This window comes from Chenopodium quinoa, unplaced genomic scaffold (genome assembly GCF_001683475.1).
Source record: "Chenopodium quinoa cultivar QQ74 unplaced genomic scaffold, ASM168347v1, whole genome shotgun sequence".
Classification (NCBI taxonomy): domain Eukaryota; kingdom Viridiplantae; phylum Streptophyta; class Magnoliopsida; order Caryophyllales; family Amaranthaceae; genus Chenopodium; species Chenopodium quinoa.
The window spans coordinates 3,698,775-3,770,863 of record NW_018743175.1 but is presented as its reverse complement, the minus strand read 5'-3'; the positions used below and the strand labels follow the sequence as shown (position 1 = coordinate 3,770,863).

The following is a 72,089-nucleotide window of genomic DNA, read 5'->3' as shown; positions in this document are numbered from 1 at the left end:
TAATATTGGTGAAATGTTCGATTAAATACATAAAAAATATAGCAAAGTAAGCATTAAATATTAGAAATTTCTAATAATAACAAAAATAAATTAAATAAATAAATAAATTTTTCTAAACCCATTGGGTTGACCCGAATCGAAAATTTTGGGCTAGGGTTGAACATTTCTTGACTAGTAGCCTGAAGTGATCCGATCCGAAATGACTCATGACCCAACCCGATTGACAGGTCTATATACATTAATAAAATCATATTAGATTGTGAAGTATATTATTTGAATCGATTAGAATATATTATGAACGGATGTTGTACGTTTTGAACTACTTCCTTCGCTCTAAAAAATTATGATATAAAATATAAATTTAGATCATAAATATTGAGAGTTATAATTTAATATTTTTTTAAATAAAATTATAATTTAATTTGTAGATATTGAGGTTGATTGTCACTGTTTGATTGTTAATCCCTAAATATTGTAATTAGTCTTTGGGCCAATGTTTTAAAGCCTAATATAATTTTAGGTTGTATATAAACCTTGTGATACAGAAATAACTCAAGGAAAATTCAGTTCCTAACACTACGTATTGCAATTGAATACCACATGAATTAATTTTAATTTTGTTCAGAGAGATATTTGTCAGGTACATCTGAACGAAGATATTTGTACCATAGCATTATTATTCAATGCAAAACTCAATAAAAACAATTACAAATATTGGATCAGTAGATGATGAAATCTTGCGCAATGTAATTGGATCAATATAATGGGCCTAGAATTTTGAACTCGAAGGGGAGTGTCTCCTGAAATGCGACCCAAAACTAATCAATGTTGGTTCTCTTCTACCTTTAGGGGCTGACACCATGTGATAAGTTGATGTTGTCTACTTTTTTGTTGTGGAATTTTTATATCCAAAATTCCAAATAAAGGTGTTTATTATACTAGAAAAGCATGTGTAATCGATTTATTTGTATTTTTTTAAAATAAATAATTTTTGTATTTATGATATGATATATTAGATTTTATATACTTCAATGAAATAATGTTCGTGATTATTAATTGGAGGTTCAAAGGTTTGAGATGATATTATCTACTGGTTAAATCCTATGTGGCGTGACACTTGGCGAAAAACTAGAATGTCAAGTGTCGCTGTCTTATGGCCTGGTTGCGACACCGACTTTATATATTAGTTATATGATATGATATATTAGATTCTATATACTTCAATGACATAATGTTCACGATTATTAATTGGAGGTTCAAAGGTTTACTGGTTGAATCCTAAACGGCATAATTGGGTGATCAATATTGTGATAATTTTCTACTTCGTATTAATATCCCGCTATACACTGAACATGGTACAATCAAGGTTATTTTGCTCTCTACGTGCTTTTACACAATTAGCATATGAGCATGTAAATGGCGTTGGTTGTATAATGACTATTCTTCAAATTGATACTACACTCAATATTCTAGTCAGTTCCAACTTAACTCTTGTAGACCATGCACTCGTACTGTTGTATATGATCTAGATGAATACCAACATTTAACATAAAAATGTACTAAAAAAAAGAGAGCTGGATTCTACTTGGGCTTAGTAGCCCATAAAACTCTGTCCTTTGTAATAAGATTAATCTGTACTCGTGAAAACCGGCCCAACAAAACAAAGTTATATACAGGATTTAAGGTTTGGGCTGATCACAACAATATTAGGTCCAAGGTTTTAGGGACTATTTTCAGAAAAAGATTGTAAAAAATAAATTCTAAAGACATCAATGCCGTTAATATTTTGGATCTAATTTTTTACTTAAGGATTATTTTTCACTAATGGCTTTGAATTTTCTCAATAAAGTAAAAAATGAAAAATTAAGCATAATATATCATTGTTGTCAAAACATCTATTTTGATGAAGATCCACAGTATATTGGAAATTTGGTATAGTAAATTAGGAGAAAATATAGGATTGATTTTCAAAAACATCAATCTTTTAGACTACAAAACTCTCTCTTAATCTCATTTTACTTCCCTATTATTTAAAAAATTCTCACATTCTTTTTAATCAAATATGACAAATAAAACGAGACGGAAAAATCAACACAAGTAGGACTTACAATATCCACTAATTTAGTTTCTATATGTTTACTACACACATCGACATGTAGACTAGACCAATATTTTGAGTAAACTTGGCATGATCCTCACCTGAAGCGTCTTAATTAATCTCTATCAAATAAATGAGACCATTAGGTTCGAAGGGCCGAGGTAGGAGGACTCGAAAGTCGAAGTAGTCCCCACATAGGCAAGATTGGTTGCACGAAACTTGAATGAAGTAAAATCTGTAAGACGATGACCACAGAAAGAGATGATATCATACATGGTCCAAGTGAAATGGACAGTTCTTGACACAAGTTTGACCCATTCACATTCAATTGTACAACCCCTTACTTGTTTGTTGTTTCAAACTCCTGCACCTAATTTTTGAATTATTATCTCCTACCCCCTGATATCCTCAACATTTAATCTTTGAATATACAAACATATTATCAAATTTTGTAGATAATTTATTGATTGATTGTGTTAGTGGTTCGTTACTTTTAGTATATTTGTTGGATGCTAGTTGTTAGATAACTTTTGATGGACTCTTGTCATTCCTTTTCCCATTGTTGATTTTATGAGTTATTTATTTATTTGTATGGTAATTAATTAGATGTTTAAGAACAACGTCGCTTTTTAATCATGATATCGTCATCATGTATCTCTTAAAGTAATTTGACAATATTCTTAACATCATCTCAAGGCTAATTCATCACTACAACCTAATGACCTTAATGCTACCAAATTCTCTATATTTATCAAGGAAGTAACATTTTTTTAAAAATAAAAAAAATAAAAAAAAAATCTTAAGTTAAGTGAAAATAACCACATATTTAATACGAAGTGCTTAGTGTTAATTTCCTTATGTGGGAAATTAACGTACATAGATGCTACATCATAATACCATATGATTGGATGTTTGCATGATGTGGCTTTGTGTTAACGTGGAAGCAACATGTGCCATATTGACTGTTGAAAGCCTTGATGATCTTCATTTTGGAATGGTAGGTAGATAGACATTAATTTGACAATAGTAAAAGTAAAAGCAATAGTTTGTTTGTTACAATCAAATATTTGACCCCTAACTCTATTTTCAAACTTGTAATTCATCACATGGACATCTATTTTTACTAGGTAATTTAAAGTCAGCGATAGATATATTATGGGGCTTGGCCTTGGATGTAAGCTACCGAAACTTTCAGAAGGTAATTTAAAGTCAGCGATGAATCTATCATGGGGCTTGGGCGAGCCACTCAGAGCCTTTAAAAAAATTGATAAATTTATCTTTATGATATGCAATTAATAGTTAAAAAGCAATTTTAGTGTAGAAGGTGATATAAAAGTAGCTTTGCTTCAGTTTTTTTTTTTTTTTTTTTTCATCCAATTCACCCTTTGGGCTAATCCGGATTCGGGGCTTAATTTTGGTTGGTTAGGTTTCAATCCCCTCCTAATTATTATTACGGGGGATTGAACACGCGATCCTCCCTACCAAGTGTAGCCACAATTACCACTACACCAACAACCAATTGATAAGTAGTTTTGCTTCAGTGATTGATACTAAACTCACCTAGCTGTGATATAGAGTGTGAGAGCTTATACCAAGAGTGTTTGAATAAAACGAAAAAAAAAGGATATTGCTCTATTCTAAACTTCAATGTATTAATCCGTTGACCCAAATAATTTCTTCTCTTAATAGAGTGCCTACGTGATGAGTTTCAACTAAAGTGAAACAAAAGAAATGTAGTACTATCTCCATTTTATATTATTTGCAACTTTGAGGTATTATTTATGAAATATAAAATATTTTAAAATTGCAAATAATATGAAATGGAGGTAGTACATATTTATCTGAAGGAAAAAGATACGATATTATTTACGTTATTTATAATTTTTTACACTTTAGATGCTTATTACTCCTATGATAAGAAAAACATTATATAACTGTTTGATACAATTACACTGAGACGTTTAATAGAAGGTTGCAAATCCAATCGTTCCTCTAGTCGGGGTTGGAGTGTACCATTCAAACTCACCACAATTTCTCAGCCTCGCGCACATAACACAAGTAGTAAAGTGTGAACATACACACAAGTGAAGTGACATAACACATCCTATGTCCAAACCACACCCCATTCCCTACATTTCCTCCCAAGTCCCAACCAACATGTTAGCCCATTACCACACCAACCCAAACACCACCCAAATTTACAAAAATAACAACAAATTAAATAATAAATAAATAAAAAATCCAATCTTCCCGCTCCCCAAAAACGCCGCCCTTTCACCTTCCCCTTCTTAACCCACCAACCTTAACCATAGTTAACCCACTTAACCCCTTTCCTTTATATATAACCCTCTCTCAACCTTCCCCCACAAAACGCTCTTAATTAATTAACCCCCCAAAATAAAAGATCAAAAAATGGCGTTTTACGCTGAAGAAGATGAAGTTTGGAAATGCTCATTACACCCATCAAAACGTCGTCGTACTGGCGTCTGCCCTTCTTGCCTTAAAGAACGCCTTTCCGCTCTTTGCCCTGACTGCGCTAACGTCCGCCCTTGTTCCTGCTACGCCACCACCTCGTCGTCTTCCTCCGCTTCGTCGTCTTTCTCTCTCCATTTTACCGATGGCGGTCGGATTTCTAATCTCATCGACGGCGAACCGGCGTTCCGACGGTCCAGATCTTCCGCCTTTCCGTTTTTCCGATCAGCGAGATATTCCACCGTTGATGAGAAACCTCCGCCGGGAAAAGTCGTCGGAAAATCGTCGTCGTTTTGGTCGGTGATTTGGTGGCAGAAGAAACCGAGGAGAGAGAAAGTGGAAGCGGAGATGAGGAGATCGAAGTCGGTTGCTGTTGCCGGAAATAATGATGTCGGAGTTTCGAAAGGAAAAGGGTGGCATTTTCCGAGTCCGATGAAGGTTTTCCGGCAATCTTATTCGAAGACTCCTAAAGTTGTTCACGAACGTTCTCCTTTACATCGAGGTTGAACTTTGATTGTTAATTTTTAATTTTAAAAAAAATTATACTCAGTAGCGAGTTTGTTAATTTTGGTAATTGTTAATAGCGATAGTTAAAATGATACTCCGTACTTCGTAGAAGACTACTAATGGAAAATCGAAGAGTGTTAATATTGGAAATACTTTACATGGGATGAATGAATAATAGTGAAGTTTACAATTTGTGATCATAATTATTGATTTTGTGTCTGTTTTTACTTTCTATTAATTGAATTAAAGTTTGAAAATCTATGAAGTATAACGGTTGTGTTATTGGTACGTCATTATGTCATTATTGGTAACGAATCTATCTTTAGACTAGAGCAAGTATAAGTGATGGGTTGGTAAAAGTTCCCAATTCATTTGTGAGTGGAACACTAATAGCAATTGGAGCATAATTAATGCCCCACTAATTATGTTTATTTTTGGGAATCAATTTTTTTAGGAGTTGTACTTGTCAATGTCACTCGTTTAATTAGTTTTAAAATAAAAAAATTAGACAGGTTAACTACTAAAACAAGTACTTCGGGCTTGTTATGTTCGGCTTAATTTCAGTTTAGTTCAGTTCAGCTCCAATCAGTTCAGTTCCGTTCCTAATTTCCTTCTTTCATAAACAATTCAATTCAATTCACTTGTTTTCAGTAAATCGGAACATGCCCGTATTACGGAGTACTCATAGTTCATTATAGTGACTTGACCATGAAGTTGAGAACGCATATGTTATAAGAATCCTCGTATTTTAGGCGGAATGTCTTCTAGTTCCATATGCTCCATAGCAACATAGAGTTATTGAATTATGTGTTGCTCAATATATGGGATTTTAATCACTGTAAACTAAGGTGAGTAGTGCTAACCATTTGACCTGGTTCATGTGTAAGTAAATATTTTGAGTCGTTTGTTTTCAGGTGCTATCATGCAAATTTGACAATGGTACGGAGTACTACTATGTAGACATGTAGTATATTTAGTTTTTAACTTATATTATTGAATTTTATTAAATAATACTATAATTAAAATAATACATATTATATATTTGCAATTCCTTACCAAAATCTCTGTTATTATTTTTTCTAGTGGAATAAGAAAACATTTGCACCACATTTGCATTATTCTCTGCACCATGTATGGCTACTATAGCATTTTTTGTCATTACTCCCTAATTAAAATAAAATAACCTTAACATGTCCGATTGTATATAATTAATCCATGTGCAAGGTGACTCAATCCAATTATAGTGAAGACATTTATTGATTTTAATTACTAAATTAACCAAAAGAAGTTGACAATTAAGTATGTGACCATTTTGTGATCTAGCTAATTATAATCAATGGTGTTTGGATCCAAAAATTGGGGCACCTTGCTTTACAATGATTGAATGCATAATTCATACATCAAAGGGTTAATTATGGAGGGTGGCATATCTTTTAAATCAAGGTTCATATCTTTTAAATCAAGATTCAATGAAGAACAGGTTATTGTTGGAAGAAGTGACCCTATTTACCTTCCAATAATACAATATTAAAGTTAAACAGTGTTATAACAAAGAAACTATAGCAATAATTGTGACTTCTAAACAATACATATAGCCTTTCTTTGTACTTTTAAGATGCTTTTAGTTTTAACCGTGCGTGCATGATTGTCTAATTTTCATATATTTTTGGGACACAACAAGGGCTTTTAAGTTCGACCGTTCAGCTAAACTTTTCTTGTTCTTGCATCATTATTTTGTGTTTTTTTTGCACTTCTTGGGGGTCAATTGTACACCTATCTTTTTAACATGTTATGTCAACTACAGGAAACTAATAATATCATGGAAACTTTAGAAAATAGTTAAATTGGATTTCATTAGCGAAAAACCTTTTTTGGGAATCCAGTCGGTAAAGAAGAGGATTTTTATTTTATGAAATTTATATATCTTTTGTCACATGATTTTCAAAAAAATTGCATTATATTGGTGTTCTAGTATAGCCCAAGCCCCAAGGTAAAAATGTGAATGATTAGGACAATGGATCTTATGTTTAACAGGTTGATGATGAACTGTTAGGGATTGAAGAACGAAAATGCGTATAGAAGTTGAGATTATTAAATAATAATGGAAAGTTGAGATTATTCAAAGTAAATTGACCATAGTTGAGATTATTAAAATGAATTTTCCTTATATTTACTCCTTTCACCCAATACAATTATTGTTTTCTTGTATGCACTTTACCATAACTTCTAGCTTAAATTAGCACTTTCACATGATTTAATACAGATATTACGCCTCCTTTTATATTACTTCGCATACAATGATAAATTTTACACTCGTTTGAAGGTTACTTCTATAGTTATCGAAACACTCAAAGTCGTTTTATTGATATGTAATGCATTGAGAAACAAATATCTTAAGAAATAAAATGAAGTTTTATATAATTAAAAAGCAATATTATCCTACATTAACTGCTTTAGCGATAACATAGTATTATATATTCTGGATTAAATTGTAAATTATAATTTCAACTTTGCTCAATTTTCTTTTAATAATCTCAATCCCAATTTTGGGGGATGTTTATTTTCTTCAATCCCAAACCGGTCAACAAAAGTCAATGACCTGCTATCACAAGTTACATGACACATGTCACATTGTGATTTAAAACTTAAATAAAAAATGAAACCCCCACCCAGCCCCTCCACCACCGCCCACCGGAATCCCAAACCCCAGCCGCCCCAATCCCTTACCCCACCAAAAAACCTACCCTAATCCCCTTTACCCCACCGGCGAACACACCCTAACCCTTTCGCCGGCCAGCCGCCACCTCCTCCCTTCCCGTAAACCCCCTCTCTCTCCTCGAAACAATCACTAAAATCCTCCCCAGCCGCTCCAAAAGCCCACGAAACCCCTCCCCCTACCCCCAGGTGATTCGAGGGTAGGGGGAGGGGTTTCGTGGGCTTTTGGAGTGACGGGGGAGGATCTTGTTGGTTGTTTCGAGGAGAGAGAGAGGGTTTACGGGGATGGGGGTTGTGGTTAAAGGGGAAGGACGGAGCAGGAGGAGGGGGTGGCTGGCCAGCAAGAGGATTTGGGTGGATTTTCTGGTGGGGTAAGGGGGGATTGGTGGTGGTTGGGTTTGGATTTCCGGTGGGCGGTGGGGTTAGGTAGTCAGGGAAGGGGTGGGGGCTGGGTTTTCTGATTTTTTTTTTTTTTATAATTTTTTTTTCTGCTTTTTGTTTTTATTATTATTTTTTTTTAATATTTTTGGCTAATTAGGTATCAACACTGTCATTTAAGGAAAAAAAAATAAAATAACCTTTTCAGCCGGTAACTGGTCAAAGGGATTGAATAAAGTAATCAACCCCCAAAGTTGGGATTATTCCTGAATAATTCAAAGTTGAGATTATTAAAAAAAAATAGAGCAAACTTGGGATTATTATTTATTTACAATTTTTCTATTAAACTATAAATACAGAATAGTACTCTATACTCTATAACCTTTATAGAATGCATGAACAGCCTTCATTTTCTCCAATGATGACTTGATGAGGGGGTTACAAAGCTAAAAAATCATGTAAAGAATGAAAATACATGTATTGTCACAAAAACACGAAGGAGAGGACTCGAGGAGAATTAAGGATAATAAACAAAGATTATTAGTGCTAATAGTGATTAATGTTCCTACTACATAGGGAACATTCTTCTTGAAAATAGAAAGTCGTGAAGCAGAAATTGATGATTTGTGATGACAATCTTGGTGCACGAACTTGTGAAAGCTACCTCTCCTTTCGAACTTCTGATCTTTTGCACGTTTATTTGTTTGAAAATTGAAACGCAAAAACCAATTTTTATTTTTAAAAATTATATTTTGACGCCAAACAATTGGAAAAAATACAGTAAAGCAGAACTCATCTGGTTGGCATATTTTAACCCTTTGGCCTCAGAATTTATCCTTTGAGTTTTGACAACAATAATAGAGCACCATTTACTAGTCATTTGTGTTGTACCAAAAAAAAAAAAAAAAAAAAAAGGTTGTTGTCTTGTTCTCGAGTCATCTTCTAAACTTGCCTCATAAGTCAAATACAATAATTGTCACTAAATTTCTTGCACAAATTGAACACTTTTAATTGATTTGCATCATTTAGAGATTATTTTAAGGAATCTAAAATGAAATTGTAATACTTGAAAGTGAAATCATTATAAAGACCTCATCCTTATAAGGAAATCACTTATAACTTTTTTATAAGGTAGTAATAAGAACTGCTTTACTGATCTTAAAACTTCTCGTATATACGTCGCTTCAGTCCAACCTAGCAAGTTAGACACTTTAGTACAATTAATTTGAGACAGGATGCTTGAAAAGGTTGTTATAAGACAGGATCGCATGTTGGCGTATATTTTTCTAATACAAGTATGGAGTACTATAAGGTACTTTAGCCACTTTCCTTCAAGCCTGAGTATTTTTTAGAAAAAAACATTGCTTAGAAAATGCAGTTTCAACAGGGAATAACATAGGGATTATAATCATGTCACAAATTTATGTCATAATTTGTAGTGCAAATGAAACACAAAAATCAAAGAAATAGTTGTCATATTAGAAAATTTGAAACCATAGGTTATTATTTTAATTTTTGGGACAAAAAAACAACAGCATTTATTATAATAAAAACATACGGTATCTTCTTACAGATTCATTTGTATATTATACAAAGTGTATTTTTGAAAAAGGTAGAAAAATAAGAAATGGTGTGGTTGCAAAGGGATGAAAGAGATTAATGTTAATAATAATGTAATGTAGTGTCATGTTCAAGCTTTTTAGAGTGTGTTAACAGCCGCTGAGAGCATGTGCGAGATATATAACAGGATCATATTATAGCAGAAAAGATGTTTGATATTATTTTTGATAAAAGAAATGTGGATCCCCTTTTATTTTGGCAATATTTATTTGTCTAGTTTAAACATTTTTATATGTTTTTGATGAAAGAGAAAACTCATTATTTTGACACGTTGGAGCTAGTTGAGTCCACTATTATTATATCAAATTATCTATATTCATGATTTTTAGCTTTGTTTTTCATGTCAAAATTGAGGTGGAATTCTAGTCATATACTCATATATATGGTCAAACACTCAAACTAATTAAGCTTTACGTATACACAGTGTTCCAACAAATGTTATACGCTCATAATTTGTTGGACATTGATGCTTAACTAATTTATTATATCCATAACTATCTGATAATCATCCTAGCTAGTATAAATGTTATCACTTACCATAAGAGTTTTACGAGTAATACAAAGTATAAATTATAGATCGATTTATCCATTGTATGTTATGGGATACAAGTATGGTGCCTTGAAAAATAGTAAAAATCCCGAGTCATAACTACTTACTACCTCCGTTTTTTTTAGATGACACGTTATGACTTTAACACTATTCACACACTTCCCTTTGACCGTGTTTTGTGCTTTATACGTAATAAAAAATATAGTCATGTGTGATCTTGTTAGATTTGTCACGATATATATTTTCAAAATATCAACTTTTCATAATTTTTACTTATCGGTAATTAAAGATATTAATAGTTGAATTTGTGCATTGGCAAACGTGACTAAAAAAACGTGTCAATTAAAAAGAAATGGAGAAATTATTACTTTATACGAGTAAGTGCTAACATAAGCCATTTGCAGACAAAGATAAAAGTCTATGTTTGTGGCACTCAGGGTTTATGGACGGAAATATTTGATGTAAATTCTAAGCTAACTTCCCTAGTATGTAATCATGGCAATCATATCGTCAAGATCCTAAAATTCGATGAATTTAATGTGATAATCATATTGTAATTCATCCATTGCAGAATTAGCGTTAGATCTCTGATATTCTGATGATGATTGATTGATTATATTTGCGTTGTATATATATAAATGCTATTGGTCCTTATAGTTGCCCAAAAGCCGAATGAAGATTAATGGGGTTTGATGGAATTATTGGTGTATCATCAAATCAAACCATATATTTTCAGTCATTGGACTATTCATGGCTTGCATGGCAAATGATAGTTTTTGTTGCCTTCAGTTGACTAATCACACGTACGTATATAAGATTGGATTTATTCACATGCAAGTGGCCTGGATCAATTTCTTGATTATTGAAAATTGCCCTAATTTCTGTATTTTTTTGCCTACATAAAGAATATATATATATATATACTCTAGCTGTTGTTTAGGATCATTGAACCCCTCTTATATGAGGAGATATTATTTGAGACTATTCTAACTCTTTACGTTTTATAATAATATCCAAAGTAATCATTACATTTTTATTTTAGATTGTCCTTAAAAAGTACGGTATATATTTTTTTATTATTATAAATTTGTCGAACTTAAGAAAATACTTGTATCATCTCATAGTAGATTGAGTAGTAAATTAGATTATTAGCTTAATTACATACCTATATAAAGCTTTAAATTATGATTTTTAAACTGGCCTTTAACCAAATTTGAACTACTAACCAAGTATACAAGTACAATTGTGTTATTTAGGGGACGAGGGAGGGAAGTATTAATCATTATCAAACCTATTGCATTACTTGATTTAATATAGAGCAAAAGAAGTATCATAAACAAAATATCTTAATGTTATCCAAACATATATTGCCATTAATTGAAATGAATTTTGATACATATGATGATCCAGGCCAGCATTTGGTGTAGGTGTATCAATATGCGTCAGTGATGCATGCAGTATATGGAGCTTGATCAATCTGCCGGCTTCTATTTCATTCCTGCTCATTGTCAATTCTTATGACCAATCCTTTCACCACCTTAAGCTTTTAGGCCTACATCAATGTCTTAAACAATCCTTTGCTAAGTCGATCGTACCTTATGATTTTATTCACCTATATATCTATCTTATATTCTTATTGCTCGTCTCCTAACATTTTTCACTATTCATTTGCCATTTGTTATTAAACCAAAATAATTTTACTACCAGACCAATTTGTATGGTTCTCCTATTCAACTTAACATATCATATACGAAGTACTAATTTTCTTTAAAACACTTGAAGATTATACGAATAGAGCTGAGAATTGAAAAATAACAACCTTGCAATTAGAAGTACCACGCACCATAAAAAGATGGTGGGGATAAATGGATGGGCGATCCCAAAGGAGCAACGGTGCACGTGACAATGTCGTTTGTGAGCTTTATGTAGCAATATCAGAAACCACAAGAAAAATAAAAGGATGATACTTTATTAATATACGGGAAATGATAAACATAGCTCTAAGGGGTATGAATAAGGAGCCAAAAGTGGTAATATTTGATAAAATCAAGCATTTATTACATTAATTTGCGCGTGAATTTATTATGAATTTATAAATTATTTCCATTTTAGGAAATATAATAATGTCTTAAACATAACCCTAAGGGCTATGTATAACATTACCCTTAATTTATATAATAACTTGAATTGGTATTTTAGAGCAACCAATACCATATAAAAATAAAAAAACATTACATTATACATCAAATATTAATTAAAAATTAAAAAAATGTCTGTATTCTTTGAATGTTTAATACGTCTCTCGGTCTCTGAAAACTCACAAAGATGGTTTAAATTAATGGGCCGGGGAGACAGTTAGTGTCTCTTTGATGACAACCATTACACGCCGAATTTGCCCACACGAATGTCTAATTGTCTATATATACCTTATCTTTTTCTCCTTGTTTCATTTTGTATCTTTGCATATTTTATCTATGTTTAAAGCTGTTTGTTACTTATAACCAATGCTATAATACGCTTGAAATCCTCTACGGAGTTTTGCGACCACGGCTATTTACAACGTATATTATTAATCAAGCTAAGCTTGAACTAGTGAAACTGTGGAAAGGAGATTACCTTTCAATATGAGGTTATAGGTTTAATCTTCACTAGTGACAATTTCGGAGATGAGGTTCCCTTACCTTCTCCTCACTCTCCCAAACTGTTTAACCCGCTAACCCAGACCAAGTTGATCAGTAAGGAAATCTGGTCCGATAGGACCCTTCATCTTATCTCAAAAAGAAAAAAAAAAAAAAAAATTATCTGTCTCATGATATCTTTACTTTGTTGATATTTTACAATACATATTTTTTTATTTTTTTCAACCAAGTTTTAGTTAATGTATAAATGACAAAATTAAACTTGTTTAGGTTGACTCCAAACTTATACGAACTGTATATGTAATAACAATCTATTTTAAGTATACAAATATTGAGTAGATACATTATACATTTTCAATAATGTGGTTTACGGTAGGCAAGCATGGATTATTTTGACGGGAATACGGGATCAGATCGACCGATGAATACGTGTACAATAATATAGCCAATTAATCTCGTACGTGGTCATTTGTTACCCAAAGGTTGAACATGTTTCCAAAATAAAACATGATCCGTAATTCATAATCCCAATGCTAAAAAGTACAAGCTACAACGTGGATTAGGCTAAGCTTATTGATTATTTTAATTATTGATAAAAAGAGGGACAAGGATAAAGAAAAAGGGTTAACTTTTCTTTGATAATCGAGATTAATGTTGATCTCTTGTTGGTTCATATTATAGCACAGATTTTTGGAAACTAAAACTAAATTACTGATATGCTTCTTCTAATTAATCTTGCCACTCTTTAGGATTAGGCTAGGGGACCTGAACTTTGATCAGATCACATGAAAATAGGAAATTTATACTAGAGTTTAAGGTTCGGAATGAAGAATGTAATACTATGGTCGGTTTATTTAAATACATTTCAAAGGAACAAGAATTCAGGATATAGTTAAATGTATCCCTCCGATCCTTTTGTTTTATGGACATTGTGCAATGATTAGTTTTGTTCATCATGTTCTTGTTTTTCAGTCTTATCTTTCTTAATTTAGCTATTAATGATGAACAAAGAAATATTTGTTCTACATGTAGTCAGATACAAAATTGAGGTCTTGTATGATAGTATAATTGTTGGTTTGTCTAATATGCGCCAAAATTTATTATTACGCAATCAACATGTGATTTCAATTAAATGGTTCACTTAACCTATTTGATCTATCGATAAATTTGAATTGTTTGTACTGTTGAATGTTACTCCATATAATCATTGAGTAGTTGTATAAATTACTCTGTAATTGGGTAAACCATACTTGTATTAAGTATGTACTTGTTGGACGTTACTGCACTATATATTATGTGTTTGGGCAAGGGCTTTATAATTTTATTTGATACCCTATGATGATGATGATCTGATCCAATCAAATAATAAGAAATGAACGTACATCAACAATATAGGGGATAAGTATGAGTGCTTATGGAAATATGTACAACTACATTTTGATAAAATATAAGAATACTAGAAAGGAGAGTTAATCACCACTTTATAATGCTAAGTAGGGATTATCCGTCTTAATTGCCATATGATTTTAAGGTATATGCTTCATTCGATTTTGTGATGTCGAGTTGTCGACTCGATCTCGTTTTATGATGGGTATGTATGACCCGCATGCATGACCATGTGTATGTTACTATTGGATCCCTATAATATGTAAGGGTATGCGGACACAAAAACAAATAGGTGCCTACAATGCAGCGCAGTAAGAACAGTTGGAAATTGAGAATATTAACGATTACCGATACAAATTTGTAGAATCTTGTCACATTCTTAGATTTTCAATGCGATATTTGAAGAATAATTAGCCATTCTCGTATACCAACCAAATAAAATAAGTAAGACAAATTCAGTGGACTACTTAATTTTGATTCATGCATCCCTTTTATTTGACGTTTACTTCATTTCTCAATCTAATAAGCCAATTTACAATGCTAAAATGACAAATTAAAGCATCTTAAAGTTCTTTTACGAGGTAAATCAGACTATTTAATTTTAGTAGTTAAAGATCTTTTCTGTGATTTGGTATTCTTAAACAGATCAGCATGTGCTGCTTTGGTTCATCAATCAAGTCTTGAATCTTATGTTTGCTTCAATTTTACATTTTGTACAGCTAATTTTTGCTGGTTAGAAGATTCTAGTACTATTTTCACTATTAATTGGAAGTGTTCCGTTCCCTAGGATTCAGCAAATGAAATCTGTTTTGCTTTATTTTGTACTCCCTCCATCCCTTTATTTAAATGTCTATTTCTAGCATTTATTACTCACATAATAAAGAGAAGTAGACACCTAATTAAGGGACGGAGGGAGTACATTTTAATACACACTACTCCATCTAATTACGCTCAATAATCTAAGAGTAAGACTGTTTGCACGTTCGCTATCTAACACCTAATATAGTAAGGCCGGTAACCTCTAGCCTTACATCAATTTTTACTTGAGGAAATTATTTCGTCTTTACTTATTCTTAAGGCAATTATGTTAGTATATTTTATCAAACATATTTGTTGTTATTATAGATATCATTTAACTTGATCTTCAACCTATACTAAGTTCAGATGTCTAATAATTGATGAATAACATGTATGATCGATGAATTGAACTTGCTCTTATATTATAGGAACGAGGGCAAAGCTAGAGAGAAAATTCCAAAGGGAAAACCTCAACTCAATGAGTCTAAATATACTTCTCCGTTTATATTATCATCGTACTTCACAAGGTTAAGAAAACTTATTGTCCTCGCACCCCCAGTGAGTCTAGTTCTAGAATGAGGAAATGAAAAGTTCAAACCTTGTTATTTATGTCATACGAATAATCCTAATTACAAACTATCAAATGAAAACTTTAGAGGAAATAGTATTTTTCAAGATATAATTAGTAACACTATTATGATTATTACTTTAACAATCAGAAGTATGATATTTGAGATGATTTGGGGGAGAATCAAAGTAGAGGTTTGGTTTTATGCAACAACCCAAAAATGGAGATGCATCATTTGTGAAGTATGAATTGGACTTTGCCCATGTTCGTGAAAGTTGGGCCGTGTAACTTTATTAACTACGAACGTGTAGTTTATACCATCACTGGTCCACTTCAATATATAGTCCAGCCCAAATTAATGTCTCATGAAGAATTTGTGTTAAAAGGTTTAAGCTACTTTAAGCTATCACCCACTTTAAAGCAATCAAAAACAAAATGGGTACATTGAATAAATTAATATTACTTCGTATATTTTAGCTCACTTGAGTCACTTCACTAGCTTATCTCTCCATTTCTTTTTCAAATTGGGAAAAAAAAAAACATATTATGTATAAAAATTAAAACCGTCGAACAAGCCATCAATGAGTAATAAGAGCCCTAAGGGGTGATAAGTCGATAGTTTTTTATGGTGTTAAGAGAGCCATAAGGACGAGTGATGAGAATTGATCCCCAAATCACTTGGAACCGTAGGGGAACTTTAACCACTTGAGCTATCCTTCACTCTCGATAATAAGTCGATAGTGTTATTTAATGTAGATTATTGTAGGATCAATGTGTAGAGTTTTTAATCCATTATAATGGCCAAACATTGAATTAGTTGGACATTATTTTTTAACATACTCGTATTCGTCCATAGCCATAATGCACATTATAATCACAAGATCATGATATAAGACCCTATTATGTTCACCCTCTTTTTACTTATATCAAATCTCATAAATTCAGCAAAGTGCATATAATATAAATTTAGGAAAAATAAATTAATATTTAACTAACTTTAAATTACAACTAAAATAAATTCAAATAAAATAAAATAACATACGGATAATATAAGTGAAAAGCCGGTGAATTGTACATATCCTAATTTTAAATTCTTACCAGAATCTTTTATGTGATACAGAGTATGATTCCTTATCATTTTTTCACTTTTTATGAACTTCATCCATACAATAGGTCAGGTTAACTTGTGAGAGAATTTAGCACAAGAATCCAATTTTCAAATTAAGGCCCACTCCAATATCAATATATCAAACAGTATCATTTAAATCAAACAAATAATTTCTACTGCTTCCCCCAAATCCAAAAACTCTCTCTCCACCACAACAATCACCAATGTCCACCATTTCCACCAACCAAATCACCAAATTATTCGTCTATGGAACCCTTAAACGAGGCTTCCCAAACCACCACCTCTTAGAAGAGCTCACCGCCACAAACGACGCCGTTTTCCTAGGCTGTTACAAAACCCTCAATTCATACCCTCTAGTATGCGGGCCCTTGGGTATCCCCTTCTTGATCAACATTCCCGGGTCGGGTCACCGGGTCATCGGAGAGCTATACTCGGTATCGGGATTGGGCCTGGCCCGGTTGGACGAGCTTGAAGGGATCAGCCGTGGACACTATGAGCGGCTTCCTATAGAGGTGGTGACGGATGAGGAAGGTGACCCGCGGGTGACGGAAGCAGAGGGGTATTTTGGGCATCGTAGTTTTGGGGAGGAATTGTGGAATAAAAATGGGAAAGTGGTAATGGAGGAATATTTGGATAAATTAGGGGAGAAATATGTTAGGGTTAAGGATCGAGATGTTGGTTTGAATTTGAAGGATTATATTCTTGAATTTCTTCAATCTCATGATCATCATCCATCTAATTGAAATGCATGTGTAATGCAAAAATTAATTGGAATTATTATTATTATCTTAAATTATGCAGTAGAGTTTAATCTTAGTTCCTGTGAAAAAGGTTTAAAAGTGTACTAGTACTCTTTAATTAATTCTCTACATCCGAAAGTACATGTTTTCATTTCTGAAATTATCAATAAATTATTAACCTGGGTATGTGACGACTCAATCTAGATGATCATGAGGGGATTGGTTTAATTATGTAGAAAAAGAAGATGGATTATATTTATACTTATATTTTGGGAGAGAATAAGAGGCAAAATTAAACAACATAATAGGCTAGTGATAGCTATCGATACAATGTTGATACAAATGAATAAACATTAACTTGATAACGAGTTATAACTAAAATCATACGACGGAACAAAGTTATTTATCATCGTCACCTAGCTTCTTATTGTTATGTATTTGTTGTTCATTTTCATTAATTATGTTTCAAGTTAGTAGCTCTTAATTTAACAGTCTAATCAAGTGTTTTATTACCTAGTGAACTAACTTCTCAACCACAATTTTTTTTTTTCCCTTCAGTTTAGGGTAGTTCTTTTTGTATGTTTTATTAATTTTAGAGATGCTACACATAAACTTGGTTTATGTGGAGTAAACATAAATAATAATATCCTAGTAAGAGTCATTAATGAAGAGAAATATACTTTTACAATATTGAATAATAATATATCATTTGGTAATGTTTTTTAAACTACAAATCAAAAAATCATTATAAAAACACCAATAAAATTCTTTTTTAATGCTCTTTCTAAGGACATCCATATCGATATATTTTCAAAAATGTTAAATAGTTGGACAATTTTAACCTTATTATAATTTTGTATTCTACCTTTATTTTGTACTCCCGATACCAGTAAACATCATTTTGTTATAAAAAATGGGTTTTTTTTTTTTTGAAAGAATATCAAAAATGGGTATAACTTTAACATAAAGCGGCGGAATATAAAAATAACATGTCAAATGGTTACAATAAAATATCGGATCGATTGTTTCATTACAATAAAATATAATTAACCGATGTGGTTTTATTCGCCTTTGTGTTAAATTAAATTGATAAGAAGATTTCTAAATAATCTTCGGTTTTTTTTTTTTTTTTTAATATCTTCATTAGCATTACTAGTATGATCTAATTCCTTTATATTAATATTAGATAATTGATTAATATGTAATATTAGATACTTAAATTAATCTTGTAATACACAAATATTGACTCTCAAATTAATGTTGTAATACAAATACTGACTTTCAAATCCATATTTACAAAATAAGGAGTAACTCTTGAAATAGTATTTCTTGCTTTAACCACGCAAAACTAACGATAAAACTTACATTGGACGATTTAAATCACGTAGCCAAGGGGTACAATCAAATAGTGAATTGTTAAAATCAATAACATTTGCAATTCAAAAAATAGTTGTTGTCAATAACTAATAAATAACCATTTTGACAAAAAAAAGAACAAAATAAAAAATAAAATAATAATAATAATTATTATACAAATGAAGTAGTTTACAATGTAACATCTTTAAAATAAAAAATAAAATGTTTGAAACTTTCTTAACTTCTTGCAAGGAGAATTCTAAGTAATATTTGTTAACAAAGTAATGACTATTAAATGGAATACTCATTCTTAAAAAAAAAAAATGGAATACTCAAATTGGAATGCTAAAATCAAGTTATGAAGGGTTAAAATAAGTGAATCGCTAAACATCGCCCGAAAATTACCATATAAAGCCCACAAATATGACTTGGTGTGACCATTATGCCCATTTTCTAAAATTGAAATAATCTCGGTTTAAAAAATGTGGAGCCGTACTGGCTCGCCGGGGGAGACCGGAGGGCAGGCCGGAGATGTGGGGGACGCCGGAGGTACGCTGTCGTCGACGGAAAACGAGGTAAGTCACCGTTAAAATTGACGGTTTACCGTCGGAGTGGCTCCGGCGCCTAGGATGGACGCCCAAACCGTAGCCTGGACGTCCAAGCCAGACGCCAGAACCACCAGAGTGGCGTCCAGCCCAGACGCCTAGACCACCAGACTGGCGTCCTGGCCAGGCGCCACTGTACTGGCTGCGGCGGCCCTGCCAGGCGCCAGTCAAGTGGCTGTGGCAGCCCTGGCAGACGCCACCCTCATATATATTTTTTTTTTCTTTTTCTTTTTTTATTTTGTTTTTGTTTTTTATTTAATTTTTAAAAATAAAAAAAAATCAAAAATGATTTTTTAAAAAAATTCGAAATGGGTTTTTTTTTAAATTAATTTTGAAAATTCGAAATAGGTTTTTTTAAAATTAAGTTTGAAAATTCGAAATGGTATATTTTTAAATTTAGTTTGAAAATTCGAATTGGGTTTTTATAAAAATTAAGTTTGATTATACATAATTATGCTTTTTTTTGTGTTAATTCTGTGTAAATATAGAAATTAAATGTATTATCCGTTAAATGTATTTATTGTAATATATAATTGATGCAGGATTATGGTGGAGACGGAAATGATTACAGTGGGATATTTGGACATGATGGTCCATTCGAAGAAGCTCAATAGGCGATTGATTGGGCAAAACAGGTTGCAATTGCAGCTGGATTTTGCTTGGTAGTAGTAACTCATAAATCTCAACGGGATGGTAGAATGAATCGCATTTTGAGATGTGACCGTTATCGCAAAAGAGAAGAAAGAGATTTTCGTACAGCCACTCGGTTTGATACAAAGCGGAAAGGTTGTGGGTGTGAGTTCAGAGTAAAGGTTCGACAACTACGGAGTCGTGACGGTTGGGAAGTGATTGGTTACTCTAAATGGGGGTATCACAACCATGAGATGATAGTATATGAAGAGGGTCATCGACAGCTGAGCGGCTTAAGTCCTGCTGCGAAACTAGTTGTGAAAGAAATGAGTGATGCTCAAGTCAAGCCTGCTAAAATATTAGCATCTGTGTTAGAGAAATTTCCCGAAGACCATCCAAACCGAAGACACATCTACAACGTCAGACAGCAACTCAGGTTTGAACGGTCAGAGGGAAGGAACCCTATACAGCAGCTGCTACACCAGGCACAATCACGTGGTTACCTGTTCTGGTTTGATTCTGATGAAGATACAGCGGAGGTGACTCATCTTTTCCTTGTGCATCCTGATTGTGCTGATATGATCAAGTCTTGGCCATTTGTGATTTTGATCGACTCAACGTACAAGACAAACAAGTACAAGTTCCCACTGGTTGAGATCATGGGGATGACTCCAACGAACCAGAACTTTCTGATTGGTCATGCAATCATCAAGGATGAGACGACTCCAAGTTATTATTGGGTGTTGGAGAAGCTGAGAAACTACATCGGGCCTAATGTTCATCCAGCAGCCATCGTCAGCGGCTGTGAGGGAGGTCTCTTTGCCCCCATAGCAGAGCTGTTTCCAGAATCGAACCACTTATTGTGCACATGGCACATCAACAACTGCGTGAAAGTGAAAGCCTACAACCTTTTCAACAAGAATTTGGAAATGGCAGAGAGATTGGTGAATGGTAAGTGGCGGAAGATCCTACAGGCTACCACAGAGGAAGCGTATGAGCGAGCATTGGCTAACTTCAGGGATTCGTACCAGTGGTGTCCGACACTGGTGGTAAAACATTCGCACAGCGAGCGTAGAGGGTTGGGATGCGCTATATCATGACCGGATCCACGAATGGAACACCCTAGCTGCGTTTTAGTTTTTCATGTTTACATTCTTCCTATGTAATCTTATTTGTACGTTGCTCTTTTAATGAGAACATTAATCTTTTATATTGTATTGCTTACTGCATTCTATATGTTGCATGGGTAAGTTGCGCGGATCCACGAACGGTTATATCAAAATTTAAAAACAGCAATGATAATATGTTTAAGCTGGAAGCTAAAAGAACAATCTAAAATGTTACAAACTTACAACATAATGTCCAATTTAATAAATTAAAACGATAATATTTAAAGTGCTCTATAAATAAAATGACAAAACCATCAGTAATCCCTCCTCGACGACGACTCCCACTGCGCAAGGGTCTGTTCCAGACTATCAACAACAGCTCTCCCTGTTGCACTCATGCTGTCCTTCTCAAGAGAGAGTTTCTGTACGTCCTGCATTATCTTTCCCATCCACTGCATACAACAAAAAATAAAAGATGAAATACAATAACAACATATAAAACTTAATTAAAAGACAACGATAAATATAATATGAGACATACCGCTTCCATGGCAGTAGGCGGTGGCACATAATCATCATCGTTGTGGTCGAGATATGCGATCAACCTCGGGTGCGAATACCGGTTGAACCATTCCATGTAGTAATGGTCACACATGGGAGGAACCCCAGAGGGCGGCCGCTGCAACTCCGCAGTCCATAAGCGGGTCACCATCGGAAACTGGTCCCACGTCCCGGTCATGATATCCGGCCATTGCACGACGTAGTCCCTCGACGATGCAGGTCGGATCGCCTTCATCGGGCATGCCGGGGGAGGAGGGACAACTTGGACAAATCCAAGCTGGCGAAGACAACGCTGGGGCATGTACGCCTCGACGATCTCACGATACTGAATGAGTCCCGTGTACAGGGTCCTGGGTACCCTAACACTAGGGTTCGGGCCGAAAGGCATCCAGTTCACCTGCACATAGTTTTAAAATTTAATAACATGAATATAATATGTGCAAATAATAAAATGTAGAAACAATTTATAAACGTTACCTCTAAGGGGGACAGCCTGTCCAGCAATAACCGTATCGATCGGAGGCGGTCAACGGACTTCTTCTCCGAACGCGGACTCCACGCACAAGCACGCGGCATCCCCTCATCAATAGGAACCGGGTCACGATGTGGTCGCAATGCAGGAAAGTACTCGTATATCCAGGTCTGCAATAGAGTCAGACACCCAGTGATACCTGCCGCGTCAGCCCAATTCGCAAATCCTAGTTGGCGATACAAATACGCCAACGTAGCCGATCCCCAGGAAAACTGGCCTACACTGTCGGGGTCACACGCCTCTACTATGTCGCGTGGCCTGAGCTTGTTTCCGCCGCTCTTATCCGGAAACAAGGTACATCCGAGGAGTAGAAAAACATAAGCACTCAGCTGTGCGTCGTGCGTCCTACGTGCACTGGGGTACAAACACCGCTGCAACACGGATGCGATCTTCACACCTCCGTGTTCCCAAACACCTAGCGCCTCGGTGTACAGTGCAGCCCTGTCCACCGCCAACAACTCCGCCAGCAAATCTGCCTGATCCGCATCAGCCACAGCACAAAGTCGTTTACCCTCGACACGAATCCCCAGAATGGCCTCGACGTCATGTAACATGATCGTTATCTCACCGAACGGAAGGTGGAAATAGTTTGTATCCGGCTGCCATCGCTCAATGAAAGCCGTGATCAGCGTACTGTCAATCTTATCGTGCATGGTGGCAGGAACGTGATTCACCCCAGTGCCCTCCAGTCGCTCGAACATCTCGCTCTCCGCCGGCTAAGCCTCAGCCCATGTACGCAAAAAGCTACAAGTCTTTTCCCGGGTATGACATTTCAACAACCCCGTAACTGAAGGCCTCTCCTGGTCCTCCCAAATACGGGCAGCTATGTGTCCTAGAAAGCTAGGAATCACACTCCCGTCAACAGGCCCACCGGGCACCTCACTCCTAACAACCCAAGAATCATTACCGGCCCTCGACCGTTTCCTGCTTGCCCCAGATACAGTGGACGCAGATGATGTGCCAGATCTACTAACAAACCTACCACCCCTACCCTTACGCACCTCCACCATATGTGTCTCGTACATGTCATCAACCCTCTGAATGAATGGACCATAATCATCATACGGTCCACTGCCATCGTCCACATCCTCATCCTCATCTGCGCCCTCCTCCTGCTCCTCCTCCTGGTCACCCTCCTCAGCATCATCATCGTCATCGTCATCCTCATCCCGACGGTGGATCCGTTCTCTACGAGCTGAGGCCGAAATACCACGGGATCTGACATGTCTATGCCCCGACCTCTCCACTGAATAGCTTCTACTAAGAAGCTCTACATTCTTCCCCGCACCATGACGACCCAGTGAATTCTACACAAAATTTTAAATTATATAAACATACAAAAATTTATACGAAAAATAGCTACCACTACCCAAATCAAATAAACTAAAAACATACTAACAAATTAACATAATAAAGAAATTAACAAAACACTTAAATAAAAATAATAGAATAAAAAATACACTTAGAAAGGAAATAAAACCAACACAGAAGAATACATATAAACATAAATAATTCATTCCCAATTAAAATAAATTAACTAACCAAAAACAATATCAATAATAAAATTTAAAATAAATTAACTAACCAAAAACAATATCAAAGTCACAAAAAAAATATAAAAACAAATCAAAATAGAGAATAAAAATAAAAATGTACAAAAAAAACAAACAAATAATTGTAAACAAAATATAAACATAGAAAAAATACAACAAAATTGAAAAAAATTATAAAAATAAACAACAAAATATAAAAACAATTCAAAAAGATATTACACAAAAAAAAAACAAAAACAAAAACAATATTTTAAAACAAATATAAAAAAAAGGGGGGGGGGGGGCGCCTTGGCTGGACGCCCAGCCAGCGGTGGTGGCGCCAGCTGCAGACGCCGCCACCAGTGGGCTGGCGCCTGGGCTGGACGCCATAGCCACGGCTGCGGCGCCTTGATTAAACGCCACAACCGTAGCTATGGCGTCCAGCCCAGGCGCCAGCCTACTGGTGGCGGCGTCTGCAGCTGGCGCCACCACCGCTGGCTGGGCGTCCAACCAGGGCGCCCCACCTCCGTCACGGCGGTTTTTCCTTTTTTTTTTTTTTTTTTTTTACAAATTGTACCTTGCCTCCTTGGGACCTCCTTCCCTCCGCCGCCGCCGCCAATTCCTTGCCTTGCCGCCTCGACATTGCCGTTGTTTGAATATTTTTTTTTAGAGAGGTTGAAAGAAGATGAGCGATGAGAGTGTGAGTGATGAGAGTGTGAGTGTTTTTTTTTTTAAGGTCAAGGGCAATATTGTCAAACCAAGTAAATTTTGTGGGCTTTATGTAGTAATTTGTGGGCGATGTTTAACAAATCCCTTAATAAAATAGTAAAGGGTTAAAAATAAAACCAACTAAAATTCAAAAAATAGTTATCGATTACTAATAAATATACCATTTTGTCAAAACAAAAAAAATATATAAATGAAGTACAAATTATCGGTTGTTAATAATACCATTTAGTGAAAAATTAAAAAACATACAAATAAAGTAAAAGTTTTTAACAAAAATAAATAACGAAACTAATGACGAGACTTAAGTTGAAGGGCTAAAATGAAGTAGTGAAGGGTAAAAATTTATTAGTGGAAGGTTAAAAAAATATCATTTGGAATACAAAAAATAATTACAAGTTACTAATAAATATATCATTTTCACAAAAAAAAAAAAAAAAACATAAATATATAAATTAAAGAATGTTTTTAAAATATATTAATAATAAAACTTAAACTTTCAAATCTTTGTTTATTCTTGTAAGGAGATTTCTACCTACTTTTCGTTTTATTATCCTTTTTCTCATAGTGTAAAAAGGAGATTAGTAACTATATTCAATAAACCATTCATCCATTATTGTTTGTAATACTAATATGATCTTATTCCTTAATATAAAATAATCAATTACTCCAAGGCACAAAAATTATTAAACTTGTAGTGTACACACATACTAACTCTAGATCAATTGTTATTTTTAAAAATGAAATGATGCTCCTTTATAATAATATAATTGCTAAATCTTGATTCATAAAACATTATGTAAAAAAATATGAAAAAAATAAAATAAATTCATGAATGAATATGAAGAAATGAAGAATGTTAGAAGAGATAGGAGAGAGAAAAACCAGACCAAAGAAAAATTCAGCCAAAAAAAATGAGAGGATGGAGTGGTTGAGAATTTGGGTGCATTGATTGTGCCTTGAAAATAGATATCAGATTTGAAATTAGGTTTGGAATTTCATTTGAAATTTGAATGAAATATTTTAAAATAGTTTTTTTGGGCCCTCAAAGCAAACATCTATAATAGGCTGTCACATCTTTGATTTATGTATAACCCACATAAAGTTGTAAACTAAGTTTATGTGTAACCTTTGCCCGTTTGATTTCAACAACTTATGTTCATGTTTGTCATGCATGCACTAACTTTGATTTTCTGAACTTCAATGATTTATGTCGTATCAATGTATCATATTGTAGAATCATAGAGGCATAGAGGCATAGAGACTAAGTAAATGACACGTGTCGCTCGTTTACTGCTCATATCACATTTATATAAGCCGCCAAGTGGTCGTATCAGGTATAAGCATAGATGCTTATTATCTTCAAGTTTACATTTTGTCAGCAAAAATCAATCTTTCTCCATGTCGAATTTGGAATACAATCTGATTTTGCCTTGAATCAACATCTGATGCTGTTTTGCTGATCTAGAAAACAATAATCTAATAAACTGATTTGATTGATGTTCCATTAAGCTACAATTGATTCAATTTATTAATTCAACATACTGTATAAATAGCAACTCTAAAATATTGCTATTTATAAAAACTCAGCTACAAAAAGTAACACCTTTTAAAACTCAGCTCAAACCAAGTAAGAATAATGCTAGCATATACACCAAAATTTAATTTAAAATGCACAATTGTATTGGATGAGATGAAATACGCATGTTTCTTGTATGATTAAATAAGCAAACACAATTCACTTTTTAATTACAAAATACGTACCTGCCCATGCATTTAGGGAGTCTAACTGAGCTTTATTAGTTTTTAATTAAATTTTTATTTTTTACAAAATACCTATTATTCCGTATTATATGTGACCTATTACTCCGTTAGGGTTGACCCTCGAGATTAAAAGACCCATTACCTTTACAAAAATTATACATACATTGGGCTAGTTTGCAAATACGTTTATGATATTATAAGTCACACACGGATCAAATTTCTAAATTGTAACCTAGCTAAGAGATTATATAGATGGCTAGACTTCATTCTTGTGCGTGACATTCACTAGAATATCATGACTAATCTTAAAAAATTAACTTTCAATCCATCATAACAATTACTCTGTTATATATAACCAATAATAAAAGATACACTCCCTATTACACACATATAATCATTAGAGGCACTTCAATTTGTGTCTTGATACAAAGTTTGGAAATGATATTCCCTTATCCTCTATCCACCTTCAAGGATCCTACTGTAATGAGCGAGATTGACTATCTGTCGACATAGAAGAATAAGAGATCGGTCCACCGCGATGTGATCCATATTTGTACCTGAGTACAAAAATGAAAAATATAATCTGTTTATCATTTATGAGTTATGTGAGATTGTGACACAATAAAGACTCATGGTGTTGTGAACTTGTGATGAGTGAATCAGTGATGGCCACTTACATAAATAAAGTAGTAAAAAGATGCTATGTAACTTTCTTGAATTGGCCTTTTCATGCTTTGAAGAGCCAATTTTGTTAATTAATTGCAAAATCGTAAGAATAAATATCTGCTAATGCAGCAACATATATAAATAGACAACAAGAGTATAGTCAATCATGTCATATATATTTTATTAATTAGGTGAAATGTGACTTAGTAATAGTGCATTTCTTATGTGTGCTTGCTTGCATAAAGCATGAAAAAGGAGCGCCCAAAAAAAAGAAAAATGGGAAAATTTGATTTATAATTCAAAGAATTAGTCATTATCTTATAGATCATGACTAATTAAATACTTGTAATAAAGACTTAGACAAGTAAAAATAGTATGGTAGAGGGAGGTGTACCATGTGCATGGTACACTCGGAAGTACATTACATATAAATAAAAGAATATTGGGACAAATTTAATGTTCTTTTATTTATATGTAATGTTCTTTTTTTATGAAGTCATTTATTGTTAGGCAAGATCTAAATATAATTAATTCTTTCATTAGGTTTATATGGGGTAATAATTAAGAACGAATTAAGCAACGACATCGACAAAGCATGAGCAATTGCGTAACGTTTAGCTACTTAATCAAAGCAGCTGATGATGTGTATCCCACAACCAATCAACCATACTCAATTCCACTCTATCTCAATACGTAATATATATAGGTAGGACGTGTGGGGTCTCACTTAGCTGGATACCACGTCTCTATATCACTTTCTTACTTTTAAAATATGCCTATCTGTTTCTAAATACTCATACATACTCTATAGTCATTTTCGACTTATAAACTTAAATTTTACCGTATATTATTAATCGTAAAATACAAAGGAATAAAAATTTGTAATAAAACCTAAACACGAAGTATAGGAATCTATGTGTTTAACAATATGATTCGATGACTTCTATGATTAGATATAATTTATTACTTATCTATTTAATTAGTTGATTGTGATATGGCTTTAGCAAGATACTCCTATATAAAACTTTATTAAAGTTCAATATATTCGCTCTTCCACTAAAAAAAACCCTCTATGATCACCTTTTTTATGACTATATAAAGAGGCACCCTAACTCTTAGCTACAATTCTTATATGATCGCTCTTTCGCTAAGGTAACAAAATTATTTGCCTAAAGCATCATATTATGAAGCCAACAAAGTTCTCTTGTGACGCTTCCTTAGTTCACGAGTGGAAGAGTGTCATCGGAGAAGAGCTCAAGCATGTTCACGAGGCGGCTATGGTGTCCATGGTAAGAGATACTAATAAAGATATTAATAAACATCGCGTTCCTCCTCCATCATCTGCAAGACGAAAATTAAACATACATAATAACGAAGATCCAATTCGAGTAATTATGTTTTTAGGGCCTTGGAGTCACACTTAATTAGGCCCTTAAAACTAAAAACATAATATATTTGGGTAACAATCTTATCTCATGAATCAACTATGTATGGATCTTGAGATGAATTGAGTAATCTCATGCTACTGGCAGGCTATGATGAGATGATTTTTCTTGAAATCGATCAGATCGGTGTACAAATTCGTGTAGCATGGTTTGCACGAGATCGAGGATGTTATGTATCAAGATGAATGTATATACTCGGCTGATGTACGATCCATGAAACTTATATATGTGTATATCTTTTGGTTGCTTAGCTTGAGTATGTACTACATGAACATAAACTATCACTCGAGTGAAGTTTGTTGATAAATAATGCAAAATGAGATTTGAGCTATGATTTTGTACATGATTTATTTATTGTTCTTTGTACTTAGCTTCTACATACTTTGGAACCTTTCATCACTTTTCAATTTACATAAACAATTCGATCATTCTAGAGTAGAGATCTATGTTATGAATAGAAATTTCTATAAATTCGATTGATTTTTCAAGGATTAAAGTTTTATAAACTAAAGAAACATTATATCATAATTTGTAACAACAATTACTCCGTATATATATAACAAAAACAAATCGATCATATGGCTAACTTAGATGTTAATGATGAATAGGAGTATTATTTTAAGCTTAACTTAATTATTTTGTTTTTACTTGAATTAAAAATAAGATTAGAAATACAATGATTATAAATAGTTTGCGATGGTATAAGGAAAAGCTCATCACTTCCTCTACTATAGTCACTCTTATGTCCCTATTTCTCTTATCTTGTTGGATCTATTTTCATCTGGTGGGTTGGTGATGGGAAGTTTGAGCACTTTCAATAGGAATATAGGATAAGGTGGAGCCACATCCCCACACAATGTTTTTTTTTTTTTTTTTTTTTTTTTTTTTTTTTTTTTTTCGGTACTTATCAACTATAGTCCAAGATATAATGGAGAAATGTATCCATCAATTTAACCATTAGTCCATTATGAATTTATGATCGAATATGATGCTCTAACTTATCCTTTTAAGTACGGAGTAGTAATTATGTTCAAAAACATTGTTCAAGATTCTGATTTAATAAGTGTTTTCCAAATAAATATCTAAGAGTGTTTTGTCCAATAATATATACAATATAATGAGATACAAATTCAACCTTAACAAGAGAGTGATTTGTCATATCATATCATATATCACTAATATATAAAGCACCAAACAATATTCAATAATAAAGTTAATTAAAAAATGAGAACTATAAGACACAAGGATTTACATAGTTTGATCAAAAGACTCCGTATTTGGAATCAAATGGCTCCCTTGCTTGATTTCAAGGCATGATCAACATAAATTTATAATCAAACAAGTCATTCTATTATACGAGTATTGCTTTGAACAAAATTGCTCCGTATTTGAAATACACCAGACCAGATCAGACCGTAGAAAACTGGCCCGGTCTTGAACAAGTAAACGTACTTAGACGGGTTGATTTTCTCCCTTATCTTGCTGCCTGCCCACGAGTTGCGCGAAATGACAATTTTACCCTTGCTAAAAGCCCTCTTGCAAATCGAAGACAAACTGACAAATTATATCCAACACAACGCCTATGTGCATCACTCCTGAAGAATCAACCGCATATTCAGATAGATTCAATCAAAATGTCTGCAAAAATTATCGACGGAAAAGCCATTGCTCAGACTATTCGATCTGAAATCGCCGATGAAGTCCGTCTTCTCTCTCAAAATCACGCTAAGGTATCTTCGTTTTCATATTTTTTTAGGATTAATTATTATTTCTGCTTAATTTGTTGTTCAATTTTCCACATTTTTCTCCAATTGATTTCAATTCTGTATTAATGCTGAGTAATCTGTTTATATGAATTCATCATTTTGGTTGCTATTTTATGAGTATTGCAAAAAAAGTTAAATTATGAGTATGCTAATAAAGTAAATTGTTGGATTAAATAGAAATTCAGGTAATTTAACAGTTTGATATATGGTGGAAATTTGGTATTGACCTAATTTTGTAAGTGTTGAAATTTCTATAGTTCAGACTCATATAATTGAGTAGCTACAAAAGCCAATGGAATGACAAATGGATTATGAAAATGCACTATCATAGAATACTAGTTTAGGGTTGCTTAATTTGATAATGATATGTTGTTTATACTGTAATTTGTGAATCTTACTAGCATTTCAATACTGTAAGTAGATGATCAATGCAGAAATGATTAACAGTAAGCATGTAAGGCACTAGATACTAGGGAGTGAAGTGGAAGTTCCCAAATTACCGGGGTGTTGGGATTTTTTCGATTTGATTTGCAATTGTTTTAACAACAATTTCTGAGGTAGATGGGGTATTGTATTACAGGGGAATTGATTTTGTACGAATAATTGATTTCTGCACTCTTGTGTGGTCACAGTTTTTATGCACCAGTCAGAGGGTACTGTCAAAATTTATACTTGTATTAGAATTACTACGAATCCTGGGTTTTAGGACCGAGAGAGTTGCTGCAATCTTGAGGCATACTATGAATATTAATGATAAGTTGGGTGATACTTGTGCTGTATACACTTGTAGGGTGTGTGGGGGGTGGCCCATTTTTGTATGAATGGCATAGATTAAGGAAATGATATTGAGTTGTGGGTGATTTTAAGAGGGTTGTTCTTTGTAAATGTTTGTGGCAATGCATAGTAGGTAGTAGTAAGTGGTGGCAAGAATCAATAGAGAAAGACTCTTAGTTGGTTGTGGAGATGCTTTATCATACTTTTACACATGATATTCCGCGTAGTATGTCTAGTATCTATGGTGTTGTAACAACAAAACTGTTAAATCGTTTATTGCCTTGCTCTTAGGATTTGAATTACTGTTGTTGAGTTTGTCTTGCTTCCTCTAGCAGTAGAAGGAGAAATTACTGAACCCAAAACAATATGATAAAAAATTTATTTTGGGCCTTGCAGTTGACAGTTGGAATGGAGATTTCCTATAAAATACACAATGTGTAATTATTGTGTAGTTCAACGCTGGAGAGAAATAGCCAGAGCCACACCGTGTAAAAATTGCTGATGTAGGGATTAACTTAAATTTGTAAAGCGTCTACAGATTTTTTGGTTCCTTATCTCGGATTTTCTTTTCGTTACCGTCACCATTAAAAAATATTCAGCTACTAAATTGTTCTCTGGAGTAATAGTACAAGTGTTAGCGCACATAGGAAAGATGGGCAGATCCTGATCTTGCTATGTTGTTTACTTATAAATTTGTTGTAGCTGAAATGGTTATAAGTTTTACTTGCATAATTCTATTGTTTTCAGTTGTTATTTACTCCGAACTTATATTGCAGCTTTCTCCATTTGCTTCTTCCCCACCTAAAGAATGCTTGTTCTAATTTTTTTTTCTTTTTTTTTGAGTTTACGAAGTATGTTTGTTCACCCCTTTATTGTGGATTGAAATTATGTCATGCATGCTTAATTTGTACAGGTCCCTGGACTGGCAGTAGTCATCGTGGGCAACAGGAAGGATTCTCAAAGCTATGTGAATATGAAAAGGAAAGCATGTGCTGAGGTGGGGATCAAGTCCTTCGACATAGACCTTCCTGAGCAAGTTTCAGAGCCTGAATTGATCGCCAAGGTTCATGAGTTAAATGCAAATCCTGAAGTACATGGTTCGTTATATTTGTCAGCAAACTTGATACAGTTTTCGTGCATATTGAATTTTATTCTTCATTATTCTTGTTGCTCACTAGTTTACTTCTTTTCTTATTGGCGCTTTTCAGGTATACTTGTTCAGCTTCCATTGCCCAAACATATAAATGAAGAAAATGTTTTAAGTGAAATAAGCATCGAGAAGGATGTAGATGGTTTCCATCCTCTGAACATTGGAAAACTTGCAATGAAAGGTAGAGACCCCCTCTTCCAGCCTTGCACACCAAAGGTGATTGATTTTCAATTTCTAATTGATTCTTTCAACATTGAACTTAATTTTTTTTGTAAAATGGGCACTGTCCAGATCTTTGGGCTTACAGAAATTCATTTTTGACAGGGCTGTCTTGAGCTTCTGTCTCGAAGCGGCATCAGTATAAAAGGCAAGAAGGCAGTTGTTGTAGGTCGTAGTAATATTGTTGGATTGCCGGTTTCACTACTCCTCTTGAAAGCAGATGCGACCATTAGTATTGTGCACTCTCGTACAACTGATCCTGAAAGCATCATTCGTGAAGCTGACATTGTCATTGCTGCAGCAGGACAAGCCATGATGGTATATAAGATCCCTTCTCCCCTTCTGCTGCTTGCTTCTTTGATAATTGTGACCAGTAGTCTCAGACTTGCTACTTTTTTCCCTTCATTTTTCTTTCCTTTTATTTGCGTGAAGAAAGGAAAGAAGTTTTATTGCTTATAAAAAGGAACCCCTAACTTACTTAAGTCATTGGGGAGAGATTAATTTCTAGGAATGGCCTTTAAGCCCTTTTTGATACCCAGTGAATAGATATAATCCGTACTACACAACTAACTAATTCATAGGTTCTCAGACCAATTAGTCACATCTGTTATCATTCTTAGGCATAATTATTGCTCCATAAAGCTTCATCTCTGTGAGTCCATATATGCTGTGCAATGCTCATTTTTTGAGCCCACTGCTCCCAAATTTTGAGGCTTCCATGGGCATATTTTTCCAGTTAACATAGCATATGCTCTTAATTCCAAGCCAAAGCTGCTATAAGCAGAATTGTACTGGAGTTTATCTAAGGTTTCGATGTTTTCCACAAAGTACAAGAAATCTAAATCATAGACCTTTCTGCAGCTTTAACCTGTCCAGCATAGTTAGCCAGCACCAAGAAAAACTACGCTTTGGAATATTAACCCTGTATCACTTCCCACTTCCCAGCATGCCAACATATTTTTCTATGCACTTGAATAGCCTCTTTTCTCTAGCCGGTTAATCCAACTAATTATTTCTTATTTTCCTTGATACCAGTATACCACATGAAAAGAATCCCCAGCCACAACTATTTATATTCAGCTCTAGCTAGCATGCGTGGAGTTTGCTAACTCCACTAATATGACCCCTGAAATTAAATGCGACTGATCCATATCTTTGGGCCATGTACCGAACATAATTATCCATGGGCCATGCCTGTCACGTTCCATTTTAAAACATCCATTCCAAACATACTTACCCATGGGCCGTGGCTGATCAGTCTGTAGTCCCAGAGTTTTCTGCCTTTTTGCCCAGCAAACAAACTCCCTAACAACTGGAAGAGGCCTCAAGCTTATTGGTTTTCCACCGTGCAAATATATTCAACACACCACTTATATCATACGAGAATATTATAGGGGCTACTTTTGTAATGAAGAGTAATTCAGACAATGATTTGCCTGCCCTGAATCTTGCAAGAACATTTTCAGTCAGAATGCTGGAGTTTATTATTCCTAGATTTTTCACTTGTCATTGGCGATACTTTCCTAACAAATTCAGTGATAATTTTTATCTTTATGCTAGCTGCAATCTAGTGAAACTATATGAGAGCAATAGTTTCTGCCTTTACCCTTCATTAGAGCTTTGTTTTCTGCCCAGTTCCCACTAGTTATCATGTGCAAATCTTCCCCTGAAGAAGTTTAAGCTACCTTGTTTCTATTTCTGTATTTTTTTTTTTAATTATTTATTTGATTTATTAATCTTCCTCTTATTTCAGATTAAAGGTGACTGGATCAAGCCTGGTGCTGCTGTCATCGACGTGGGGACAAATGCAGTGGATGATCCAAGTAAAAAGTCAGGTTACCGTCTTGTGGGGGATGTTGATTTCCATGAAGTTAGTAAAGTAGCAGGATGGATTACTCCTGTCCCTGGAGGTGTTGGACCCATGACTGTAGCCATGCTATTGAGAAATACTCTAGATGGTGCCAAACGTGTGATTGGGCAATGAGCACTCCCTCATCAAGGCATGTCCCATGATATTCCTCCTATTAAGTGTTAAATAGAAATTTGTCTGTGTGATTATCTGGTTTTTGGTTTTGGTCTGTTGATTTCGCTCATGTTCCATAAACAGTATTACATTAGACTCTTGTTGAAAGTATCATCTCTCACACAAGTAGAGTGGTGCTGTCTATATTGTTAGGGATCAGTATCCTGTTCAGGGAATAAAATTGTGTAATTTCTGAAGAATGTGATATTACATGATGTATTTGTCTCTCTTGATGTAATGCTGTTCTTAGCAATGCTCTTAGATAGGAAAAATTAAAATAAATAAATAATAAATAAAACAAACCAAACTTTGAATGTCAAACTCCGGGGTTCTGCCTTATATATTTTTTGCAATAGGATGAAAAAGATCTAATTGCTGTGATCTATCATAACTCTCAAGTCTCAATTCCTTTCCAATATCAAGTGAAAACCAATATTGCAACCCTGTACGCCACAACTATCCAAAGAAAGTCGATCCTTCAAAAATCCAAATGCCCGGGGCATAGTAATAAACTAAGAATGTCCATGCGAAGCTGAAAATCGCATATTTACTTCTTCATCATAGCGACCATTGAAGACTTTGCCATAAACACTATCCTTACTTTTCTAGAAGTGTGACTGAGAGTGGGCGTAGCAGCTAAATGGATATTAGCATAATATCTGATGCTGAGTAGTACTGATGTAAGTGGGTCACTATGGAAAACCAAGACAGTGTGGTCAATTTTTGGGCTGTACTTTGTTATAATGATGTTGGAAGCTCATAAAAATCTCCCTTCAATAATAAATCACCATCAAAATTACAAATTCAAGCATTCAATCAAGTATCTTAGTGTTTTGCCAAATTCTCGTCTCCTGCTAATCACATTTTGGGAGTTGCAAGTTGGAATGTGGTACCCTGTGTTTCCAGGGGGGTAAGGTTAATCCCATCCTCAAGTTTTCCTCAAAATATCCTTCAATTTTTCAGGGTGTTTCGAAAACACTGCTGTATCTACCATAAGCTACCTAAAAATGTATAGACTTCCTGAACTGCTCGTCGGATCTTGTGAACTAGTTAAACAAAACTATGCAGCGAATTGTGCTCACCCATCCATCTCATATAGTAGAAATATTGTTTCTGATAAACCAAACTATATAACTGTTTATCTTGTGGACATTCTAGGCTTCCTGGATAATGTTGTCTAAATATTCTAAAAGGCTCACAATTACAATTTTGCTCTGCCAATTAGGATTGTTAATCAAAGTAATCCAGTTTGGGAGCAGAAGGGAATAGGTCCATCTTAAAAAAATGCAGACATTCCTTAGCTTGAGAGGTCAATTCATCAAAAATTTTGGGCAGGCTTACAGGAGTAGTATACTATTTTACTTCTTGCTCTTGGTTTTAACATTGCCTCTCTAGAATGACACCTTACAAATGGATCATCCAGAACATGTTCAGTTCGAGTTGATTATGTTTTGGATCATATTAGGATGATGACTCGTTTGATCCAATTTTGAATCTTTTCTATAATTCCGCTTAATATTGAATATTTTTTGAGTTTGTTTGGATTGTATTCTCGGATACGACTTAGTTTTGCCAAGTCTATCTAGACTGAATTGGAAGTGTGATAAGAGACTTCTGTTAGCTTTGATCACATTTCTAAATGCTTATTGCTATGCCCCCACTACCAAAAAGGGAAGGAATTGGGTATTTTCGTGGGCCTAGGTCTAGTGTATTACTGTGCCACAATCCCAGCATAAAAGGTGCGGTCCTCAGTCTTTGAATGTAAGGAGTGCATATGAGAAGCAACTTGAACCCCACCTTAGCTAGTTGGGAGTTTGCTAACTGTTATCGCTTGGGATATTGAGGATTCGTTTTTGCCCTTATTCTTGTATTCCATATTTGGGTTTTAGTGTTAATTAATCCATGCCATCTTTAATCATATGTAGTTTTTTAGGTGTAAAACGGGGAAGGGAAGAGTTTTATTCATCTGGCAAATCAAGTCAAACTTAGCTAAAAATCCCCAAGGAAACTAAAATTGTACGTCTACGAAAATGTATTCATCCTGAAACAATGCTCAACATGAGATAAACTACGGGTTTTCTCAATCGTGTAACATTACAAACAACCCAAGTTAGAAAAATAACTAATCAACACAGTGATACCCTCAAGGACCTCAACTACAATACAAATAATAACCGCAGTCTAGTAGTCTACTGTAAGGTGGCTGCAGTATTATTCTGGTTTCTAGCAATAACATATGAAGTATATGACTGGCGTACCGGTGGTCGCAAAATAAGGCTGTTTTCTGTAAGTTGTAAACTTGTAATTCTTCTAATTCAAGGGTTTGCATCCCAAACTTTATATGAAAGATTCTCATAAACAGCTTATCACAACAGCACTTCATCCCACGAAACCATCACATAAAAGGGCCACATCAGATCAGTGCTTGATTAAAATGATACCTATTGGAGAAATTCAGTCATTATAAGAACAGATTGCATGCAGCGCCCTGGAAATACCATGGATGCGTAATTGCTTACACAACATCTTTAAGACTTTAATCATCTTGGTAATTTGGTAAAACCTGCCCTGTCACCTCATCTTCTACATTAGGGGTGCTAATATAGTCATACTGTAAAACATTAAGTTTAGAAATTTTTAACAAAGATCATGTGATGTTTACTTTTGGCTTCTTATTACTTATTTTAGATCAGAAAATATAAGTTTATGTCAGACTTTATCATTTTTATTTGCAATTTTTTATCGTAAATTATCTTTAAATCCGGAATGAAAAAACTTATGAAAATTACATATTTAAAATATGGAAAATTTGTGTAAAAGGACCTTTTAAATGGTCGATTTTGTTTAAAAGGACCTTTTAAGTGAAAAGTTGTGAAAAAAGACCTTTTAAGTTGTATTATGTTGTGAGGGGGTAATAGGGGCTGAATTTTCCGGGTGGTCAACGGTAAAGCTCCGGCATTGACTCTCACGTGGGAGTCACGCGTGACTTTAAAAAAAAAAGCCCACACGTTTTTTAGGATGTATGAAAGAGGGAAAAAATGAAAGGGGTAGTTTGAAAAGGAGGGAAATTTGGGGGAAAAGGGGAAAAAAAAAACATGTGGGTTTTTTTTTTATGTCACGTGACCCCCACGTGAGAGTCAACGGCGGAGTTCCGAAAAACCTAGAATAGTACCCCCTCGCAACATAATACAACTTAAAAGGTTCTTTTTCACAACTTTTCACTTAAAAAGGTCCTTTTAAACAAAATGGACCACTTAAAAGATCCTTTTACACAAATCTTTTTTAAAAAATACACATTAGTACAAATCTATCAATTGATACGTTTTTTCATTATGAATTAGTGTACATGTAGGGTCTAACAAAACAAATCATATAAAAAGTTTAGATTAGATCAAATAAGTAAAATAAGGTGAACTAAACATAAACTTAGACTAAATGCTTATTATTGAGCTTAAGGTGTAGAGGGTTCACTCCCCTAAGAGATACTATAATAATTTTATCTCATAGATAAGCCAAAAGATCCAATATCACAAGCTATTTTCGTATATATTCCCGACGACATACATAGGGGTGTGTTGGCCTTGTTGGGTTTAGTTTCCATCCGGAAGTAAACCCCTCTGCTCGTGTGAATTTGTCACCATTTGTGTACCTTAGTAGCCTTACAAGTTAAGATTGTAGCATACGTGACTGCCATTATTGAGAAAAGTAAATGTATGTTTACTCAATCGAGTAGGTGATAAAGCTTACTTATTAGCTTACTGATTGGTAAATGGAACAAGTAGGTGATAAAGCTAAGCATCAACTTGTTATGGCTAATTCACTTATTGGATCCTCTTAATCAACAGTTTCTCTCCCATTCCAAATTACTTGTTTCACTTTGATTGGACATGCTTGCTATTGTAAAAGTTTGACCATCAATAGCTTAACTACGTATTAGTAAAAAAGTTATAGAAGTTAATATTTTGAGTATGTTACATTAAGAAAAACCCAATATCTTCATTTGTTAGCAAAAAATGGTCAAAGTTGGTGTGTAAACAATGTAAAAAGTCAAAATAATGACGTAATCTGGTAGGGCAGGAATAATTTTTAATAACCAACGAGTACAACAAGTATCATATATAAAGAAAAACGTATCAGAAAAGCCAATCTTGTAGATATTAAGCATAATGGCTCTGCTAATCCTCCACTCTTGATTGCCTATTAAGACAGCATGGCAAAAAAACTTATGCTTAAAAGAATGTTAGTAGTCCTTACTAAGGCTGATGTTTGTTTTGCATTATCCGAATAATAGTAATAAGTTTCCATTAAAAGGATAAATGGGGGCAGCATTTGATCTCCATTATCCCAAATTAACATTAAATTTGATAGGTTGCTGCTCCACTTGGCTTAATGCTCTATGTACTGCATGTTTAATCAAAAGTGTACGTAAATTAAAGGAAATTAAAAATAAAAAAAAAATAATTGAAGAGTAATGCTGATTTTCTGATTATGTATAATTAAGTTGTCAGTGGAATCTAATCAAGTGATCAGATACCAAACAAACTCCATTAACCACATAAAAATGAGAAGAAATTTTTGTATAGAAAGTTAGTGGAAGACTTGAGAGGGAATTTTACTATAGTGGATGTACTAATTAGCCATATTTAGGCTCTTTTGAGTGGCATATAGAAAGGTGTTTACAGACTTGTATTATATCCATGAGAGTTGTCAAACAATACGTTGTCATTTAGATAAAGATAGTTGCGGTGGTATCTCATATGGTTATGGTGGTACGTTTTTGTAGTGTTATTTCGGGTGTTTGTGGTAATATGGACTATGAAGTATCAATTATTTGATGGTATTTAATTGACTAAAGGTTTATTAGATGGTTGTGGACTTGTTGGAATATGCATAATTTGGTACCTCTCAAAAGTTGATGGATTATTATTCTAATTGCGAGACAATATATTGTGCAGCCTCATTTTGAGAATTAGAAATGATAATGAACAACACAATTTCTAATTTTGAGAATACAGAAATGAAACAATGCAAATACAGAAATCTTGTAGAATGTAGATTGATTTATGTCCATATAAACTAAAATTTTCGATCTGTTCTTATTAAAGAATACATTCTCAAATTTACATGCTATAGTTCAAGTCTTTAAGACATATAATGAACTGCAAGTGAAGCTGAGTGGCAATTGCATTCGTACGTGTTCCATGACCAAAACCGAACTGATATTCTAGTTTTAGTAGCTAAAAAGAGATGTGAATTGAAAGCACTTTGTTTTTGGTTTCACTTGCTTCTTCAGTCTGCAAAAGCAAAAGAGATGCAAGCACTAGCTAGGCAAAGAAAGATGGATGGGTCCCTCATTATTTGTATATGGAGTTGAAGGAAGTCTGTAGCATGTGATATTCCACTACTGATGCTAGTGTGTAGCTATTAGCTTTGCAATGGTAATGATCAGAAGATAAGAAGTGTACCCTTACTAGCTGTAGGAGAAAAGTGTTGAACTTTTTCGCCCCCTTTTCGGGGATATTCTCTTGTAACATAAGAGTGCTGAGTAAAGTCAATAATGGAGGTTGCATCACAATGCTTTACTTTTTTTTGGTTGTGTAGAAGGCCGGAGGCATTAAAGATTGTAGTCTTGACCACCAGGCCTTATCGCAAGATGAGCTTTTGTGTATTAGATCTTTGGACAAGTGCCTCAGACGTATTCCCAGAGTTAAATCCTTCACAATTTTGACAAAGTTATAGTAGATTATAGTAAGGGTATATTTGTTAAGTATGCTTATGTAGATTAGTTTACTTAGCTTCAAACAGGACTGCAATTGCCTTCATCAGAGACATACATTTCTGCATCATACATGTTCTGAGAATCGCTCAGTTATTTGATGGAAAAACACTGGTTGTGTACTCATGTGTGCTAAAATGTAGAAAGATCTCTTTTGTTCATCTGCTTGATAATCTGAGCTTCATTTCGATCTTCTCCTAACACTTACTCTTGTCTGCTTCTTTTTGTTAAAATAAAAGATATGATGGATTTTGGTTGACTTACAAGACGAAGGGATCATAGTATAGACAAAATGTTTGGTGTGTGATTTCAAAAGTGTAAAAACTACTACACTGCTTGGTTGGATAGCACCCATTAATCTTTAAATCCTCACTAGTAGTGTTTCACATGGGGACCGAAGCATAGGCGGCAGCCCATTCTGTCGCATGCTGACTTTGGTGACACTGATTGCAAAATATATCTCTTATTTTTTCTGATGTAATTAGATATATTTAATAGTTTTCATAAAAGTGATCAATTTCTGAGAACAGAGATGTATGTAGCAGTTAGTTTAGCAGACTGCTTGAATTCAGAGTTTTGAGCATGCTGGTAATATGTCTTAGAAATTACACCATCAAATGTAGTCTTCCTTAGCGGCAGGAATTAAGACATGAACTACATATCCTGTCCAAGCCATGGATCTTACTCCATAGAGTCCTGATAAGCGATCTTACTCCATAGATCCTGATAAGCGATGATATAGACAGTATTCGGCTTCTTTTTTTTTTTTTTTTTTTTTTTTTTTAAGCAAGGAATGCTTAATTACCATTTTTGTGATTAATACTTTAAGTATGAAAGTCATTACTGATTAGGGGATTTTTATCCACCAATCATCGTCTGACAAGTGGACCAACCAGGTTCCGCCACGGGTCCTTCACGAAGGCCAATAGGAGCCTGCCACGTGTCAATCACAGATACGTCCTCTACGGACCAATCAAGGCACGCCACGTGTCCACCCATGCCAAATGGGAAAACCGGCCATCAAGGCCCAATCCAGTCTAGAGGTCCGATCAGCCCTAGGTTTACCTTAAACCTAGAGAGTGGCACGCTTCTCAAGGCTATAAATACTTAATTAATCCTCATTAGTTAGGGAATCGAAAAATCAAGAAACCAAGCAGAGAAGAACAGAGATATTACGGAACACCAACAACCGGCTAATCTCGCTAACGACGCAGATTACCAACACTAGGCACTCTCACCTAGAGAGACCTTATTACTTTAATTTCCGTATTAATTACTCCTTAATCAGGTACTAACTTGACCGTTGGAGGCGGAGCTCTCAGGAGTCTCCGTTATTTTGCAGGTACAGGCGTCCGGTTCCAGTCTCGGAATTGTAACTCTCCCGCAGGACATCAGAAAACCCCGAAACATTTGGCGCCGTCTGTGGGGAGAGTACTTCAGAGATGGCATCCAAGTCTGTACCGACTCCAGAAGAGAGGCGTCCCCTAGACGACCCTCAAGTTCAGTCGGACCATGATACCGAAAGTGAATTTGAAGTTGAAACTCATACAGCTCCAGACGGGACCCTAAGGGCCCGACGTACCCGTCATACCGAAAGGAGGGAACGGGAGCATCTTCAAACAGGAAGCGAGCCAGCAGGCGCACCGCTTGCTCGGCAACAGCCGACTGATGGGTCTGCTCCCATCACAAGGAACGAACTCATGACCTTCATGAGGGACTTCAAGGGAGAGATTCAAGAGTTGATCAACAAAAAACCGCCTGCTTCAGTCAAAGAGCAGTCGGCCAAGAAACCTTCCACTTCACTGAAGAGGAAGCCAGTTCAAGGGCGAGAGGCGACTCCTCATCCTAAATCCAAGAAGCGGGAGCCACCTGCTCTTGATTTCACAAAACTTCGTTATCCTACGGGAAATAGGAAACCGGTTCGTCATATTCAGGCGGACGGGTCAAAGCAAACGTTCACAGATGCTCGGCTCCTGCTAGAGCAGAAGAAGAGTGACCGATTATCAGAGTCGGCTTCTACTTCAAATTTTCAAGACAGTTTGCGAAATGCCTCGATGAGGCATACTCAGTCGTACCATGAGAGTCTGTCAGGCGGCACCTCCCGTCAGTCCGGCTTTCATAGTGCCCAGGCGGTACCAAACTTACCATTTGTGCCGCAACAACAGTATTTTATGCAGCCACCTCCATTTGGTGGACCTGCAGCAAAAAACGTCCAACCTATGGACTGGCAGCTACGGCTGCTTAGACTTGGTGAACAGCCGTCGGCCTTCTCCAAGGAAATTACTGAAGCCGCTCAGCCGGCCAAAGTAAAAAATGTTCTAGTAGGCGCCTATGACGGCACTACTAACCCAGAAGATCATCTGATGGCATTCACCAACCTGATGTACCTTCAAGGGTTGGATGATCCCACTTGGTGCAAGTGTTTCCCAGCGACTCTCAAGGGAATTGCACAGCAATGGTTCGGCAACCTGCCGACTGGTTGTGTAAACAGCTTCAGGACGCTTGCTTACTTATTTGCCTCCAACTTCGCTATGAACATCCCTGCGAAGAAAACGACCCTTGATTTGGGAACAATTCAGCAGGGCGAGAAGGAGGGGCTTCGTTCTTACATCAGGCGGTTCAACCTGATGAGAATACAGATTCAAGGGTTACCGGATGAGGTAGCTTATACTGACTTTTTTAGGGGTCTCAAAGACGGGTCTACCTTCAAATTTGATTTAGTTCGAAAAAGGGTGGCGACTCTTCAAGAGGCCTTGATTGAAGCAGAAGCCTATATACAGGCGACTGATCTGTGTACGATAAAACAGTCGGACGGGAAGAGGTTCGACAAAAGAGAGGGACGACAGAAACAGTCGTCCAACAAAGATGAGAAAAGAAAAGAGGTCTGGGCGGCTGATTCCTCTAAACAGCCGGCTCAGAAAAAGAAGAAAGAATTCAAACCATACTCCCCAAAGTATGTGTTTAACAAGGATAACCAGTTTATCCTAAAAGAAATAAAGGGACGGTTCTCAATTGAGAAGCCGCTCCCCATGAAGGGTTCTGCAAGCAACCGGAACCAAGACAAAATCTGTGCTTATCATGATGACGTTGGTCATCACACCAATGACTACATCAGTCTCATGCGGTACCTAGACCGCTTGGCTGAGCAAGGTGATCTTGACACTTATGTCAAGAAATCTACGGGGAACACCTCCTCAAAAAAGCAGTCGGCCAAAAAGAATCAACAGGCCGACAGTTCCGATACAGATGATGCAGTCGTCTACACCATTGCAGGCGGCTTCTCAGGAGGCGGCCCCACTATTAGGGGCAATAAGGATAATATAAGGCGGTTAGATGTAAATTCCGTTCACCAAGAACGGCCGTCCAAATATACATTCCCTGAGATTGTCATCACTGAAGAGGATCTAGGAGGGGTAAGGGGGCCGCATGACGACCCTCTCGTTATTGAATGTAAAGTGGCCAACCAGAGAGTTGGTCGAATCCTCATAGATACCGGGAGCTCCTCAGATCTCATCAGCAGCAAATGTCTGTCAAAACTGAAATATCAGACGGACTGCATACATCCGGCCTCCCACCCTTTAATAGGGTTTGGAGGAGGAGTCGTCCACCCACTGGGACGAGTAGATTTACCCATTCGCCTGGGCGAAAAAGGGGAAGGACGACACATGGTAGTCCGGTTCCTAGTAGTAGAGGAACTCTCGGCCTACAACATGATTCTGGGTCGACCAACCCTGAATAATTCCAAGGCTGTTATAATCCCGTCTCTTATGCTGCTTAAGTTTGAGAGGGATAATGGAACAGTCGGCTCCCTAAGGGGAGATCAGAGGATGGCCCGAGAGTGCTATCTCTCGGATGTCAAGCCCATTGTTATGGCCACTGGGTCAAGTGGAGAAAAAACGAACCTTGGCAATGTCAAGGAGAGTGCGCCTGTTCAAGAAACAGGCGACAAAAAGAGAAAGGCGTCCCAGACAGAGTCCGCAAGAAAAGCAAGAAAATAGCAATCATTGGCAGAGGAGCGGCCGGATGAGTTCCGCCCTCAGCCGGCTGGTGAGCATGCGGACCTGATATTAGACGACTCACGTCCTGACCGAACAGTCAAAGTTGGGACGACTGCTCTGAGAAACCTTGGTGACGACTTTCACAACCTGTTGAAAGAATACAAGGACATCTTTGCATTTGAAGTCCATGAAATGCCAGGCATTAGTCCTGATCTGGCAGTACATAAACTCGCTGTGGATCCGAAAAAGAAGCCGGTACGGCAAAAGAAGCGGAACCATGGTGAAGAAAGAGGTCAGGCGGCAGCCGCCGAAGTCAAAAAATTACTTGATGCAGGGTTCATTCGACAATGTTACTTCCCAGATTGGGTTGCAAATGTGGTGCTTGTTAAAAAGCCGAATGGCACCTGGCGAATGTGTGTAGACTACACAGACTTGAACAAGGCGTGCCCCAAAGACAGTTACCCTCTGCCTAAAATTGATAACCTGGTCGACTCAACAGCCGGCCATGCCTTGATGAGTTTTATGGACGCCTATTCTGGTTTCCATCAAATTCCTTTATGGAAGAAAGATCAGGAGAAGACGGCCTTCGTCACTGATCAGGGATTATACTGTTACACGGTCATGCCGTTTGGTCTTAAGAATGCCCCGGCTACCTTCCAACGAATGATAAACACAGTGTTCTTTGATCAGATTGGGAGAAACGTCGAGGCATATATTGATGATATGATTGTCAAGACTAAACTTCAGAAAGATCATCTGGCGGACCTCCGAGAAACTTTCGCCACACTCAGGCGGCACCATGTCATGCTCAATCCCAAGAAATGTGTATTTGGAGTTGAGTCTGGGAAATTTCTCGGATTTCTTATCAATCAGAGAGGAATAGAGGCGAACCCTGAGAAGGTACAGGCGGTCATTGACATGCAGTCGCCTCGTACCGTCCGAGAGGTTCAGAAGTTAACAGGTTGTCTGGCGGCCTTGGGGAGATTCCTAAGCCGATCAGGCGACAAATGCCTATACTTTTTCCAGGCAATTAAGAAAAAGGCAAGGTTCGAATGGGGGCCGGATGCTGAGGCCGCCTTCCAGAAATTAAAGGTTCACTTGCATTCCTTGCCGAGGCTGGTCAGCCCTTTGCCCAAAGAAGATCTCTACATGTACCTGGCCGTCTCTGATCATGCGTTAAGCGCTGTGCTCCTTGCTGAAAGGGACGGCTGTCAGCTCCCGGTCTACTTTGTCAGTCACGTACTGAAAAATGCCGAGTTGAGGTATCCCCTAGTGGAGAAATTTGGTCTTGCACTCTTCATGGCTGTTAAAAAATTGAAGCCCTACTTTTTGGCACATGCAGTCGTTGTGTATACCGACCAACCAATCAAGCGGCCCCTTACCATCATGGAGTCGTCAGGACGAATGATCAAATGGGCCATAGAAATACAGAGCCTCGAAGTTACTTTCGAGCCTAGAAAAGCAGTGAAGGGGCAAGCCTTTGCTGACTTTATTGTAGAGATGACTCGTCCTCCTGACTCTCAAGTTCCAGACCAAGTCTGGAAGGTATATGTGGACGGAAGCTCTACTTCAAATGGTTGTGGAGCAGGCGTCGTATGTCAATCTCCAGAGGGCGACAGGTTCGAGTATGCTTTACGCTTCAGTTTTCAGGCTTCAAACAATGAGGCAGAATATGAAGCTTTATTAGCCGGGATCCGCATGTGCAAGGCGGCAGGAGCAAGAAAAATAGACGCCTGTTCTGATTCACAATTGATAGTGAGTCAGTACAATGGAGAATACGAAGCAACCCATCCGGCCATGATCAAGTATTTACAGGCGGTCCGACAAGCAGTCGGCTCCCTTGAGGATTTCCATCTGATCCAAGTGCTGAGATCAGAAAACAACCAGGCAGAAGCACTGTCAAAATTAGCATCATCCGCCTCCTCAGATACTCCTCGAACTGTTTTTTGGGAAGTAATGGAGAAGAGAAGCATCGAGGAAAACCCTATTGGAATCCTAGACAGAAGCTCAACCTGGATGGATTCAATCAGGGCATATCTGACAAACGGTACACTGCCGGATGATCCACAACAAGCGGCAACACTGAAAAAACGAGCCTCCTGTTTTGAAATGATACAGGGAGAACTTCACAAGAGGGGGTACCTTCAACCCTTCTTAAAGTGTGTTACTCCTGAAAAGGGACGAGAGATACTAGATGATCTTCACTCTGGTTTCTGTGCTTCCCATATAGGTGGTAGGATGCTTGCTCAAAGGGCAAGGCGGCAGGGCTACTTTTGGCCTACTTTGGAAGCAGATGCAATGGAGATGGTGAAAAAATGTGACAAGTGCCAAAGGTTTGGCAAATTAATTCACCGTCCGGCTACTGACCTCACTACCATTCACAGCCCACTACCGTTTGCTAAGTGGGGCATGGACATTCTGGGTCCATATACGCCTGCTACAGGCGGCAGAAGGTATATACTTGTTGCCGTTGACTACTTCACTAAATGGGTAGAGGCGGAGGCTGTAAAGGGAATCAAGATGAAAGATGTAATTTCATTCATTTGGAAAAACGTCATCACTCGGTTCGGGGTTCCCATGTCTATGGTTTTTGATAATGGTCCCCAATTTGAGACGCCTGTTCTCAAAAGCTGGTTGGGAGACCAAGGAATTGCACATTACTTTGCATCTGTCGGTCGTCCACAAGCAAACGGCCAGGTAGAAGCCTTTAATAAAATCATCTCAGACGGTCTCAAGAAAAAGATTGAACGAGCAGGCGGCCTATGGGCGGATGAACTACCACATGTTCTCTGGGCCATTAGGACGACTGAAAAAGGGGCGACTGGAGAAACTCCATTCCTCCTAACTTATGGTGCAGAAGTTGTTCTTCCAATAGAACACTACGAGCCGACTCTTCGAGTAATGCTGTATAACGAAGAGGCAAACTGGGAAGCCATGCGCCTGGCATTAGACTCACTTCCTGAAAAGAGGGGCAATGCTGTTTTGCGCCATGAGATCTATCGCCTGAGAATGACTAGATCATACAACAAAAAAGTACACAAGCGTCCACTCAAAGTAGGGGACTTTGTACTTAGAAAAATGGAAGCAGTAGGTAGGACTAATGAGTCTGGCAAACTAACTCCCAACTGGGAAGGACCCTACCGAATCTATGAGGAAGTCAGGGATGGTACCTACCGTCTGGAAACACCAGACGGACAACCGTTGCCTCGAACTTGGAATGTAGATAACCTTAAAAAATATTTCTTCTGAGAGATGTAAAGTAAAGAGCTACTTAATAAAGCTTGCACTTACTATTTAATTTTGTATTACGAGGGGCATGCCGCCTGTACCTTTACAGTCGGCTACTCTCCATTGAGTTTTTCACGCTATCTTCTGAGGGGCATGCCGTCTGTTCCTTTACAGTCGGCTACTCTCCATTGAGTATTTTACTCAACACTTAGCTAAAAAGATTAGGGCCTGTCCGACCCTGTGCCTAACAGGCGGCTACCCTTCTTTTACTTAGCACCTACGTTCACCAAGAACTTACCAAGGCCACCGGCCGAATGATCAGACCAGGCGCCAAGTCAACTGATCAAATCTACAAAACTAATACGACCTGTCCCAACATCATAGCAGGCGTCCGACGGCATCCCTCCGGATGAAATTCGTCGCAGAGAGCAGCTCCCTCGTGGGTGGAACATTGTTCTATAAACTAATTACACGGCACCTATACGACTGTCCCCAAGGGCAACCACGTAGCCGTTTTTGAGACAAGGATAACTCTATCACTAACCAAACCAGTGGTAGCAGTTGACATCTGAGTCAGATGACCGCATGTATTACTTGGGATAAATGCAGGGGGTACCTATTGAGTTAATAGCCAACAAACATTGGCGAATCAAGGGGTCTAGCCGGCCTACGCCGCCTGGCACCTCTACTTCTCAAACAAAAGTGACGGCGACTGAGTAACTCCAACGTTAACTCATAGTCACTCCTTCAAATTTGGTATAAAACCTAAAAAGTTTGAGTCGTCCGCCTGTTTCAAACAAACAAGGGCACTCAAACCCCTATTCCTACTAGGTAACCTATTGAGTTAATAGCCAACAAACATTGGCGAATCAAGGGGTCTAGCCGGCCTACGCCGCCTGGTACCTCTACTACTCAATCTAGATTGTGACGAAGACTAAGTAACTCCTAGGTTAATAGTCACTCAAACTTAGTATGGAGCCTAAAAGGTATGAGTCGTCCACCTGTTTTTAATAAACAAGGGCTCTCAACCAATACTCTTGCTAGGTTAACAAATTACGAGTTAAAAGCCAACATTGGCAATAAAGGGAAACAACCGGCACCCGCCGCTTGTTATCCTACTTAATTCCTTAGCAACTAGGTAATACTATTTACTTGGTCAGACCAATTGAATAAATAGTTCGAATACCGATTGAATAAATGGCCGACTGATCATCTACCCTGGAAACAGACCATCAGTCGTCCAGGGGCATAGGCGGCATACTTACTATTTGTACCTGTCTTAACGTTCGGCCATACACAACAGTCGGTCTAGTGAACAAAGGGATATTAGATATGGAATACTTAGACAAATTTGAACCAAAACAAAAATTTGATTAAAAATAAGCCGGTCATTAAAGACCAGCAGAATATTCAAAACCCCGGCCCCCTGGCCGGGTAATTACAAAGCAAACGGCACGCAGGCCGTGGAAAAAATACTTAAAGCTTAAGAAGGGGGCAGTTCAGTATCAGCAGCTGCCGCCTGGTCAGCACTCTTCTTGCTGGACTCGGCTTTAGCTGCACCCTCTTTTGATGCCTTACCCCCAAGTGGCACAAGCGCCACAACCGACTCTTCCTCCTCCAACGCACCTTCCAATGCCTCTTCTTCAGCAGCCGCCAGGATCTGTTGATTATATGTTTCCGAACACTGGCGGTACGTTCTTTCCCATGAGGCAAAGTCGGCACTGGGGAACAGTCGTTCCCAGGTCATGCGCTGGATTTGAGCGGAGTCTTCCACCATCTCCCGGACGAGCTCTTTCTTCTCTTGCTCGGCCTTTTCCGAGAGCTCTTGGGTAAGACTCTTCTCTTGGTTCACCAGGCGTTCTTTTACGTTGGCCAAAGATTTCTCCATGGCTTCGTAAGAGTGCATTTTTTGGCGAAGAGGTTTCAGCTCGGCCTTAAGGTTTGTGACGGTCGCCTCCAGCTCGTCAACCTTCTTTTGGGCCGCCTCTAACTGAGCCCGAACAGCGGCGGTAGCCTGTGCCTGATAATAAAGAAGATCAATGGTCAGTACTTCATTTTAGGCAATTTGAAACATTGCCTTATCACAGCTGGAGGCGACCATAGCTTTTGCGGCCTTTACCTCTTTGTTTTTTCCGATCAATCGGCTTGCGAAGGCTGTTGACTCGGAGCAGGGCCTAAGTACAAAGAAAAACAGGCGTCAGCTTCCAAACAAAAAAGATAACAGGCGTCCTGGAACTCAAAAACTCAAAAATATGCTAAGTATACCTCAGCAAGGACCCCTGAAATCCCATCAAGGTCAAGGGTGTCGGCACCCCTGACCGCCTCCCTTTCAGATGGAGGAACTACTTTAACCATGGACTTGGCTACCTCAACCAAGTCAAGCCCCTGAGGGCCGGCTGCATTAAGCGAAAGGAAAAAACAAGTTAGACCTAGTCAAGAAGGAAGCAAGTGTGAGTTTTTACAAGTGAGTGTCCATACTTCTAGGCGGCCCCGCCGGGGTTTTAGAAGAAGTGGCCGGCTGCTTCTCAGCCGCCACTGTTTTCCTGGAAGACCCAGGAGAGCTTGCAACAGTCGTCCTCCGGGCCTTGGGGTCCGGCTGTTGCGAGGAAGAAGCCCTTGGAGTGCCAGACTGAAAACAAAAAGAGTTAGTATATGCATAAGACAACTAAAAGAGGAAGAGTTTTCGAAGCTTACCAAGGGTGCCCCCTTGTTGGGGGAGTCGGCATAAGACTGTTGCATGAGCGAGGCCCGCAACATGGCCGCCGCAGTCTTGGATGCTGTAATTTTACTCATGGCGTCAGCTGCAAGAAATAAACAGCAAAGTTAGTAAAAATCCCAAGTAAACAAGGCGTGAAAAAACAGAGTATTTGTCAGGCCGGCTACCTCTAGAGCACCGACTGCTGAGGCCACAGGCGGCCAAAAAGTACTCGTCATAGAGCCACTTGAAGCTCGGGACGCAGTTTAGGGGTACTTGCTCTCGTACCCCTGACGTAGGGTTCACCCTAGTCTCTACTTTGAAGAGTCCTTTGTCTAGGATCTCTCTTTTAGCCTTTGGGGGAACAGGCGGCATGCTTCGGCCGCCTGCGAGAAGAGGCGGATCCCTATTCCACTTGTTAAAACGTTGGTTCAGCTCCGTGTCTGAACCCTCAATGATAAGGAAGGTGTTCCGCCAATCCTTCCATTTGTTCGCCTTACCTCTCGTCATGAGGTAACCCCTATGGCTTGTTAATTGGTACCAGCCGGTACCTCCCGACTTAGGGGTCCGGCTGAGATAGTTCATGTGGGCGAAAGCCTCAAAGCTTGGCTCCACCCCGTACATTTCGCACCCGGCCACATAGCCGAGTACGTTTACCCAAGAGTTGGGGGCTAACTGCCATAACCCCAGATCATACCCATCTAAAATCCGCTGAACAGCCGGATGTAATGGGAAGCGCAGTCCAGCTTTGATGGCCGCCACATAGCAGCCAAAGCAGCCGTCACCATAGCTGGTACCAGCCGGCCAGACGACAGTGTCTTCTGGATCTGGCACGAACAGTAAAAATTCCGGGCCCATTCTGTGGTTAGCAATAAAGCTCGCCACGTTGTCTTGCATGGTTGCGATCCGGCCCTGGGGTACCATGCAGTAGTAGGGGGCGTTTTCCTCTCTGTAAGAGGCGGACGGCTCCGCCCAATTGTCCCCCTTCTCAACTGCGTGGGAAAGTCTCGCCTCTTGTAGGCGGCTATGTTTTTCTTCTGAGCCTGGAGAACTGTGGCCAGAAGAGCTGGACTCGGACTCGTCCTCTGACGAGTCCGAAGAGGACGACTCCTCCCCTCTCCCAGAGGGGCCCGCCTCCTCTCCCTTAGAAGGAGCAGGAGGAAAATTAGACATGTCAACGGTAAGATGGGAAGGGACCACCTTGGCCCCTCTCTCAGAACTGTCGGCTTGACAGTCGCCTCGTTTCAATTCTACATCTGGCGCCTGGTCAGATGTTTCACTAAGGAGCACCCTTTGGGAGGAGCCGTCTGAGTTTGATATCATAGCAGTCTGTTTCGTTCTGGCCATCACGTTCTGCATAGACACAGATACAGTCGGACTTTGTATAAAGGGCAAAGATGGGTCCAGAAAAGGGCAGGCGGCACTCCTAGTCCTAGATTCAGCCGTCCCCGGTGACCGGCTGATCACTAACTTAGGTCGTGTCGTGTGCTTCCGTGGTGCCATTTCAAAAAATAAAAAGAAAATTAAGAGTAAGAGAACTGAGTTACCTGAACGAGGGACGGTTGATGAAGTCCTGGAAGTCCGGTGCAGTCGGCTTGTCGAAACAGGCGGTAGGCAGAAAAGGTCCGAAATGTCAGAGCAAGTTCAGGGGTCCGAATGTTCTCGCAAAGTTCTCAAATGTGAAAATGACCGAAGTCAGCACTTCCTTTTATAGGCAAAGTGAGAAGGCGAAAGGTCGCTTCCAAATTCAAAATTTGGGCGGGAAAATCTCTCGGCCGTTTGCAAGGTGACACCTGTAGCAGGCCGTCGCCTGTCGCCGTGCGACACCTGTCACAGGCGACACGTGACCAGTCACGTGCCACCTGTGAGGGGCAAATGATTAGGGGATTTTTATCCACCAATCATCGTCTGACAAGTGGACCAACCAGGTTCCGCCACGGGTCCTTCAAGAAGGCCAATAGGAGCCTGCCACGTGTCAATCACAGATACGTCCTCTACGGACCAATCAAGGCACGCCACGTGTCCACCCATGCCAAATGGGAAAACCGGCCATCAAGGCCCAATCCAGTCTAGAGGCCCGATCAGCCCTAGGTTTACCTTAAACCTAGAGAGTGGCACGCTTCTCAAGGCTATAAATACTTAATTAATCCTCATTAGTTAGGGAATCGAAAAATCAAGAAACCAAGCAGAGAAGAACAGAGATATTACGGAACACCAACAACCGGCTAATCTCGCTAACGACGCAGATTACCAACACTAGGCACTCTCACCTAGAGAGACCTTATTACTTTAATTTCCGTATTAATTACTCCTTAATCAGGTACTAACTTGACCGTTGGAGGCGGAGCTCTCAGGAGTCTCCGTTATTTTGCAGGTACAGGCGTCCGGTTCCAGTCTCGGAATTGTAACTCTCCCGCAGGACATCAGAAAACCCCGAAACAATTACGCTGCTCAATATTTATGAAAAGATTCAATTAACTATTCAGAATCGAATCGTGTATGTTTATAAAGTTGATCTTAAGGAATTAAGATATGGCAGGTTCTTATTCATTTTTATTCTGCTTAACTACTTACAATTTGTCCCTGTAAACTCCAAATTCAACTGATCATAGTTTCGAGTAATGATCCCAAGGAAGGTGTCTTTGTGTTTGCCTTTCATTGTTATGGATTACTGCATAAACTGGATTATTGTTGTTCTATGCTTTTGTATCATTGCTTGTAGCATAAAACATATTTCATATTTGGTACTCGACTACTTGTAATAAAATGATGTATACTGTGAACTCTCTCTACACAAGCAATGTATATCCTTGGGAGGACTGAGTAGAGAGAGTAAGAAGGATTATAGGCTCACTGAGAATTCAATGTTGAAGACAGCACAAAGTACACTAAAAAGTCTAAAACAACTACATTCTTGGGAATTTAAAATGGTCCAAATAGTAGGGTCAATAATCTTCTCTTTTCCATGTGCCTTAACCAATCTAGTGCCAGTAACACGCTTTAGGGCCCTCCCCTGCAAGAACCAATCCCTATAAATACCCATTTATCTTATCATTGGTAATCATCTTTTTCTGAGTTTCAAAACATTCCCATGGCTGCCCACAAAATCTCTTGTGTTGTTTTCTTTTTGTTATTGGGATTAGGCATCTCCTCTGCTGCTAGGTCCCTCCTTACTTATGAACATGTAGGGGGCTATGCAGGTGGTGGTGGTGGAGGTAGTGGTTCAGGTGGGGCAGCCGTTTATGATGGCGGACATGCTGCTGGATATGGTGGTGGAGGTGGTGAAGGAGGCGGTGTAGCACATGGTGGATATGCTGGTGGAGGTGGTGGTGGAAGCGGTGGTGGTGGTGCATACAGTGAAGGAGGAGCGCATGCTGGTGGTTATGGTGGTGGTGAAGGCGGTGGTCATGGTGGAGCCGGTGCATATGGTGGAGGTGCTTATGCCGGTGGTGGCGGTGGTGGCAGTGGTGGAGGTGGTGCTGGTACATATGGTGCTGGAGGAGAGCATGCTGGAGGATATGGAGGTGGTGCAGGTGGTGGTCATGGAGGAGCTTATGCAGGTGAGGGTGGTGGTGCATATGGTGGTGGTGGTGGCAGTGGAAGTGGTGGAGGAGGTGCATATGGTGGAGCAGGAGGACATGCTGGTGGCTATGGAGGTGGTGAAGGTGGTGGCCATGGAGGAGCTTATGCCGGTGGTTCTGGAGCATATGCTGGTGGTGGTGGCAGTGGAAGTGGTGGAGGAGGTGCATATGGTGGAGCAGGAGGACATGCTGGTGGCTATGGAGGTGGTGAAGGTGGTGGCCATGGAGGAGCTTATGGTGGAGGTGGTGCTGGTGCATACGGTGGTGGTGGTGGAAGTGGCGGCGGTGGCGCTGGTGCTTATGGTGGTGGCAGTGAAGCTGCAGGTGGTGGATATGGTAGTGGAGGAGGAGCAGGTGGTGCTGCTGCAGAAGGAGGACATGCATATGGTGCAGGTGGAGGTGGCGGCTCAGGAGGTGGTGGAGCCTATGCAGGTGGTGCTCATGCAGGTGGATACGGTGGTGGTGCCGGAGGTGGTGAAGGAGGTGCCCATGGTGGGTATTACCCTTGAATTCAAATCGCCAATTCCAAACTTGGCCTACATTAGTAATAATGAGATTGAAAATTCAAAACTACATGATAGTAATGTAACTGATACTCATTAGTCCATGAAGAACCTACTATATGTAGTCATATAACTATATCAATCCTATAGTTGCTTCATAATTTTACTTAATGATTTGGATACATAATGAAATCGTGAGCTCTCCCCATACAGCCACTTCATGGTACTTATTGATTAATGATTGCAGTTAACTACATGTACAAGTAATTGTTTCTGATTTTACTTTAATCCATTTTCAGTAGATTGATAAAATCACACCATCTTGCGGAGGTCTTGTACAATTACAATCCGGAGAGAAGAGTAAAATAAAGGATTCCTTGAATTTTTATTTTTTGACCTTTCCTATTCTTAACCTTTGGGAGAACAACTCTGACAAGAAAAGCTGTGTTATTGCTCATGTGAGGTTATGAAATAGGAGCAAAGAGAAATATTTCGACTATGTTATCTGTACTCTTCATCCTAAAACAAACTTTAGCACCAGTTCCTTTCATTTTAACATGAATATTATGTGATTTTTTGAAACTCAGACCATTTAGATTGTACTGGTAGCAACTAGCAAAATGATATTACTGATGTAGTTTTGTGCATGCATGCAAAAAGAGGCTAAAAAAACTGATCTCTCTTGAAATGGGTTGCCAGTATTTGCAGACTGCAATGCTATAAATTAATATGGACTTTTAGAAAGGGCCTTTTGTTCACAAATTAGTGTAAATCAGTGAAAGTGCCAAAATGTTCAACTTCTATTACTACTGAGAAAATTTATAGAGATAAGATTCTTTATTATTAAATTTTTTTATGGCTAACGTTTTGCATAATGTTCTGATTTTGGTATTCCTCCAGCTTATAAACTATTCTCGAATGTGTCAATATAAACTCGAGGAATGTTCAATTTTATAAGCTGCGATCTGCAGTTTAGGATGCGTAGTACTATTGCTTTTGTCAGATGCTTGAAAGATACTTCTGCAGTAGCTAATGTTGAGATTTACAGCTTCTCAGAATAGCAGATTCATCATCCCTGTGTAAGACTATATATGAAACTCTATATAGTATCGCGATCTTTAGATATTATGAGCTTTTATAGATAGAGATAGAAGGTTAGAAGCCATCAGCCTTTGTGATTTGGTTTATGAGCTTTGGGATTGTCAGAATCTAAGTCATTGTACTCAAAATGTAAAATAAAATCAAACATAGTCAGTGAAAACTTTAAGCCATTAATTCTCACGACAATCCTCCTATTACATTGCTCTGAACAACTAGCTAATTGAGCCACTTGTTCTTCATTTGTGTGATATTAATAGCATAACTAGTAGGAGAGTTAGCCAAACAACACAATTATACTTATCAGGAAAACATTGATTTTACCTAATTTGAGAAAGCAATGTACTGATAAAATTATATGCATCCTGTAACCAATAATTTGAAGGATATTCGCGGTTGTTTTTTATCCAAGAATGTGTGCATGCACAGCTCGAGAGTTTGAGACATAATGTGTCTTTTGTATGGCATATACTTTCTATGTTACTATTATTATGCTTAAAGTGCAGAACTGCAGACTTGCTCTCTTGTGAACCCTTCTAAATTTTCAGCCTTTTGCTTCTAAATTTTCTGTTCTTCTTCAGAGCAAAGTGAAAAGTCTACATACAATTCATTAGTGTAAACTTGCTCTGTTGTGACTTGTGAGCCCTTTTATGTGAGACTGTCTCACACATTAAACTATTCTGACTGTTATATAGTTATCCTGTCACTCATGAAATATTACTAGCTTATATAATTGCAGAACTTAATTCAATGCCTAAGTCTGAAAGAGTTCGCCAGATTACTCAAAGAAAAAGAAACGGACGAATTTCAGAAATGTGCAAATAGCTCACATCTCGTTCCAGAAACTATCATCTAGCGTTTTGTAAACCTGAAACTAGACAAAAGGGTACGATTTGCTTTTAAATCCTATTTTAAAAGAACTGTGGATTGTTGATTGGGGGTACCTGATTTAAGATTGTTCGTATGTGAAAGCACGTAACTTAATCAACTATACGCGAATAAGACACGGCGTAAAATAATTACATGTCTTTCAAATTAAGCAAATATATACGAAGTATAACCAGAATATGACTATCAGACTATATGAGCATGGAACAACATTATGCATGCTAAGGTGCCATGGTGGTGTTCTACATTATATTGTACCAGAGTTTCAATCCTTGGTTTTACAATTTAATTTATTAGCTAATATCTTCTATTGAATTTGAATTATTAATAAATAATGCATGCACTTGGTTAACAATAATGCGTTAAAACAAGATAGGGTATTCATAATTAAATCAGTCCATATGCCCATTATCTCATAAAGCTATAGTATAAGTATAATTAAGCAAATAGAAATAAGGAGCGGGACAAAGGTTACCTAATCAAGATTAGATTTCTCCAAATTGGGGAGTGATTTGGAACGAACTAACTATAAGATTAAATGCAAATAAACTTCAAATATTAATATTTTAAATATCAATATATTAAATTTTAAAAATTTGATGTTTTGAAAGAAGTACTGTTTTATATATTAAGACAACTTTAACAAAATTCAGGTAAGTGTTTTAGTTGTTATGATGAATCATTTAAAATAGAGATTCGAAATTTTATTTTTAAAGAACTGAGGAAATTAACTTACATTTAAAGTACTACTACTCTACTAGTACATTATAATTCACGTGTTGGAAGACAGCAGAGGCACACTACTTACTGTCACTATATTAAACTTAAGAGAATAATACTACTACTAGCTAATTAATAGATATACAACTTGAAAATATAGCGGCTTATGCTTTGTATTTGGTAAGTAGCTAGTACCGTATAGTGGGAACAATGAGTAATCCATTCCCTTTTTATCATGTTGAGTGCGAGTAACACGCTATTTTAATCCTAATCCCATGCCTATAAATACCATCGATCTAAGCATCCCCAAAATCATCACTTACAAACATTCTCAATATGGCTTCTCACAAAATATCTTGTGTTGTTTTTTTCTTGGTGTTAGGAGTAGGTATGTGCACTGCCACCAGGGCCCTTCTCACTTATGAACTTGGAGGGCATTCCGGTGTTGGTGTTGGTGTCGATGTTGGTGTTGGTGTAGGCGGCTATGCTAGTGGAGGAGGTGGTGGAAGTGGTGGAGGCGGAGGAGTTGCTCATGGTGGAGGTGCAGGAGGATATGGTGGTGGTAGTGGTGAAGGAGGTGGTGCAGCTAGCGGTGGAGCTGCCTATGCTGGTGGAGGCGGTAGTGGAAGCGGTGGAGGTGGTGGAGCAGCTCATGGTGCTAGTGGTGGGCATGCTGGAGGATATGGTGGTGGTAGTGGTGAAGGAGGTGGTGTAGCTAGTGGAGGAGCTGCATATGGTGGAGGTGCTGGTGGAGGAAGTGGAGGAGGTGGGGCATATGGGGCTGGAGGCGAGCATGGAAGTGGTGCCGGCGAAGGTGGGGGCCATGGAGGTGGGGCCGCTGGTGGTGGAGCTGCCTATGGTGGTGGTGCCGGTGGCGGAAGTGGTGGTGGTGGAGCATATGGTGCCGGAGGCGAGCATGCAGGCGGTGCCGGTGAAGGTGGAGGCCATGGAGGTGGAGCTGCTAGTGGCGGGGCTGCCTATGGTGGTGGTGCCGGTGGTGGTAGCGGTGGTGGCGGTGCTTACGGAGCTGGAGGAGAGCATGCCGGTGGTGAAGGTGGTGGCCATGGAGGTGGTTATGGTGCCGGTGGGGCTGGTGGACATGCTGGTGGTGGCGGAGGAGGTAGTGGGGGTGGTGGTGGTGCAGCCTATGGCGGTGGAGCAGCTGCAGGTGGCTACGGTAGTGGTGGTGGAGCAGGAGGAGGTGTTAGTGAAGGAGGTCATGCATATGGTGCTGGTGGAGGTGGAGGATCTGGTGGTGGAGGTGGCTTCGCTTCTGGGGGAGCCCATGCTGGTGGTTATGGGGGTGAGGCCGGTGACGGTGAAGGGGGTGCTCATGGAGGATATATGCCTTGATCGATATCATTTATTAATTTGAGCCAATTTCATCGAGCTGTTGCTTAAATGTTATGGCTTTTATTTTAATATTTTTCCGACTATTCTCATTTGCAATAAGGTTGGTCATAGCAATGAAATTTGCAAGAACTAAAATAGATATGTATTGTTGTTAAATATGATTGTGTATGCAACAGTCACGGTGCAATGCTTGCAACATGTTGCATAAAATTGTAATATACTCTTATTGCTTCTGCAATTAATGAATTTTCATTTTCTATCTAAATATTGTTCAATCACAATTAAAAAGCCTCCATAATACGTAAAATGTTTTGCATGGATGATAAAATTCATCAACCACAAATTAAGTTGAGACTTTGGGTCATACGTCTCATAATTAACCCCCCTTATTTTATTCCAATATTCACAATCACGTATGTAGTCCTTTTCTTTCCAAATATCACGATAATTTTTTTTTTCTTTTTTTTTTTTTTTGACAAAAGCAAATTATATTGATAAATCAGAGTTTACAACATACGAAATTAAAACTTAACCTTACTACTACTTGGCTTTTAACATTTAAGCCTTTCCAACTTTCGACACTAAAAACCAAAATACATAACTGGAGTTGGCCGGAAAAGTTGTGAAACATGACCTCTTTATAGGCCCAAGAGCGGATACCTACTTCAAAACATAAAGAGAGCAGAGAGTATTATTCACTGTCCTCGCTCAAAATTTAAAAGGCCTACTAACTACGTAAACTATCTTGTTTGAGAAGCTTTTTGCGTGAGACCAGATTTATCGTTAGTCCAATATATCTGACAATAATATTCTAATATCTGACAATAATATTCTAATATACGACATTAATATTCTAATATACGACATTAATATTCTAATATCTGACATAATATTTGACATTAATAATCTAATATCTGACATTAATAATCTAATATCTAACATGAGAAATCTAATAATCTAATGTCAGATATTAGATTATTAATGTCAAATATTACTTCGTAGAATATTAATGTCATATATTAGAATATTGTTGTCAAATATTAGATTATTATTGTCAGATATATTAAATTTACCCAATTTTTTTTCGATCTTGTTTATGGATTATCAAAGCTACCCACCTCGGTCACCATTGCATGCAAGACTACGTAAGATATCTTGCATGCATGATAACTTTCTCTAAACTATACTCGCTATGTGCCATAAAGATTCAGACACATATCGTGACACATAGCCCTTTATTTTATAATTAATGTAATAATATATTGTTTTTTATCAATAGTTTTCGTTTTAAACCCCTTAATTTGTTCTTTTTCCCTAAACCTCTATTATTGTCCAAACATCTCTTAACCACACACCCTCAAAGTGAAATATGTTTTTAAAGGTAAGAGATTGTGTTACTCTAGCCATTTACTCCGTAGTACGTAGTGGAAAAAAAATATATTGATTTAAATAATTGTAGATTGTTTTTTCTTTCAAAAAAAAAAAATGAAGATGGTTTCTAACTAATATATTAGTTTAATTAATAACTAATTAATATGACTTAGGAAAAACAAAAATAAAAAATTAAAGTAATTTAATATGAAATAGATAAAATATTAGAAATTAAGTTCAAGTTTTTGAGGCATTCATTCATCAATTCTCTAAATCAAACTATAGAAATGTCAAAAACTTGAACTTGTATTAGCCGTTGATTTTGTGCAGTCCATGCATGCAACTTATATCAACTCCAAGTGTTACTTTAATTGGGTCTTGATTGTTGTTATTATTGCTATAATTTTATTATTTGCTGTTCTTTATTATCGCAACCTTGCCCATTTTACACCTGTCAATGCAAATTTATAACATTAACATCATTTTTAGACGAATTTAACTAGATCCCACGCCATATAAATATATTTTTCCACCTTTAATTAAATCACAAAAGCTGATCAAAGGATTACGTATGAATGGTGTCAAATTCCAAACATTGCGAATTAAAAAGAACTGAAAAGGTATAGTATATACTATGTACTTCATAACCAATAGAGTCATTTTTTTACATAATTATATGATTATGTACATGGTAACTGGATGCTTAGGAAATTTTTTTATAGAAATAATCATGGTGAACACACATTAACTCCGATCCAATTATTGCTACTTAATATTATTTGGCCTACCAATTTGAGCTAGATAATACTTCGTGTTTATTTGTATAGCTTAACATGCATGTGCGGATTTGTCCATGGGCTACTTTTATCATAATATCATTTATTATTATAATGTACAAGTAATTAATTAAGAAAATTATATATGTTTGCATGGAAATTGCAATCTTGAATTTGATCTTATAAAATATCACCTAATTTTTCTCACAAATCAGTGTAAAACAAGTAATTAAGCAGTGCAACCTTAGTTGTGATTTTAGTTTGCAATGCTCTTTCTAGCTTGAGAACATTATTGCTAACTTCAAGTCAATAGTGGAGGCATGCATGCAGCAGCTCCAATCATAATATTATTCATACCTTTGTTTTCTTGTTATATTGTATAGTTGCTCTCGTCCACTGAATTTTTTTTTCATGATGTAGTGATTATAATTAATAGTGGCTTTCAATTTTTACCAGGTAACTTATATGGCATGGGCTGTCTCACACGACAAATGTGAAATGGATGATAACAATATAATTACATACTTTGTATTAAATAATAATTTTCATGAACTATTTCAATTATTGTCATTTATATTACTCGTCGTATGGAATCATTTAGTGTTTTAATATAGACTCAATGAACAAGTATTATAATAATTACGGAGTAATAATAAGTAACATTTCTAATTTTTTATTTAAAAATAATTAAGTGTCTGAAAAGGTTGAGTAATAAGTTTTGATAATCACGATTACATAACTAAATAAAGAAACGCGCGTTTTCAGTGTGGCTGGCCACACCGTCCATGTGGCGACCAGATAATCCCTGATCGAGTAACTCCTGACTTGTTAACCGAGTAACTCTTGACCGACCGAGTAACCCTTGACCAAATAACCCATGATCGAGTAACCCCTAATCAATACAAGTAACTCCGGCCACACGGTGAAGCCAGGTACATATGAAAATTTGTGATAAAGAAATCAATGACACTATATAGTATCTTGGTGAACACGTATCAAATATATATATCCATCTATCTTGTTCCAATAATTACTGTAAAGAAGATTATTGAGTGAGAACTTCCTGCTTCAATTCAATAGCATACCAATATTTTTAATTAATTGAGACGGTGGTATAAGAAAACTTGTAAAAGAGTTAGTTTGTTTTTAAACCTAACCAAAGATTTGGTGGGTCTTTAACAATGATCTTAACAGCAACGGTGCCGGTGTACATATTACTGCACGTATTGTACTATTTTACCATCTCTGTTACATCTTTTCCAAGCATCAGAATTGGCGTAACAGTTATATGCATCACCTTCTAATCCTTTAATTTATATATGCCGCCGCGCTTAACAATTACTTCGATATGCATCTCTCTTTATGCTATAGCAAGTAGTATTTTAAATGTAAAATGATTCATGTTATTAATTACTATATGATGATATAGTAATATAAACTTATACGGAGTATGTAAAATGAGAAAAAATAAACATAATTTCATGATATGATGATACGTCCTAATATAAAGTCAATGTTGTTGGAGACAGCCAAAGTACACAAAAATTGCTAACTACATGCACCCCTTATATCTTGATAAAGTAGAAGCAAGCTAAAAAGGAAAGAGTTAGTGGGATTATGGACTTTTGTCATCCATGTGACTCAACCACTCTTAAGTCGTCCTAGCTAGTGCAAGTGCAAGTTACACGCTTCCTCACCTCCCTATCCAATTCCTATATATACCTCATGTTTTGTATCATTGGGATATCATAAGGTTTTTGGATTCAAATAACAAAAACACATTACATTACAATAATACATTGTAATGGCTTCACAAACAATCTCTTATGTTGCTTTTTTCTTGTTACTAGGTTTAGGGTTATCCTCGGCCACTCGAGCTCTCCTCACTTATGATCATGTAGGAGGATATGCCGGTGGTGGTGGTGGTGGTAGTGGTTCTGGTGGTGGAGTTGTTTATGGTTCGGGTAGTGAGCATGCTGGTGGGTATGGCGGTGGAGGTGGTGAAGGAGGCAGTGCAGCATATGGTGGTGCTGGAGCTGGAGCTCATGCTGGTGGAGGCGGTGGTGGTAGTGGTGGTGGTGGAGCATACAGTGCAGGAGGAGGGCATGCAGGTGCTTATGGAGGTGGAGAAGGCGGAGGCCATGGTGGAGCTAGTGCAAGTGGTGGGAGTGCTTATGGTGGTGGTGCCGGTGGTGGAAGTGGTGGAGGTGGTGCTTATGGCGCAGGAGGAGAACATGCTGGAAGCTATGGTGGGGGTCAAGGTGGAGGCCATGGTGGAGCTTACGCCTCTGGTGGTAGCGGTGCATATGCTGGTGGTGCCGGAGGAGGTTCTGGTGGAGGTGGTGCTTCAACTGCAGGAGGAGAGCATGCCGGAGGGTACGGAGGTGGTGAAGGTGGTGGCCATGGAGGAGCTTATGCTGGAGGTGGTGCTGGTGCATACGGTGGTGGTGGTGGAAGCGGTGCTGGCGGTGCTGGTGCTTATGGTGGTGGTAGTGAAGTTGCAGGTGGTGGATATGGTAGTGGAGGAGGAGCAGGTGGTGCTGCTGCAGGAGGAGGGCATGCATATGGTGCAGGTGGCGGAGGCGGCTCAGGAGGAGGTGGTGCCGCCTATGCTGGTGGTGCTCATGCAGGTGGATACGGTGGTGGTGCTGGAGGTGGTGAAGGAGGTGCCCATGGTGGGTATCCTTGAGACCTTGACTGCATATATTGTATTAGCATACAATACAATCAAGAATCTAAATTCATCGATCAAGATTAAGTATTATAATCAAGTATTATTATTTATGTGGAACGAAGTATTTTGTTTAAGAATTCGGATTTATTAGGCAATTGTTGTAAGAGCCTGAAGGACATTGCCAGATTTCTATATGTAACGTGTAATCTTATACGAACTTCAATACAATTATTCAAGTTTCCATAATGATGTCTCAAAGAACCTATGATTGATTGATTGATGATCTCTGATCTGCCAAGTTCTAAAGTTCATCTTTATTGTTTATAATGATTTATGGGTGATGAACTATACGAAGTAGTTAACAATTATAGTCAAGGTATGTTTTATTCTTTAGGTTTTCACTCATATAAACTTATATCAATAAAGCAGAATATATGTGACCTTATTGAAAATTTATTTCAATTCTAATTCAAAAAATAAAATAAAATAATACACGTATATCATCTCAACACTTCATAATTAAATAAAGCCCTTTATTATTACGATAAATCAGTTTCAATTTTTATTCATTACTTAATTTTAATCTCTTAAATAAATGCCTAATCATCTTAAATACCCAGTAAAAGTTTAAATCATACAATGTTTTTTTTCCGTATGTTGATGACTTGATAAGCATTAAAACTTCTTAAGATTTACCTCCTGTAGTTTTTGAGAGTACTGTTGTATGAAAGTAGTGGATGAAATTCAATCCCAATATACTCTATATATTGTAATCGAGAAAATCGATCAATGCATTCTTTGTGGCTACATGCTGGTAGAAGCCAATATGATTATAGTCTTAATGTCTACGTGACGGGACCATACTTAATAATTACTAATACCTTGTTTACACTAAAGGCATGTTTAGATTGGGGGTAATATATTAAGAGGGTAATAAAAGTCAAACTTGAAAAAAAATAAGTAATTAAAAGTGGTGTTGTAGGAGACAAGCTGTTTACAAATGAAATAAGATAGTTGTGCCATGAGAAAAAGAGAGATGGAGAAATTATTATCCTCATAATGAGGGTAATAGTTACCCACCCTCCCCCTAGTATAACTATTATCCCCAAAATGAGGGTATTAGTTCTTTTTTCTTCACCTCATACCACACTATCAATACATAATTTTTCCTCACTATCACACCATCACTATCTCCTCCTTTTCCTTTTTTTTTTTTTTACATCACTTTCATTTTATTTAGTTTGACTTTTATTACCCTAATAATAGATTTCCGTCAATCCAAGCATACCCTAACTAATAATTCTCTCTACTCCGAAAAAAGGAAGTGCATACATGGATTACATGCACATGACGAAAAATAAAAAAATAAAAAAAAGACTGAGGAATTTTAAGTGCCTCGGTTTGATTAATTAATATACTCTTCTCTTTTCTTTGCTATATAAATATATGCACCTCAATGCAAAAAAATAAAATAAATAAATTGAGTGCTCCGTTTGAGGTCCAAGTTTGAAATTATTTCTATCGATGGAGTTGATTCACTCTTGCATGCGCAGGCATCACAGCTCACACAACATCAGTCATCACAATTCTTGATTTCCACCATCTTCGATTCCTTCTTATTATAACTAACAAGATAAAGCAAGGAAACTAATTAAGTACTTCTAATATTAAGTTCAAAAACCCCTGTTCTGCAGCTCTTATATTTACTCCATTTCTTCATGAGACATAAAAACATAAACCAAACATGTAACTAAAGCTACTAAACAATCAGCAATTTTTCTGCCAGTCATGAAAATCAGATCAGAATAAAGTTATTGTCTAGCTGATTAATACAGTAGCAGCTATCAAAATGAATCAGCATCTCAATAACATGAGCTAGATCAACAACATCACAATACCCCCTAAGTATGCATATACTCCAAAAGTGATTGTGCTCCAATTCGCTTTTCGTCTAATAAGAGGATTTAGAAAAATAATCTTAAATTAAACATGTTGCACTAAGTGCAAGTAGATGCAATATTGATAATTTGATGTATGAATTATCCTAATTAATATCTTTAATAAGTTGCCTTTTCACTTGGTAAGGTACTTAACTAGACAAGTTGGCTATAATAAACTACAAAGATACTTTAGCCTTTAAGCAAAACCTTACAATTATAAAAGCATAATTATGCTTTATGTTGTATGACAGTATGATTGATTATTTAATTGGATAAAACTATGACCAACAAGATTATTCAATGGGAAAATAAGGAAAACAAGACACTAAAAATCTGGTCAGGATTGAATATCTACTGATTAACAAGTGATGTGGAAAGTACTAACTAATATCAGTGCTTAATACCCATAATTATCAAGAAAGCGCTATAATATACAAGTGAAAAACTATGTATTAAAACTATACAAATTTATAAATAGAATTATATTCAAATGTGGGAGACAGTAGCGGAGCACACCATGAAACTACTAGTAATCTGATCTTGAAGATGATGATGAATTACATACAATAATAAACTCGAGAGTTGGGGCTTCTGCTTTAGTTATAGTGGAAGGTGGGAACGAACGAACAATTACAAATCCTTAGGCTTTTGTCATGTGCTAGCTGCTTCAACCACTGTTGCAGTGGAAGTTGCGCGCCATTTGTGATTGTAATTTCATGCCTATAAATACATCTTCAACATTACTTAAAACCATCACATTCTCAAAATGGTTTCCCACAAAATCTGTTACTCTGTTTTATTCTTGGTGTTAGGCCTAGGCATTTGCTCTGCCACTAGAACTCTTCTCACTTATGAGCTTGGTGGACATGTTGGTGGCGGTGTTGAAGTAGGTGGATATGCTGGTGGTGGAGGTAGTGGAAGTGGGGCTGGTGGTGGGACGGTTTATGGTGGAGGTGGTTCCCATGCAAGTGGATATGGAGGCGGTGGTGGTGAAGGAGGTGGTGCTTCTGGTGGTGGTGCTGTTTATGGTGGTGGCGGAGGAGGTGGTAGTGGTGAAGGTGCAGCATACGGTGCTGGAGGGGAGCATGCTGGTGGTTATGGTGGCGGTGATGGTGGAGGCCATGGTGGCGCTGCAGCAGCAGGTGGTGCTGCCTATGGTGGAGGCGGTGGTAGTGATAGCGGTGGTGGTGGTGCTAGTGCTTCCGGAGGGGAGCATGCAGGAGGATATGGGGGCAGTGAAGGTGGGGGCCAAGGAGGTGGGTTTGCTTCTGGTAGAGCAGGGGGATACGCTGGCGGAGGTGGTGCGGGAAGTGGCGGTGGTGAGACTTATGTTGGTGGTGGAGGTGGTGGATATGGTCGTGGAGGTGGAGCTGGTGGTGGATACGGAGAAGGCTCTAGCGGTAAAGGAGGACAATATGGTGGTGGTGGAGGTGGCAGAACTGGTAGTGGAGGTGGTTATGCTGCTGGTGGTTATGGAGCTGTTGGCGGCGAAGGGGGTGGTCATTGATACGTGCCCTAAGGATATGCTGGTAGCCTGGTACCACTATAAGCTCATCTTAGTTGGCTTATGGATTAAAACACGGCCTTCTGAGCTACATGCGCTTCTGACCATAATAAATTCTAATTTCAGAAACAAGCTGTACAACATTAAAGAATATTTAAGCCTGATATAATGCATGAAAGTTGTAATACGAAATACAGTATATGATTTTCCATTTGATTGTGATTTGTGAAACAATGTCTCGACGTCTTCAGCTTGTATCATCATCTCTTTCACACCTAAAAGGCCAAAATGGTACGTTGTAGGCAGCAAATATATACTTCGTACATAAAAATTTAAGATTGCAGACAGAAAAAAATACTTCAAAATATAAAATGCCATATAAGGGTAGCGCCATATACAGAAAAATCCGTTCAGACACCTAGGAGTAAATAAACCCAGATCTCTAACAAAATATCGACAATCAGAAAGGCTAGCCCACGAGAAGTGGAATTTCGTCAGTTGAGCAAAATGACCAAGATACGTTAACCACTTGAGAACCTTAAAGTTGTGCTAAACTGTAACAGGCCGCAAGACACGTTTTGGACTGACTTTTACCCTTTTCTTGGGAGATTGTTGTCTTTTTTTTCTCTTGAACAATGAACTATCAGTTCGAGGGCCATTTATAGCAGCCAAAAACAACTGGCGCCTACCTGAGGGCATTGACCTTACATATTTCATCGCCTCCTTCCTTTTTATATCCTGTTTCTCTTTATTGATGAACTTCTTAGCTGATGACGACTTGTCTTTTATTTTGAGATGATCGAGTGGGATACGAAAGGCCTCTTCTGCAAGTTTCCATTTAACGCATGTACAGTTAATTTTACTACCCATCAGGATTCAGGAATGTTAAAAGAGGTTAAGGCTACTTATCAGTTAAATGAAATTTACCTGCAGGCTCCTCATCAGAGTATATATCCGGGCTTGGAGCTCTTGCAGGAGTAGAAGGTTTGATGCCGATATCATCTTTTGGCTCAACACCAGACATGTTCTCTAAATGTGAAGAGGTGCATGTTCCATCATTAGTCTGTTCTATTTCTCCAACTTTCTTAGAGGGTGTCTTGTCTTCGGTCGCATCATCTTCTTCCATCAAGGACAGGACAGCAAGTTCAAATTTATCATCCTTAACCTCAACATTATTTGGCACACTCCAAGAGGAAGCAAAAATTTGATTTGGTACTACAGCATCCTGGGCATATATAGCATTTGTGTTGACCTCATCTTGCATTAGCTCAGTTGCAGGTGTGACTGAAGTATCCCCAGTTACATCCCTCTTTCCATCAGCTTCACAAGAGTCACAACTATGAGGTCTTGTCGCAGCACCAGCTTTAGTTTCAAACTTATCCTGTCCAAGCTGCTCACTTGTAGAAGTAGGCGAAGTGTCTCCAATAGTATCCCTATTTCCACCAACTTCAACACCATGAAGACCACTCCCAACAGAATATGAAGTAGATGGAAGGTTCATGTCATCCAAAACAGACTTTGGAGAAGTGCTGGAGATCTTCTGATGACACTCAACTTTCCATTTATCGATCAAGCTACCAAACCATGGAGTGCCTTTTCTCGCATAAAAGAGAATGTATGCATCTTGACAAAGCACAATTTCTTCAGAAACCATAGTGACCTAAGGATTATAAATTCAGCATCAATGACCAATAACCTGTATAATTCCTCAAAAACAGAACAATCAGAAACTAAAAAAACATGGTGTGTTCATATCAAAAATACCTTTGAGTCGTCAAATCGATACCATTTCTCTGGATCAGTACGTATGAAGCAAAAATAGTGCCCTGAGGTGGATGAAATCCCAACATGCACAACAACTGCAAATAATTCGTATTTCAAATCTTCCTACATAGAATGCAAAAAATACAATTAATACCAGATTAGCTAAATGAACAGCTAAGTAGAGAAGCCTTTTAGGGTGAGTTTGGGATGCAGATTGGGCAGATCAAATTCAACAAAACACCTCAATAAGGAATGAAGTATATGCAAGTAGTTATCCAGTTCCAGCCTTCCAGGACCAAAATTTAAGTACTCATACTAGTCAGAAACACAAAGCATTAGCAATTTCTCCTTTTCTTCCTGCTCAATTCACTGCACAAAAGCAATGACCTTTATACCTTAAATCTTTAAAGAGTTTTCTTTTATTAGACATAAAAATAACAAAAAATTTCAATCAAACAACCTTACGTGATAATCGACTCATTGATATGGCAAGAGATTCATGCCATGAAGATGCTAGTTGACCAAACTTAGGATTCTTGGCTCACCAATTAAGTCTAGAGTTATCACTCTACAAAACCAGCAGGTTTGGATTCTAGAAACTTGATAGAATTAATGCACAACTATTTTCCAGCAGATGTTTTCCAAAACTATTGACTGTGGGAGGGGGAGCTCTCTGTGTGAAGCATGACAAAATGGTAGGGCCATATGTATGATCACAACGATGTTCACAAATCACAACTATTGTCTAAGTTCTATTTAAATAAAACTTCACTCAGACAATTGTTTCTATAAATTAAGTGCTGAAAAAAAAAAAAAAAAAAAAGAGAAGATGATGATTATGCATTTAATTGAAATTTGAACGCAAAAGATCAATAGAAACATACATTCCCATTATTTGAGCCTTTGGTGTAGGGGCCCAAGTCTAACTCCAGTGGGAAGGCGACCTTCTTATCAATTTTTTCAACCATGACACCATCACTCTTAAACCTCTTCAAATGGAGGGCAGCAACAGAAGGAGCCTGATCCAATATTAGCTGCTTCTCTACTTTCACCTGTTCCTTGCAACCATCACATGTAAACTTTTCTGTGTCTTCAATACTCTCTACCTTTGTAAAAGAATTTAAAGCACTTTCCAGGCTATCAACGTCCTCAATCTCCAAACTCAGGTCAATTAGAGGTTCATAAGTATCAGAATTGTGACCACAATTGCAACAGCGAATCTAAAATACAACACAAATATGTAGTTCAGTCACTCAAACAGGAAGTTATATGGCTACAAATATCCATGGGGGTTAAATTCAATATCTACCTGGCTAACAAGACGACCACCAAAAATCTGCCTCACTAATGTATCATCAAATGATGATGATGATGATGATGATGATGGAGAAGAGCCAGGTGCTGATAGATTAATAGCACTTTCCTCATACTTTGACCAATTACTGTCAAGCTTATCCAATAAACACTGTAAAAATTCATGAGCATCTTCTTGTTGGTATCTCTGGAAAAAAGAAGAAATTTCTACGATATTGAGGTCAAAGATAACAAAATACTGAACATGGTTTCATAATTTAAGATGTGCCATTGTGGCCACACATTCTTACAGCACAGTGAGAATATAGCTGTTAATCCTTTTTCCTTCAAACTATCCCCCCGCTCCCCAAAAAAGAAAAATGTTGTTTACCTAAGGCATAGCTCTCTTCCAACATATCTCATTAACTTAAAAGAAAAATACAATTTAATCAGCTCACAAAAGCATCATAGCCCAAAAAAAAGGTCAAAAGTACAACAAATACAAATCAAGTACTATATCATGAAGGATACTGCTCAAATTATCCACAAGGTATGTCGGAGATATCACCAGCCCTGAATACCCCAGTGAAAACTCAACTTGGTCACGCACAGCACATAGCACACAAAATTCATCCGCACCTGTGTTCCAAACACCAGAGAGTTCGAACAATAAACATCAGTAACAAAATCAATAGGATCACCAAGCCAGACCTCTAATTCTTCCTTCAAGTTTAAACAAAAGAGAATAATGACACCATTAACACTTCAATGACAACCAAACTAAGTCTCACCATGACTTGATGGAGCGTGTTTGAGTGATAGAAGCCCTTGAACAAGAGAAACAGTATGAGTGAAACACTGCATAATTGCATTCAAAAAACATGTATTTCCAAGGTTAGCTAGACCCGACCCCTGCAACAGAAACAAAGCAACAAAGGGATGATCAGTTTATCATCACTCAATCTCAAAGGTAAGCAAATTTTCTCACTTTTAAATTCATCTTTTTTAAAGCTCAACTTCTTTTCAATCTTATCTCCAAAATATACTGAAATGTCAGTAATTCATATACAAATCAACAAAGACATTAAGCTCTTATAAGGGTAAGAAACAGATCATACCACATGACACGGCTCGGGTTCAGAAAACTCCATTAGCCGCAACCTTTCACTACCTCTTCTCAAATTACAATACGGGTATCGAAACCCATACATCTCAGTTTCCCTATCCCTTGCACAGAAACGATGATTTCTTCTCCTGCAATGCCTCCTATGATGATGATCTCTATGCATCATTCCCATATGCCTCGCATCAGAACCGTAGTACGGTCTACGCATCGGCCCTATCATAGCATGGTTGCTCGAATACGGCTCTTCAGCATCCTCCTCGTCCTCAATACAGCGAGTACACATACACTGATTCGGTGAGCCAAATTCAGTCCAAGGACCATTTGGTCTAGAATTTTGATGAAACGACCCAAAATGAGGATAGTATCCCAAACCCTTCCTATCTGGTGAATCTTCTCCTTCACCATTATCACCAAAATCTATCATTTGATCTAAATTCTCTAAAACCTCATTATCTTGCGATTCACCAACGATTTTGCTGAACTCGGCATCGTCTATGTCTTTACCCCCTTCTTTAATAGATTCATCTAGGGCTTCAGAAATCTGGGCATCTTCCAATTTATCACCCCCTTCTTTAACATCTGGGATTTCGAGGAACATGCCATCTTCCAATTCTTTATCCCCTTCTAAGCTAATCTCTATTAGGGTTTTACTACTCTGAACTCCATCAATCTTTTCACCATTTACTTCGATTTTTGCAGACCCACCTAGGGTTTGATCAGATTCAGGTGAATCCGAACAAGGGTTTTCGATTTCCATGGTTTCCGAAACTGGAAATTCTTCTTTTCTGGGAATTTCCTCCGATTGAAGGCCTTCAATGTTTGAAGACCCACCAAGAAATTTATCAGAAATAGGGAAATCCGAAGGTGGGATCCCGATTTCCATGGTTTCCAAAACTGGGTTTTCTTCCTTAAGTGAAATGCCCTCGAATTGAGAAAATTCTAGGGTTTGAGTTTTGAATTTGATTTCCTGGGTTTTTTCCTCCGTAAACCAGAGAGACAAATTGGTGAAAACAATCTAGGGTTTTGAAAATAAGGAGGGAAGAATAAAATGAAGAGATCAAAAAGGTGATGTTTGAGTGAAATTTGAGCGGGAAAAGTGTAAAAAGGAGGGAGTTGATGTTGATATTTTTAGGGAATTTGAAAATGGAGGGAAATTTGGGGATTTTAGAAAGCCGCCATAAAAGTCGAAATTAATGGTTGCTGACCTAACTGTAGTAATGGAGTATGCAGTAAAAATTGAAAATATCAAAATAAAAATAAAATAGAAAATTGACGGAAGGAGAGAGAATGACTCGGAGTTAAAGCTTCAATTTTTAGGGCATTTCAGTTTTTCTCTCAATCTC

At 37.6% G+C, this 72,089-nt stretch overlaps 7 protein-coding genes and 1 pseudogene across 7 annotated transcripts; 7 read left to right on the top strand and 1 right to left on the bottom strand.

The window, feature by feature from the left end:
• Positions 1–4,348: 4,348 nt before the first annotated feature.
• LOC110732553 lies at positions 4,349–5,277 on the top strand. Its single transcript, XM_021912507.1, has one exon. It carries the CDS (start codon positions 4,511–4,513, stop codon positions 5,075–5,077), a length of 567 nt encoding a protein of 188 aa, XP_021768199.1. The 5' UTR covers positions 4,349–4,510; the 3' UTR covers positions 5,078–5,277.
• An 11,522-nt stretch (positions 5,278–16,799) lies between these two features.
• On the top strand, positions 16,800–17,819 carry LOC110732552 (putative gamma-glutamylcyclotransferase At3g02910). The gene has a single exon (XM_021912506.1). It carries the CDS (start codon positions 17,064–17,066, stop codon positions 17,601–17,603), a length of 540 nt encoding a protein of 179 aa, XP_021768198.1. The 5' UTR covers positions 16,800–17,063; the 3' UTR covers positions 17,604–17,819.
• A 12,064-nt stretch (positions 17,820–29,883) lies between these two features.
• Positions 29,884–34,693, top strand: LOC110732551 (bifunctional protein FolD 2). The gene is made up of 5 exons (XM_021912505.1): positions 29,884–30,256; positions 31,980–32,163; positions 32,275–32,432; positions 32,541–32,753; positions 34,189–34,693. Exons 1-5 carry the CDS (start codon positions 30,161–30,163, stop codon positions 34,417–34,419), a joined length of 882 nt encoding a protein of 293 aa, XP_021768197.1. The 5' UTR covers positions 29,884–30,160; the 3' UTR covers positions 34,420–34,693.
• Positions 34,694–53,207: 18,514 nt separating this feature from the next.
• LOC110732550 (glycine-rich cell wall structural protein 1.8-like) lies at positions 53,208–54,477 on the top strand. The gene has a single exon (XM_021912504.1). The coding sequence runs from the start codon at positions 53,247–53,249 to the stop codon at positions 54,243–54,245; it is 999 nt and encodes a 332-aa protein (XP_021768196.1). The 5' UTR covers positions 53,208–53,246; the 3' UTR covers positions 54,246–54,477.
• A 2,760-nt stretch (positions 54,478–57,237) lies between these two features.
• On the top strand, positions 57,238–58,563 carry LOC110732549 (glycine-rich cell wall structural protein 1.8-like). The gene has a single exon (XM_021912503.1). The coding sequence runs from the start codon at positions 57,282–57,284 to the stop codon at positions 58,296–58,298; it is 1,017 nt and encodes a 338-aa protein (XP_021768195.1). The 5' UTR covers positions 57,238–57,281; the 3' UTR covers positions 58,299–58,563.
• A 3,609-nt stretch (positions 58,564–62,172) lies between these two features.
• Positions 62,173–63,365, top strand: LOC110732547 (glycine-rich cell wall structural protein 1.8-like). Its single transcript, XM_021912501.1, has one exon. The coding sequence runs from the start codon at positions 62,250–62,252 to the stop codon at positions 63,132–63,134; it is 885 nt and encodes a 294-aa protein (XP_021768193.1). The 5' UTR covers positions 62,173–62,249; the 3' UTR covers positions 63,135–63,365.
• Positions 63,366–65,547: 2,182 nt separating this feature from the next.
• On the top strand, positions 65,548–66,794 carry LOC110732548 (annotated as a pseudogene).
• An 86-nt stretch (positions 66,795–66,880) lies between these two features.
• Positions 66,881–71,807, bottom strand: LOC110732546 (ubiquitin carboxyl-terminal hydrolase 36-like). Its single transcript, XM_021912500.1, has 8 exons — positions 70,739–71,807; positions 70,412–70,532; positions 70,152–70,259; positions 69,637–69,848; positions 69,212–69,547; positions 68,328–68,450; positions 67,491–68,223; positions 66,881–67,387 (listed from the first exon to the last, which is right to left on the bottom strand). The coding sequence occupies exons 1-8, from the start codon at positions 71,627–71,629 to the stop codon at positions 67,113–67,115; spliced, it is 2,799 nt and encodes a 932-aa protein (XP_021768192.1). The 5' UTR covers positions 71,630–71,807; the 3' UTR covers positions 66,881–67,112.
• Between the last annotated feature and the right edge of the window lie 282 nt (positions 71,808–72,089).

Excerpts from the sequence above, each read along its gene's own strand:
- LOC110732553 (XM_021912507.1), top strand. The coding sequence starts at position 4,511 with ATGGCGTTTTACGCTGAAGAAGATGAAGTTTGGAAATGCTCATTACAC.
- LOC110732552 (XM_021912506.1), top strand. The coding sequence starts at position 17,064 with ATGTCCACCATTTCCACCAACCAAATCACCAAATTATTCGTCTATGGA.
- LOC110732551 (XM_021912505.1), top strand. The coding sequence starts at position 30,161 with ATGTCTGCAAAAATTATCGACGGAAAAGCCATTGCTCAGACTATTCGA. Across the intron at positions 30,257-31,979 it reads TCTCTCAAAATCACGCTAAG|GTCCCTGGACTGGCAGTAGT; the intron begins GTATCTTCGTTT and ends TAATTTGTACAG. Across the intron at positions 32,433-32,540 it reads TCCAGCCTTGCACACCAAAG|GGCTGTCTTGAGCTTCTGTC; the intron begins GTGATTGATTTT and ends CATTTTTGACAG.
- LOC110732550 (XM_021912504.1), top strand. The coding sequence starts at position 53,247 with ATGGCTGCCCACAAAATCTCTTGTGTTGTTTTCTTTTTGTTATTGGGA.
- LOC110732549 (XM_021912503.1), top strand. The coding sequence starts at position 57,282 with ATGGCTTCTCACAAAATATCTTGTGTTGTTTTTTTCTTGGTGTTAGGA.
- LOC110732547 (XM_021912501.1), top strand. The coding sequence starts at position 62,250 with ATGGCTTCACAAACAATCTCTTATGTTGCTTTTTTCTTGTTACTAGGT.
- LOC110732546 (XM_021912500.1), bottom strand. The coding sequence starts at position 71,629 with ATGGAAATCGGGATCCCACCTTCGGATTTCCCTATTTCTGATAAATTT. Across the intron at positions 70,533-70,738 it reads AACCCGAGCCGTGTCATGTG|GGGTCGGGTCTAGCTAACCT; the intron begins GTATGATCTGTT and ends TTTCTGTTGCAG. Across the intron at positions 70,260-70,411 it reads ACACGCTCCATCAAGTCATG|GTGCGGATGAATTTTGTGTG; the intron begins GTGAGACTTAGT and ends TTTGGAACACAG.